A 72,089-nucleotide genomic window follows, 5' to 3' on the forward strand; every position below is an offset into this window, starting at 1 on the left:
TTCAGAGCCAATTTCAACTTCACAGCGAAGGATATTGGACTCAAGACAACACAAGCTCAACTTCACAGCGAAGGGGCGGCTGACTGTCAACAAACAATTTCGGAGCCAATTTCAACTTCACAATGAAGGATATTGGACTCAAGATAGCACAAGCTCAACTTCACAGCGAAGGGGCGGCTGACTGTCAACAAACAGTTTTGGAGTCAATCTCAACTTCACAGATATTGGACTCGAGACAACACAAGTTCAACTTCACAACGAAGGGACGGCTGGTTGTCAACAACAATTTCAGGGCCAATTTCAACTTCACAACGAAGTATATTGGACCCAAGATAGCACAAGCTCAACTTCACAGCGAAGGGGCGGCTGACTGTCAACAAACAGTTTTGGTGCCAATCTCAACTTCACAGATATTGGACTCAAGACAACACAAGTTCAACTTCACAACGAAGGGACGGCTGGTTGTCAACAACAATTTCAGGGCTAATTTCAACTTCACAACGAAGGATATTGGACCAAGACAGCACAAGCTCAACTTCACAGCGAAGGGGCGGCTGACTGTCAACAAAACAATTTCCCAGTTCCAGAACCAATTTCAACTTCACGGCATAAGATATTGGACTCGGAACAGCACTACTTACTTGGATTTCAACTTCACTACGAAGGATATCCAATTCTCAGGCTCAACTTCACGACGAAGGGGCCCTATACGATTTCAAATTCACGAACAGATGGACACAACTTCATCTGTAACACCACAACACCGAAGTCTTCAAGATGAGTTTCAGCTTCACAATGAAGTATCTTTGGCTAGAAGACAATCCATGAGCTACTTCCAGTACTCTGAGTTCGATTTCAACTTCACGACGAAGGATTTCAGGCTCAGAATTTTCCAGTTTTGACTCAACCGCACGACAAGGGGGTCATTTCATATTGACAAATCATTTCAAGATGGATTCGACTTCGCGACGGAGGAGCCATCCGCAACTCAATTCGACATGGAGTTATTCTTCGACTCCACTGAACGAAAATTTGTGTCTTTTTATCTTTGTCCTATTTTTCGTTCCACGAAAAAGGATAAAGAGGGGCAGCTGTAGACACCCATTTTCTTAAAAGATATAACTAGCAAGAGTTTCTCTCCTAAGGGGACTCTTCCACCACTATATCTTTTAAATCAACAACTACACCAACAAACGTGCAACAACCGGGCAATGAGTCTAGTTACATTAGGATTCTATTGTTGATAGGATTCTAAGAATAGTTAGTTTTTTTTCACTATAAATACATGTAATCCTCTCCATTTGTAAGACACGATGATCATAGGATTTACACACAAAACACAGAGGAAAGCACGGAAAATACAAAGGCAAAGCTATTGTAAACGATTCGAAAAGGAAATAAAAGGTAGCATCTTTTTTTATCTTTTTTTTTTTTTTTTTTTGCATGTGCACGTTATTTTTCTTGAGATTTGGTTCGAATAACCTAAAACGTGGGTTGCGCCGATGAGCAAAAAGGGGTAGGGTTTCGAAGTTTCGAACCTAGATCTACTCCCGAGGCATGTTCATTTTTTTAAGTATTTAATATTCCCCCGATTACTTCGAAATTTGACCCCTGATTTTCTTTTGTTCCAATTTAATCCCTTCATGTTTTAATTCCTTTTCTTGATTTCGCATTTTTTACCTATTATACTATATTTTATTTGTTATTATTTTCACTAACAATTATATCTATATATTTTTTATATATTATTATTTGTTTCCTCCTCTTCTTTTTTATTCGTATATATATATTATCTACATATAACTACATATATGTATTTTAGTGTTTCATTCTAACATCTATTTACGTATATTACATTTTATCATTATTATATATATTATATTTATTGCTTCATTTTCTTTATGTGTATTTTATTTATTTATATATATTACCTTTTTTATTTTATATTTATACTATTATTTACTATCATTTTCCTATGTTTTATTTATTTATTATTTTATTTTATTTTATTTCTTTTTATTTTGGTTGAATTTATTTATTTATTTTCTTTATTTTTTTTATATCTAACATGTTTCTCAACTCTTTAAGGGTACATTTTCAATCGAACATAGGTAAGTTTTGGATCGTTATTTTTACCTTTTAATTTAAAATTACAATTTTCTTAATTAAGACAACTGGAAATTACGTAGTACCGAAAGGGCGGTTCAAGGGTGCTAATCCTTCCTTGACCGTAACCGACTCCCGAGCCCGACATATTTCTGGAAAGACGCATATCAGGTAAGAAATAAGGTATCCGATCAACCCATTTATTTTTAAATAAATGATCGGTGGCGACTCCAATCCATTTTCCTAAGTCGAAGCCCAATTCCGTGGCCCAACCGAAAGACGGTTGCGACACACGTAACCGACTCCCGAACTCAAGTTTTGGTAACGCAGACCGCAAATTTATTGTTTTAATTAAAATGAATGTTTGTTTTTTTAAATGATAAATACTTTTTGGGTGTCCAATCACACCCTAACCAAAGATTGTTGGCAACTCCTCGAACCACATTTTATCCTTAACCGGTCACCAAAGATTGTTGGCAATTCCTCGAACCACATTTTATCCTTAACCGGTCACCAAATATTATTTCAAAACGAGACCCCTTTCCTTTCGAAAAACCGTTTCGACAATTGTAATAGTGTTGTTACTTTCATATGATTTTTGTTATAAATAGTAAATCGATTAAATTATTTTGGATGGCAGAATTAAATTTCTAAAACAATGCTTTTGTTCACAACAGATCACAATTTCGTTTTGGTAGAATATTAATCACAACAGTACCTTATCACAATTGAACTTGTACCAATTGACGGAGGGATGGAAAAAGAAACTTGACCCAACAAGCATTCCAGTTTTAATGTTATTTATATAAATAATAACGACAAGTTCACGTACCAATTTTCAGATTTGTAGATGGAAGCTCAAAATTCATAGGTGGATCCCCTATTGTTTGGATCAATATGAAACTCGAGACCCCATCCACATCCACGATTGTCTCGTCCAAGCCTCTATTGTTGGTTGCAAAGAAGGATAACTCCCTTTGTATAGTGCACCGATACAACTCTACGATTGCGATGTTGGTCATTTTAGGTTAAGTTTCCAGTGGCACATGATAGAAATTTCCCACCAAGGATATCCAAATGCAGAATATTAGAGTGCAGTTGCACCATAATCGATGCTAAACGCACTGCCAATCTCCAATGCACGAAAGCCATTTGGAATCAATAGGGGTCTTTAGTCAACAAGAAGAGCCTTGCATGATATAACTTGTGTCTCTTAGATTTGTGCCTTGACTAGTCTATTTATAGAGGAGAGAAATGATTGAAAGGTTAAGACCTTTCTATGAAGATTTAAGACCTTTGATGAAGAGATTTGTTGAAAATTTAATAAGTATAATTGAATAGATGCAACTTTCAAATAGAAAAATAAGTCTATACATCAAGTGACATGACTTATTATAATTGACATAAATTTTATTCAATTATTTATTATTTTTCCACAGAAATTAATAGTAAAATTTAAATAAAACCATTAATATGAAAAACGAAATAGAACTAGTAAAATTTGTTTATCATATTTAAAAATATAGATCTAAAAATAAAGTTGTCAAAAATTACATCATACTAGTTTAATATGTAGAGTTTCAACAAGTTTATTATTGAATTAAATCTATGACCTTCGACCAAATAGCTCACATTTAAATAAAATATTTAATTTTAAAAAATATATATGTGAAAAAGAATATGGTTAGTGTCAATAGATACTAGAAACCTATTGATTAGTTTAATGATGAGTAAGAGTTCATCTCTAACTTAAGTTGAGGGATTCGAGCCACAAGATATATTTGTGTATGAAAATCAAGATTTACTTCAAAATATGTTTTTAATTAAATTGTATTGATGATATATTATTTAAATAAATCAATTTAATAGTATTTGTGATCTTTAATATTTTGAAAAAAAAAATTATACGAGTCATAAACTTATTTTACATCTGACGTGACAATTATAATATTAACATGACAGTTTAGAATATTAGTATGATAATTTATTATATTGATGTCGCAATCTACGATATTGATATAGTGATCAACAATGGAATATAATATGACAAAATCACTTAATTGATTATTATATTTTATTTATTTTAAAAAAAAAATTAATAAATTATTTAAATTTAATATAACATTGATCCATAAAAATACTAAAACTATTAGATTTATGGGTGTAAATCAACCGAGCTTGAACGAACAAGGTTATGTTCAGTTTGTTTACTTTCTTAAGGTATTCATGTTCGGCTCGTGTTCATTTAAATTTTCAATACAGTGTTCATGTTCGCTTATTTTGTTATACACATAGCTCGTATACGTCTCGAAATACAAGCTAAAGATGTTACATCAACTTTACAAATATTCACTGAACCTAAATGTTTAAAATTTTGTTTCATTCTAAAAACACTACATTATTAACTTCAAATTTATTTCATTACTCGCATAAAATCATAAAATAATATTTAACCGTTAAAAACAAATTCGTTCTTGAGTAGTAAGTGGGCAGTTTAGCACTGTTTCCCAAAGGGTTAATTACCACAATCATACATGAATCATACTCGATTCTCAGTTTCATACATAAAGTTTAAAAATTCTCGATTAACTACATAATTTTTTCTGTCGATAAGCCCTTTCGATGAAGAGTTAAGAAAGACCTTTTGATGAATTGATTTGTTGAAAATCTAATAGGTATAATTGAATAAATACAACTTTAAAATAAAAAGTAAATCTATTCACCTAGTGACATGACTTATTATAATTAACATCAATTTTACTCAATTATTTACTATTTTCCACAAAAATTAATAGTAAAATTCAAATAAAACCATTAATATGAAAAACGAAATAAAACTAGTTAAATTTATTTATCATATTTAAAATATATATATATATATATATATATATATAGATCTAAAAATAAAGTTGTCAAAAATTACACTATACTAGTCTAATGTAACACCCCAATTTAGGGGCTAAATTTTAGAAATTTTAAAGTATTTGATTTAATTGGTAATTTGGAAGAAAATTGAGGATTAAATTGTAAAATTTCAAAGTTGGCAGACCATTTTAAGAAATGCAAGAAATTCAATGGCTAAACTCATGATTTTACCATTTTTCTTTAGGAGTTAATATAAACCCCATTTTCCCGTGTATTTCTGCAGAAATGCACTTAAAATTCCTCTCCCGGTCAACAACTTGCAACTCCGATCTACTCGCCGTCCGACCTCCGATCGACGAGTCGAAACCACCATCGTGTTCGTTGTCGACCAAGGAACAAAACCCCTCAAACCTTTTGTCGTGAATCGTCGTCGTTCGTCATTAATTTCAGTCGGAAGTATCGTCGGTAATAACACGATTTCAGTTGGTTTTTCATCGATTCACGACGATCCGGTCATCCGTTTACGACACCTCCCGCACCATCGTGTTCCTTGCATCGTTCCGAGTCCATCGGTGTTTTCCATTTCTCCGTCGTCGCCGGTGAGTGGAGGGGTGAAAAAGTCAAAGTTTCCGACGTCTCAGCTCAAAATCGCTTAAAATAATTTTTAGGAATTTTTCCAGGAATTTTCCGACACCGTAGCACTGTTCACGCGCCACACGCACCACCCCCGAGTGGGCATTATCTTGGGTGCTAATTAAGTAATTAATTTCTGTTTGGGTGCTATTTGCGTAAAATTCGGGTGTTAGTTTGGTAAATATTTGCAGAATGTGTCTAATTTGGTAATTAATTTCTGTTAGGGTGATATTTGTGTAAAATGGTCGACTGTTGACCGTTGACCGTTGACCGACGTTGACCACAGTTGACCAGAACTTTGACCGGCTTTGACTGGGCTTTAAACGACCTTTGACTTCGACCGAGTATACCTATCCTGACATTTTTCGACGTTTCAAATTCGATTCCGCTGTCCGTTTTTCGAAATTTGAACCCGAAGATCTTGAAATTTCCAGTCAAACCCGTTGACTTTGATTTTGACCGAAAATTCCAAATTTTCGAAAAGTCATATTTTATGCTTTCGACGTCATGAATCCGAATCCGAAGTCGGTTTCGTGAAATTCAAACCCGGTAAGCTGTTTTTAACTGATTTATCATTCGATTCGATCCGTTTTTCACAATTAAGCTCCGTTTTTTATAAAATTTATGTTGATATGTATCTGAGGAATTATTGGAAGTTGAATTGAAGATCAAAGGCGTTCGAATGGAATTTTTATGGTCGATCAGTATTGCACGGAAATCGAGGTAATACTTTACTACCTCTTTATGCTTTATGGAACATGTGAATATTGGTAAATGCATGAATAAGATATTATTGGTCTCATATGTGTAGTTAATTAATTTCTACACTCGATCCGAATACGATGAGAATTCAGTAAATGATTATGGTTCAGATAACTTTTATAAGAAATTGATGGATTGTTAGAATTAAAATTATAAGTTTTGTGTGTAGTGATAAAGGAATCGGCTTGGATCTGTAACATTTAATTTATTTCATCAAAGGTACTTGGATGGGAAATTATGAGAATACTCCGGTAGGGTAAAATTACGGAATTACCCTTATGTTGTAAGATAATAAGAATTGTCCCTGGAAGTTAGTTAATAAATCTGAAAAGACATATTGATCTGATAAAACTATTGATGTGCATAAGAAATGTTAGTTTTACTTGGAAATTATGGATAACCAGTTTTTAACCCCAAAAGGGTTTATGCACGATACTAGAAGTCGGTTAAGGAATCATTTCAAGATTTGAGAATGTTCTGAAAAGAAATTAACCATAGGATTTCTAAATTATAGTTATTTTCGTAAAGAGTTAATACCGAAACTATTTGGTTAAGAAATTACGAAAATGCCTTGAAAGGTAAAAATAGTCTGAGTTGACCCTGAATGAGAAAGTACTTTGAGGATTCGTACTTAACTCGATAAAGTACAGATTTAATTGTTAAGATCCTATCTTTGTATAGAAAATTCTTGATAACATGTTGGTAACTTTTGAGAAGACAATTGACCTAAAAATCTCCGATTTGAGAATAAATTATCAAGGGTGTTCTTTTGTCAGAACTATTCAAAAGGACTGGAAAAGATGATACGTTTGAATTAAATAATAAGATCAGATGGATGGAAAAGATTGAAATACATTGGATCTGTCAGAATAGTTCAATGGGACTGATATAAATGATAAGTTTGAATTTAATAATAAGATCGGACGGAAGGAATTATTGGATTACAATGGATCTGTAAAATGACCAGAATACCCTTAGAATGGAAATGACTCAAGAATATCACCAAACTCAGGAATGATTAGATATCCTCGAGCTCTGAAATGAATGGAATATAACTGAACACTAAAATGACCAAAATACCCTTATAGCCTAGACTAAGTAGATGTTTTGGATTAATTAAGGAATATAAGTAAATATGGGTGTTGTAATACCCTTAAAAGTTATGAAACACAACTTAAGTGAGCCAATCAACCTTAATGACATGTCAGTACCTGAATGACATAGTTATCACTTGAATGTGTGTTCATCTCCTCAAGTTTGGATTGATGATAATTTTGGAAATACTCAGCTCAGCTCAGCTCAACTCTAAATCACATCTGGTACTAAGAAATGAATATTCGTTAGAGAAATCAACCACGAAGATCAAATTGAATTGAACGAAAGTACAAGATGTATCTGAAATTCAGAAACGTCTGTCTTACTCTGGAAAATCCCGAAGTAGCTGGGATGAAATTGAATACTAAATGAACAAAGTAATCTAAAGGACTGAGGATTAAGTAAGTGATTGGGATAAGCCTGGAAACTTAGATGAACTTACATGATGTATCATCCATATGGATTATGAACCATAAATTAATTACGTCGCATTTCCTGGTATAGTTGAAACCTGTAAATGAAAAAAAACATTAGAATATATGTTCGTCTCCTTAAGATCTGTTCAGTGATGACTCAGAAGATGAACTATGGACAATAATATTTGGTATTAAGGTGTAAATACCCTAGAAGGATAACGAAATTACTAGTCGATAAGTATTAGTTCTAGGAACTATTCATCTAAGAGTTGTTCGATAATCCGATCAATCGACATAGATTGTAAATGTCCTGAACCTTCATTTATTCCTTATCAGCTCAATTCACATTCTGAATAACTGATGGTTCTGTCAGTTAATGAACTCTTTCAATAGTGATTCTAACTTCCGACATTCTATCGGTAAACTGAAGATTCGTGTTTCTCTACCCGATAAGATTATCCAGTATCTCTGAATAATGTCTGTAAAGACTAGTGTGTTCCCTAATCACATAAATATTTTATCTGATTTCCGACTTGAATTCTATTCTGATAAATGACCAGGATTCTGTTCAGATTTCTAATCTGGATTCTGTTCTGATATCTGATTTGAATTCTGTTTTGATTTCTGATATCTCCGTTTACCGACGGAGAAATGTTTTATCTGGGGGGTTTATTGTTGGAGGAAGATTATCTGCAGACTCCTCGGCTTTGTGCTCAGGGTCTAAATGGCATGTGCGGTTGGGTGTATGGTTCTAGGGAACCTACACATTTATGATGTGAACGGATAGGGGTATATATATATATATATATGTTTTAAAAATAACTGTATCTTTTTAATGGTTTTACAGGAACACACTAGAAAACCTATTCTGATCTCCTAAACCTAAACATCCCAAATATTTTCCATCAGAACTGAATATTATCTATTAATACCTGAAATATCAATGGGACCTCAGCTCAGCCAAAGAAATCTGTAGATATATGAACCAATAAGGAAATATATGTTTATATGTATCTGCACGTTCTTCAGCATCATCTGGTAGTTTAGTATTACTTAGCTTTCCAAAGCTCACTCTGTTACTCCCCTTTTCAGGTTAAAAGAATCGTACCAGTGCATCTATCGACATCAGTAAGGGAGTTCTTCTGGCGTTGCTTGCAGAGTATGGTACATGTGATTAGGGGGCATGTAATTATATTTTGTTTTATATATGAGTCTAGAAATCTGTTTTATTTCCGAATACTGAGAAATGATTTTATAAGTTACATGTTTTATAAAAGTTTTAAATTTTCCGCTATTTTTACAGTGGGTCACTCCGGTGGCCCTAATGTGACACTCCATATCGGATCGGGTAACCCGCATCGGTCTGAGGGGGTTACATTTAGTGGTATCAGAGCTATGGTTTGAGTCAAATTTTTCATGATAGACCGGCCGGTTGAATGTCAAAATATGTATGATCAATACATGCCCCTAGACTACAATCGTACCTCACTGAGCCAGAACTCCAGGGCTGAGTCCTTATCTGTAACGAGTAAACCGAAGTTTCTATCCGTTAAGGCTATACTTGTACAAAAAGTAGTACCAGTAACATCTGTCTAAACACTGTAAAGTACCTCACGAGCCATGTGAGAGTTATTCATATGAAAAATTCTGACCCCGACTACGAAAATAAAATTGGGATATACTATCAATCTTTGCGCCTATTCTCATGACCAAGACTGAATTGATTCTTCAAGGAAATTTTTGTTCGGATTCTTTTATTGAAATGAGGAAAAGTTCTTATAAGAATGTATGCTCATCTGGTTAAGGATTAGTAAAGAACTCGCATTTTTGTAAGAGCTACATGAAAGATATGAAAGAACTGATGGAAGTTTCATTTCTGCAATTATGTGACATGAATGAATTTCGAGGACGAAATTCTTTTGAGGAGAGAATTGTAACACCCCAATTTAGGGGCTAAATTTTAGAAATTTTAAAGTATTGGATTTAATTGGTAATTTGGAAGAAAATTGAGGATTAAATTGTAAAATTTCAAAGTTGCCAGACCATTTTAAGAAATGCAGGAAATTCAGTGGCTAAACTCATGATTTTACCATTTTTCTTTAGGAGTTAATATAAACCCCATTTCCCCGTGTATTTCTGCAGAAATACACTCAAAATTCCTCTCCCGGTCAACAACTTGCAACTCCGATCTACTCGTCGTCCGACCTCCGATCGACAAGCTGAAACCACCATCGTGTTCGTTGTCGACCAAGGAACAAAACCCCTCAAACCTTTCGTCGTGAATCGTCACCGTTCGTCGTTAATTTCAGTCGAAAGTATCATCGGTAATGACACGATTTCAGTTGGTTTTTCATCGATTCACGACGATCCGGTCATCCGTTTACGACACCTCCCGCACCATCGTGTTCCTTGCATCGTTCCGAGTCCGCCGGTGTTTTCCGTTTCTCCATCGCCGCCGGTGAGTGGAGGGGTGAAAAATTCAAAGTTTTTGACGTCTCAGAATCGAGCTCTCCGTCGTTCAAAATTGTGAACCGAGCTTTGTAAGTGTCTCAAAATCGCTTAAAATAATTTTTAGGAATTTTTCCGAGAATTTTCCGACACCGTAGCACTATTCACGCGCCACACGCGCCACCCCCCAGAGTGGGCATTGTCTTGGGTGCTAATTAAGTAATTAATTTCTGTTTGGGTATTATTTGTGTAAAATTCAGGTGTTAGTTTGGTAAATATTTGCAGAATGTGGCTAATTTGGAAATTAATTTCTGTTAGGGTGATATTTGTGTAAAATGGTCGACTGTTGACCGTTGACCATTGACCGACGTTGACCTCAGTTGACCAGAACTTTGACCGGCTTTGACTGGGCATTAAACGACCTTTGACTTCGACCGAGTATACCTATCCTGACATTTTTCGACGTTTCAAATCTGATTCCGCTGTCCGTTTTTTGAAATTCGAACCCGAAGACCTCGAAATTACCACTCAAACCCGTAGACTTTGATTTTGACCGAAAATTCCAAATTTTTGAAAAAGTCATATTTTATGCTTTCGATGTCATGAATCCGAATCCGAAGTCGGTTTTGCCAAATTCAAACCCGGTAAGCTGTTTTTGACTGATTTATCATCCGATTCGATCCGTTTTTCATAATTAAGCTCCGTTTTTGATATAATTTATGTTGATATGTATCTGAGGAATTATTGGAAGTTGAATTGAAGATCAAAGGCGTTCGAATGGAATTTTTATGGTCGATCAGTATTGCACGGAAATCGAGGTAATACTTTACTACCTCTTTATGCTTTATGGAACATGTGAATATTGGTAAATGCATGAATAAGATATTATTGGTCTCATATGTGTAGTTAATTAATTTCTACACTCGATCCGAATACGATGAGAATTCGGTAAATGATTATGGTTCAGATAACTTTTATAAGAAATTGATGGATTGTTAGAATTAAAATTACAAGTTTTGTGTTTAGTGATAAAGGAATCGGCTTGGATCTGTAACATTTAATTTATTTCATCAAAGGTACTTGGATGGGAAATTATGAGAATACTCCTGTAGGGTAAAATTACATAATTACCCTTATGTTGTAAGATAATAAGAATTGTCCCTGGAAGTTAGTTAATAAATCTGAAAAGGCATATTGATCTGATAAAACTATTGATGTGCATACGAAATGTTAGTTTTACTTGGAAATTATGGATAACCAGATTTTAACCCCAAAAGGGTTTATGCACGATACTAGAAGTCTGTTAAGGAATCATTTCAAGATTTGAGAATGTTCTGAAAAGAAATTAACCATAGGATTTCTAAATTATAGTTATTTTCGTAAAGAGTTAATACCGAAACTATTTGGTTAAGAAATTAAGAAAATGCCTTGAAAGGTAAAAATAGTCTGAGTTGACCCTGAATGAGAAAGTACTTTGAGGATTCGTACTTAAATCGATAAAGTACATATTTAATTGTTAAGATCCTGTCTTTGTATAGAAAATTCTTAATAACATGTTGGTAACTTTTGAGAAGACAATTGACCTGAAAATCTCCGATTTGAGAATAAATTATCAAGGGTGTTCTTTTGTCAGAACTATTCAAAAGGACTGGAAAAGATGATACGTTTGAATTAAATAATAAGATCTGATGGATGGAAAGGATTGAAATACATCGGATCTGTCAGAATAGTTCAATGGGACTGATATAAATGATAAGTTTGAATTTAATAATAAGATCGGACGGAAGGAATTATTGGACTACAATGGATCTGTAAAATGACCAGAATACCCTTAGAATGGAAATGACTCAAGAATATCACCAAGCTCAGGAATGATTGGATATCCTCGAGCTCTGAAATGAATGGAATATAACTGAACACTAAAATGACCAAAATACCCTTATGGCCTAGACTAAGTAGATGTTTTGGATTAATTAAGGAATATAAGTAAATATGGGTGTTGTAATACCCTTAAAAGTTATGGAACACAACTTAAGTGAGCCAATCAACCTTAATGACATGTCAGTACCTGAATGACATAGATATCACTTGAATGTGTGTTCATCTCCTCAAGTTTGGATTGATGATAATTTTGGAAATACTCAGCTCAGCTCAGCTCAACTCTAGATCACATCTGGTACTAAGAAATGAATATTCATTAGAGAAATCAACCACGAAGATCAAATTGAATTGAACGAAATTACAATATGTATATGAAATTCAGAAACGTCTGTCTTACTCTGGAAAATCCCGAAGTAACTGGGATGAAATTGAATACTAAATGAACTAAGTAATCTCAAGGACTGAGGATTAAGTAAGTGATTGGGATAAGCCTGGAAACTTAGATGAACTTACATGATGTATCATCCATATGGATTATGAACCATAAATCAATTACGTCGCATTTCCTGGTATAGTTGAAACCATTAAATGAAATAAAAACATTAGAATATATGTTCGTCTCCTTAAGATCTGTTCAGTGATGACTCAGAAGATGAACTATGGACAAGAATTTTTGGTATTAAGGTGTAAATACCCTGGAAGGACAACGAAATTACTAGTCGATAAGTATTAGTTCTAGGAACTATTCATCTAAGAGTTGTTCGATAATCCGATCAATCGACATAGATTGTAAATGTCCTGAACCTTCATTTATTCCTTATCAGCTCAATTCACATTCTGAATAACTGATGATTCTGTCAGTTAATGAACTCTTTCAATAGTGATTCTAACTTCCGACATTCTATCGGTAAACTGAAGATTCGTGTTTCTCTACCCGATAAGATTATCCAGTATCTCTGAATAATATCTGTAAAGACTAGTGTGTTCCCTAATCACATAAATATTTTATCTAATTTTCGACTTGAATTCTATTCTGATAAATGACCTGGATTCTGTTCTGATTTCTGATCTGGATTTTGTTCTGATATATGATTTGAATTCTGTTTTGATTTCTGATATCTCTGTTTACCTACGGAGAAATGTTTTATCTGGGGGGTTTATTGTTGGAGGAAGATTATCTGCAGACTCCTCGGCTTTGTGCTCAGGGTCTAAATGGCATGTGCGGTTGGGTGTATGGTTCTAGGGAACCTACACATTTATGATGTGAACGGATGGGGGTATATATATATATATATATGTTTTAAAAAAAATCTGTATCTTTTTAATGGTTTTACGGGAACACACTAGAAAACCTATTCTATCTCCTAAACCTAAACATCCCAAATATTTTCCATCAGAACTGAATATTATCTGTTAATACCTGAAATATCAATGGGACCTCAGCTCAGCCAAAGAAATCTGTAGATATCTGAACCAATAAGGAAATATATGTTTATATGTATCTGCACGTTCTTCAGCATCATCTAGTAGTTTAGTATTACTGAGCTTTCCAAAGCTCACTTTGTTACTCCCCTTTTCAGGTTAAAAGAATCGTACCAGTGCATCTATTGACATCAGTTAGGGAGTTCTTCCGGCGTTGCTTGCAGAGTATGGTACATGTGATTAGGGGGCATGTAATTCTATTTTGTTTTATATATGAGTCCGGAAATCTGTTTTATTTCCGAATACTGATAAATGATTTTATAAGTTACATGTTTAATAAAAGTTTTAAATTTTCTGCTATTTTTACAGTGGGTCGCTCCGGTGGCCCTAATGTGACACTCCAGATCGGATCAGGTTACCTGCATCGGTCTGAGGGGGTTACATTTAATATGTAGAGTTTCAACAAGTTTATTATTGAATTAAATCTATGACCTTCGACCAAAAATATCACCTTTAAATAAATATTTAATTTTTAAAAAATATATATGTAAAAAAGAATATGGTTAGTATCAATAGATACTAGAAACCTATTGATTAGTTTAATGATGAGTAAGAGTTCATCTATTAACTTAGTTGAGGGATTCGAGCCACAAGATATATTTGTATAAGAAAATCAATATTTACTCCAAAATATGTTTTTAATTAAATTGTATTGATAATATATAATTTATATTAATAAAATAAATCATTATAATAGTATTTGTGATCTTTAAAATTTTGAAAAAAAAATTAATAGGACTAATAAACTTATTTTACATCTGATGTGGCAATTATAATATTGACATGACAATTCATAATATTAATATGATAATTTATTATACTGACAAGACAGTCTACGATATTGATATAGTGATCAACAATGGAAAGTGATATGACAAAATAACTTAATTGATTTTTTTTAGTTTATTTACTTTTAAAAATAAAAGTTAATAAACTATTTAAATTTAATATAACATTGATCCGTCAAAATACTAAAACTATTAGGTTTATGGGTGTAAATGCACCGAGCTTGAACGAACAAGGTTATGTTCGGGTTTGTTTTTTTAAGGTATTCATGTTCGGCTCGTGTTCGTTTAAATTTTCAATACAGTGTTCATGTTCGTTTATTTTTTTACACACATAGCCCGTATACATCTCGAAATACAAGCTAAAGATGTTACATCAACTTTACAAAAATTCACTGAACCTAAATGTTTAAAATGTTGTTTCGTTCTAAAAACATTACATTATTAACTTCAAATCTATTTCATTACTCACATAAAATCATAAAATAATATTTAACCTTTAAAAACAAATTCATTCTTAAGCAGTAGTCAGTTTAGCACTGTTTCCCAAAGGGTTAATTACCACATTCATACATGAATCATACCTGATTCTCAGTTTCATACATAAAGTTTAAAAATTCTCGATTAACTACATAATGTTTTCTTCCGTTAATGGGTATACCCATTTCCGCCACGGAAGATGACATGGAACCCTCTGACCTATAACTAACTGACACTCGCGAATTTAAAAATATTTTTTGCGATTTTATTTTGAATTTGTTTCACCCATTTGCCTCATATTTTATACGTGGATTAAACGAATCTCGTTTTTCACCTCTGTTCATCAGAGAAAAAGGCTATACATTAGAGAGAAGTGTGTGAACTGATGTTTCTACGTGAATACCCACTTCGTTTTTTTCAAACTGAGGTTTTAAACAATCAGGGTTAGGGTTTCTCAGTGAGAGGAATGTTTCATTGTTTTTCGATTTTGAGGAATTTTTGAAATTTGAAAAAGGGGTTTAATCTTCTTTATCTTTGCATCTGATTTGAGGTAAGTACCCTTATCTAAATTATAATAATGCATTCGATTTTGGGGAGAAATGTTATTTGTTATTCGATTTTGAACAGGGGTTTGAGGTTCTTGGGTGTTGGTATTTTTTAAACGTTTTAAATTGGGGTAATTTTTTTAGAATTTTCTTTGTCTATTTGATTGATTTTAGAGAGTGACTAATGTTGCTTTTAGAGATTCAATTTTAGTGGAGATTTGGTGAAAGTGACTGAATTGTAGAGAATATCTTAAAAGTGTTAGTATTTGTTTATTTTATTTATTCTTCATCTTTTCAATATAAATGCTTAAAAAGTTGAATAAAATATTGAGTTAAATTTGTTCTTGTATCTGTTAGGCTTTAATTGCAAAATAAGTGTATATAAAACAATAATTGTTATGCAAATGGGTGGCAAGTTTGTTAAGAACCCGGATTTGGAATATGTTGGTGGACATGAGGTTGAGTGGGAAATTGACAGGGATTTATTAAGTTATTTTCAGTTAATTAACTTGGTACATAAGGTTGGTTATGGACCAGTAATATGGGTTAGCTATTTGGTATTAGGAGATACTTTAAAGGATGGGTCTATAGTTTGTTATGATGATGCATCTTTTAAGAGTATGATTTTACATAGTAAGAAAGGGGTATTGCATGTGTATGTTGAACATGAAGTGGATATCCCAGAATATGTTGATGAAGACCAATTAAGTCTAAAAAATGAGATGTTGTCTCAGTCACATATTGGTGGTACATGTGATAATGCTGGTGGACCTAACAGTTGTGTAAGTGAGACAACAAATGATGGTGGGCCTACATGTTGAATGAAAACAATAATTTAAGTGAAGCAAAACTGAGTAGGTTTAGTAAAGTTGGTGAGTGCAATAATGAGACAGACGGTGAGACATTGGGTTTGGTTGATATCGAAGTAGGGGGTGAAGTAAAGTTTGAGGCAGAATCTCATAATGAACTTGAGAAAAAAGTTGAGAAGTTTAAAACTGAGACTGAGGGTGCTCAGGGTGAGGCTGAGAAGTCTAAAACCGAGGATGAGGGTGCTGATGGTGAGGCTGAGAAGTCTAAAACTGAGGGTGAGGGTGTTAATGGTGAGGGTGAGAAGTCTAACAATGATGGTGAGGGTGCTAAGGGTGAGGCTAATAGTGAAGTGATAGCTCTGCTACTGCTGATGGTTTGGGTCTTTCATATCGTTATATTTTTCGTAGTCTGAAAACATCAGATAATAACACAAAGTACTCGAACCGTATGTTAGTATCGTACTAATATAATTCAATCTTACTAATATTAAAAATCTTTAAAAATAAAAATCAATACTAAATCGTACTTCCATCATGGTTTCAAACTTCTTATGATTTAAATAAAATCTCAAAACGTTCAAACCAATTATTTCAAGCTATTGTAACACCCCAATTTAGGGGCTAAAATTTGAGAAATTATAAAGTGGTGGATTTAATTAGTATTTTAAAAGAAACGGTGGATTAAATTGTAAGATTTCAAAGTTGGCAGACCGTTTTAAGAAGTACATGAAATTCAGTGGCTAAATCCATGATTTAACCATTTTTTTATTTGTTGAATTATAAACCCCCGTGCGCAGGTTCAGCTGGGATTTTCTCAGTTTTCCCTCCCCGATCAACCAACTTTCAACTCCGATCTACTCGCCGTCCGACCTCCGATCGGTGAGCCGAAACCACCATCGCGTTCTTTGTCAACCGAGGAACAAAACCCCTCAAACCTTTCGTCGTGAATCGTCATCGTTCGTCGTTAATTTCAGACGGAAGTATCGTCGGTAATAACTCAGTTTTTGTTGGGTTTTCATCGATTCACGACGATCCGATGATCCGTTTACGACACCTCCCGCACCATCGTGTTCCTTGCATCGTTTCGAGTCCGCCGGTGTTTTTCGTTTCTCCGTCGACGCCGGCGAGTGGAGGGGTGAGAAAGTCAAAGTTTCCGACGTTTCGGAATCGAGCTCTCCGCCGTTCAAAAATTTGAACCGAGCTTTGTAAGTATCTCGAAACCGCTTAAAATAATTTTTAGAAATTTTTTCGTGATTTTTAGGACCCCGGAAACCGTCGTACGGAAATAATTCGAAAGTGGTGATATTTTGGGAAATAATTCAAAAATGGTGTTATTCTGGTAATTAATTCGAATTTGGTGCAATTATGGGAATTAATTTGATTTTGGTGCTGGGAATTAATTTCTGTTTGGGTGCTATTTGTGTAAAATTCGGGTGTTAGTTTGGTAAATTTTTACAGAATGTGGCTAATTTGGTAATTAATTTCTGTTACGGTGATATTTGTGTAAAATGGTCGACTGTGGCCGTTGAGCGGCGTTGACCAAAGTTGACCAAAATTTTGACCAGCTTTGACCGGGCATTAAACGACCTTTGACATCGACCGAGTATACCTATCTTGATAGTTTTCGACGTTCCAAATCCGATTCCGCTATCCGTTTTTCGAAATTCAAACCCGAAGGCCTTGAAATTGCAAATCAAACCCGTTGACTTTGATTTTGACCGAAAATTCCAAGTTTTTAAAAAGTCATATTTTATGCTTTCGGCGTCTTGAATCCGAATCCGAAGTCCGTTTTGCCAAATTCGAACCCGGTAAGTTGTTTTTCACTGATTTATCACCCGATTTGATTCGTTTATCGTAATTAAGCTTCGTTTTTGATATAATTTATGTTGATATGTATCTGAGGAATTATTGGAAGTTGAATTGAAGATCAAAGGCGTTCGAATGGAATTTTTATGGTCGATCAGTATTGCACGAAAATCGAGGTAATACTGTACTACCTCTTTATGCTTTATAACACATTTGAATATTGGTAAATGCATGATTAAGATAATGTTGGTCTCATTTGTGTAGTTAATTAGTTTCTACACTCGATATGAATGTGGTAGAAATTCGGTATCTGAATAAGGATCGAATGATTAATATAAGAGATTGAAGGGTTGTTAGAATTAAATTACAAGTTATGTGCTTAGTGATAAAGAAATCAATCTGGATCTGAAATTTATAATTTATTTCATCAAAGGTTATATGTTAAAGGTACTTGGATGCGAAATTATAAGAATATTTTGGTAGGGTAAAATTACGAAAATACCCTTATATTATAAAAAGATAAGATTTGACTATGGAAGTTGGATAAGAGGTTTTTAACGACATATTGATATGATGAAACTACTGATGTGCATAAGAAATGCTAGTTTTGCTTAGAAAATATAGATAACCGGTTTTTAACCCAAGAGGAGTTGAGCAAGATGCTAGAAGTCTGTTAAGGAATCTTTTCAAGATCAGAGAATGTTGGAGAAAGCAATTAACCATAGGATCTTTAAATTATAATTATTTTTGTTAATAGCTAATATCGAAATTATTTGGTTAAGAAATTACGAAAATGCCCTTAAGAGACAAAATAGTCTGAATTGACCTTGAATGAGAAAGTACTTTGAGGATTTGTACTTAACTCGATTAAGTACGAATTTAATTGTTAAGATCCTGTCTTTGTACAGAAAAAAATTCATGATATTCCGTTTGTAAAATATGAGAAGACACTTGACCCGAAAATATTTGAATAATGAGTAAATACATGAAGAGTAATTTATCGGGGGTATTCTGCTGTTAGAATTGTTCGAAAGGACTAAAGTAAATGATAAAATTGAATTAAATAATAAGACCAGATGGAAGGAAAAGATTGAAATATTGTAGATCTGTAAAATGACCAAAATACCCCTGTAATGAAAATGACCCAAGAATATCACCAAGCTCAGGAATGATTGGATATCCTCGAGCTCTGAAATGAATGGAATAAAACTGAATACAAAAATTACCAAAATAACCTTATGGTCTAAACTAAGTAAATGTCTTGGATTAATTAAGGAATCCAAGTAAGCATAGGTATTGGACTACCTTTAAAGGTAATGGAAAACAATTTAAGTGAATAGATCAACCGTAAAGCTATGTCAATACCTGAATGACATAGATATTACTGGAACATGTGTTCGTCTTCTCAAGTTTGGCTCGATGATAAATTTTGGAAGTATTCAGCTCAGCTCTAGATTGTATTCAGTACTAAGAATTGGACGTTTGTTCGACAAATCAACCACGAAGACCAAATTGAATGGAATGGAAGTACAACATGTATCTGAAATTCAGGAACGTTTGAATTACTCTGGAAAATCCTGAAGTAGCTGGAATGGACATGACTGCTAAATGAACTAGGTAACCTCAATGACTGAGGATTTAGTAAGTGATTCGGATAAGTCTGGAAACTCTGATGAGTTTACGTAGTGTATAATTACAATGGGTTATGAACAAATTAATCAAGTACGTCAGCATTTCATGATATTGTGGAAATGAAATAAAGACATTGGAAGATTTATTCAGCGATGATTCCGAAAATGGTCTATGGACAAGAATTTGTGGTATTAAAGAGTAAATACCCTGGAAGAACAATGAATTGACCAATCGACAGGCATTAGTTCTGGGAACTATTCATCTAAGAGTTGTCTGATAATTCGATCAATCGACATAGAATATAAATGTCCTGAACCTTCATTTCTTCCTTACCAGCTCAAGTCATATTCTGAATAACTGATGATTCCGTCAGTTATTGAACTCTTTCAATAGTGATTCTAATTTTCGGCATTCTATCAGTAAACTGAAGAATTGTGTTTCTCTGGACGATAAGATTATCATTTATCTCTAAATAATATCTGAAAACTCTGTTGTGTTCCCTACTTATATGAATATTTTATCTGATTTCTGATTTGAATTCTGTTTTGACATCTGATCTGAAATCTGTTCTGATTCCTAACCTGGATTCTGTTCTGATATCTGATCTGAATTATGTTTTGATTTCTGATATCTCCGTTTACCGACGGAGAAATGTTTTATCTGGGGGTTTATTGTTGGAGGAAGATTATCTGCAGACTCCTCGACTTTGTGCTCAGGGTCTAAATGGCATGTGCGGTTGGGTGTATGGTTCTTGGGAACCTATACATTTTGGTACGTGACGGATGGGGGTATATATATATATATATGTTTTAAAAGAATTTGTATCTTTTTACCGGTTTTTATGGGAACACACTAAAAAAAACCCTATTCTGATCTCCTGAACCTAGACAACCGAAATATTTCCATCTGAACCGAAAAACTCATTGTTCGTTACTGACTGAAATATCAGTAGGATCTTCGTTCAGCATAAAAATCTATGAATGTTCGAAACCAATAAGAAAATATATGTTTATCTGTATATGCACGTTCTTCAGCATCATCTGGTAGTTCTGTATTACTGAGCTTTTCGAAGCTCACTCTATTACTCAACATTGCAGGTTAAAAGAATTGTACCAGTGCAGCTATCGACATCAGTAAGGGAGTCCTTCCGGCGTTGTTTGTAGAGTACGGTACATGTGATTAGGGGGCATGTAATTGTATTTTGTTTTATATACGAGTCTGAAAATCTGTTTTATTTCTGAATACTGATAAATGATTTTATAAGTTACATGTTTTGATAAAAGTTTTAAATTTTCTGTTATTTTTACAGTGGGTCGCTCCAGTGGCCCTAATGTGACACTCTAGATCGGATAAGGTTACCCTTATCGGTCTGAGGGGGTTACATTTAGTGGTATCAGAGCTATAGTTTAAGTCAAAATTTTTCAAGATAGACCGGCCGGTCGAATGTCAAAATATGTCTGATCAGTATATGCCCTAGACTGCAACGTACTTCTCTGAGCCGGAACTCCAGGGCTGAGTCCCTATCTGTAGCGAGTAAACCAAAGCCTCTATCTGTTAAGGCTATACTTGTACAAAAAGGAATACTAGTAATATTTGTCTAATCGCTGTAAAGTACCTCACGAGCCGTGTGTGAGTTATTCATCTGAGGAATCTTGACCCGACTCTGGAAATGAAATTGGGATATGTTGCTGCTTTATGAGCCTATTCTAATGACAAAGACTGAATTGATTACTCAAGGAAATATTCGTTCGAATTCTTTTATTGAAATGAGGGAGAGTTCTGATAAGAATGTATGCTCAGCTGGTTAAGGATTAGTGGAGGATTCATACTTTAGTAAAAGCTACTTCAAGATATGAGAGAACTAGTGGAAGTTTTATTTCTGCAATTATGTGATATGAATGAATTTCGAGGACGAAATTCTTTTAAGGAGGGGAGAATTGTAACACCCCAATTTAGGGGCTAAAATTTGAGAAATTATAAAGTGGTGGATTTAATTGGTATTTTAAAAGAAACAGTGGATTAAATTGTAAGATTTCAAAGTTGGCAGACCGTTTTAAGAAGTACATGAAATTCAGTGGCTAAATCCATGATTTAACCATTTTTTTAATATGTTGAATTATAAACCCCCGTGCGCAGGTTCAGCTGGGATTTTCTCAGTTTTCCCTCCCCGATCAATCAACTTTCAACACCGATCTACTCGCCATCCGACCTCCGATCGGCGAGCCAAAACCACCATCGCGCTCGTTATCAACCGAGGAACAAAACCCCTCAAACCTTTCGTCGTGAATCGTCATCGTTCGTCGTTAATTTTAGTCGGAAGTATCGTCGGTAATAACTCAGTTTTTGTTGGGTTTTCATCGATTCACGATGATCCGATGATCCGTTTACGATACCTCCCGCACCATCGTGTTCCTTGCATCGTTCCGAGTCCGCTGGTGTTTTCTGTTTCTCCGTCGTCGCCGGCGAGTGGAGGGTGAGAAAGTCACAGTTTCTGACGTTTCGGAATCGAGCTCTCCGCCGTTCAAAAATTTGAACCGAGCTTTGTAAGTATCTCGAAACCGCTTAAAATAATTTTTAGAAATTTTTCCGTGATTTTTAGGACCCGGGAAACCGTCGTACGAAAATAATTCGAAGTGGTGATATTTTGGGAAATAATTCGAAAATGGTGTTATTCTGGTAATTAATTCGAATTTGGTGCTATTATGGGAATTAATTCGATTTTGGTGCTGGGAATTAATTTCTGTTTGGGTGCTATTTGTGTAAAATTCGGGTGTTAGTTTGGTAAATATTTACAGAATGTGGCTAATTTGGTAATTAATTTCTGTTATGGTGATATTTGTGTAAAATGGTCGACTGTTGACCTTGACCGGCGTTGACCAAAGTTGACCAAAACTTTGACCAGCTTTGACCGGGCATTAAACGACCTTTGACTTCGACCGAGTATACCAACCTTGATAGTTTTCGACGTTCCAAATCCGATTCCGCTGTCCGTTTTTCGAAATTCAAACCCGAAGACCTTGAAATTGCCAGTCAAACCCGTTGACTTTGATTTTGACCGAAAATTCCAAGTTTTCGAAAAGTCATATTTTATGCTTTCGGTGTCCTGAATCCGAATCCGAAGTCCGTTTCGCCAAATTTGAACTCGGTAAGCTGTTTTTCACTGATTTATCACCCGATTTGATTCGTTTATCGTAATTAAGCTTCGTTTTTTGATATAATTTATGTTGATATGTATCTGAGGAATTATTGGAAGTTGAATTGAAGATCAAAGGCGTTCGAATGGAATTTTTATGGTCGATCAGTATTGCACGGAAATCGAGGTAATACTGTACTACCTCTTTATGCTTTATGGAACATGTGAATATTGGTAAATGCATGATTAAGATAATGTTGGTCTCATTTGTGTAGTTAATTAGTTTCTACACTCGATATGAATGTGGTAGAAATTCGGTATCTGAATAAGGATTGAATGATTAATATAAGAGATTGAAGGGTTGTTAGAATTAAATTACAAGTTATGTGCTTAGTGATAAAGAAATCAATCTGGATCTGAAATTTATAATTTATTTCATCAAAGGTTATATGTTAAAGGTACTTGGATGGGAAATTATGAGAATATTCCGGTAGGGTAAAATTACAAAAATACCCTTATATTATAAAAAAGATAAGATTTGACTATGGAAGTTGGATAAGAGGTTTTTAAAGACATATTGATATGATGAAACTACTGATGTGCATAAGAAATGCTAGTTTTGCTTAGAAAATATAGATAACCGGTTTTTAACCCAAGAGGAGTTGAGCAAGATGCTAGAAGTCTGTTAAGGAATCTTTTCAAGATCAGAGAATGTTGGAGAAAGCAATTAACCATAGGATCTTTAAATTATAATTATTTTTGTTAATAGCTAATATCGAAATTATCTGGTTAAGAAATTATGAAAATGCCCTTGAGAGACAAAATAGTCTGAATTGACCTTGAATGAGAAAGTACATTGAGGATTTGTACTTAACTCGATTAAGTACAAATTTAATTGTTAAGATCCTGTCTTTGTACAGAAAAAAATTCATGATATTCCGTTTGTAAAATATGAGAAGACACTTGACCCGAAAATATTTGAATAATGAGTAAATACTTGAAGAGTAATTTATCAGGGGTATTCTGCTGTCAGAATTGTTCGAAAGGACTAAAGTAAATGATAAAATTGAATTAAATAATAAGACCGGATGGAAGGAAAAGATTGAAATACTGTAGATCTATAAAATGACCAAAATACCCCTGTAATGAAAATGACCCAAGAATATCACCAAGCTCAGGAATGATTGGATATCCTCGAGCTCTGAAATGAATGGAATAAAACTAAATACAAAAATTACCCAAATAACCTTATGGTCTAAACTAAGTAAATGTCTTGGATTAATTAAGGAATCCAAGTAAGCATAGGTATTGGACTACCTTTAAAGGTAATGGAAAACAATTTAAGTGAATAGATCAACCGTAAAGCTATGTCAATACCTGAATGACATAGATATTACTGGAACATGTGTTCGTCTTCTCAAGTTTGGCTCGATGATAAATTTTGGAAGTATTCAGCTCAGCTCTAGATTGTATTCAGTACTAAGAATTGGACGTTTGTTCGACAAATCAACCACGAAGACCAAATTGAATGGAATGGAAGTACAACATGTATCTGAAATTCAGGAACGTTTGAATTACTCTGGAAAATCCTGAAGTAGCTGGAATGGACATGACTGCTAAATGAACTAGGTAACCTCAATGACTGAGGATTTAGTAAGTGATTCGGATAAGTCTGGAAACTCTGATGAGTTTAAGTAGTGTATAATTACAATAGGTTATGAACAAATTAATCAAGTACGTCAGCATTTCATGATATTGTGGAAGTGTGGAAATGAAATAAAGACATTGGAAGATTTATTCAGCGATGATTCCGAAAATGGTCTATGGACAAGAATTTGTGGTATTAAAGAGTAAATACCCTGGAAGAACAATGAATTGACCAATCGACAGACATTAGTTCTGGGAACTATTCATCTAAGAGTTGTCTGATAATTCGATCAATCGACATAGAATATAAATGTCATGAACCTTCATTTCTTCCTTACCAGCTCAAGTCATATTCTGAATAACTGATGATTCCGTCAGTTATTGAACTCTTTCAATAGTGATTCTAATTTCCGGCATTCTATCAGTAAACTGAAGAATTGTGTTTCTCTGGCCGATAAGATTATCATGTATCTCTAAATAATATCTGAAAACTCTGGTGTGTTCCCTACTTATATGAATATTTTATCTGATTTCTGATTTGAATTCTGTTTTGACATCTGATCTGAAATCTGTTCTGATTCCTAACCTGGATTCTGTTATGATATATGATCTGAATTATGTTTTGATTTCTGATATCTCCGTTTACCGACGGAGAAATGTTTTATCTGGGGGTTTATTGTTGGAGGAAGATTATCTGCAGACTCCTCGGCTTTGTGCTCAGGGTCTAAATGGCATGTGCGGTTGGGTGTATGGTTCTGGGGAACCTACATATTTTGGTACATGACGGATGGGGGTATATATATATATATATATGTTTTAAAAGAATCTGTATCTTTTTACCGGTTTTTACGGGAACACACTAAAAAAAAACCTATTCTGATCTCCTGAACCTAGACAACCGAAATATTTCAATCTGAACCGAAAAACTCATTGTTCGTTACCGACTGAAATATCAGTAGGATCTTCGTTCAGCATAAAAATCTATGGATGTTCGAAACCAATAAGAAAATATATGTTTATCTGTATCTGCACGTTCTTCAGCATCATCTGGTAGTTCTGTATTACTGAGCTTTTCGAAGCTCACTCTATTACTCAACATTGCAGGTTAAAATAATTGTACCAGTGCAGCTATCGACATCAGTAAGGGAGTTCTTCCGGCGTTGTTTGTAGAGTACGGTACATGTGATTAGGGGGCATGTAATTGTATTTTGTTTTATATACGAGTCTGAAAATCTGTTTTATTTCTGAATACTGATAAATGATTTTATAAGTTACATGTTTTGATAAAAGTTTTAAATTTTCTACTATTTTTACAGTGGGTCGCTCCAGTGGCCCTAATGTGACACTCTAGATCGGATAAGGTTACCCTTATCGGTCTGAGGGGGTTACAACTATTGCTTAATCAGAAACCTGAAAAGAATCATCTTATGATTTTATCAAAAATCATAATAATCAATGTCTGACAGAATAATCATATAACATTTCTTTCTAGTCATGGGATTGAGTCCCATGGAGGGCATTTCATAATTTGGAGGTCTCCTACGGAAACTGCTCTCAACCTAGTGTTGGGGGCAGCCTACTATCTTACCTCCCCCTTACCCCATTACATATGGGAACAAGGGACAGTCATTTTCTAGTCATACACTTTTTAGAAATCTTTCATATTTCGTTTTCATAACCCAAAGTATATTTAAGAGAATTCAAGGTAAGTGAGTTAGACGAGTGTGCACAATGAACACTTAAGTGCTATCATCAAAATCAGACTATGCACTCCAAGTACAATCATAACATCTGCACCCACTGTGCTATACATAATACACACTGATGTACCATATCAGAATCATATTCACTCCATCTCGTGGCATGTCAATTGTACCTACGACTCTCAATACAACATACAATGGGCTTTTAATTCATATCATAACCATTTGATAAATAACATGTCAAAATCAGAACTCTTTTTAAACATCGTCGTAAAATATAAACTTGGGTAGTTCATACCCTAAATCATTTATAAACTTTATAAAAATATTATTGAAATATTCCATAATTAAAACACAAATCACACTTTTAAATAAAATAATATGAGGTTGACTTATCGCAAGTCGTCCTCGATCAGAATAATTAAATAAATAAAATTGCACTCACTGTTACCTCAATACCATACTAATATAATCCAATCTTACTAATATTAAAAATCTATAAAAAAATAAAATCGACACTTAATCGATATAAAACTAAATCGTTCTTTATATCATAGTTTCAAACTTCTCAAAATACTTATTTTCATCACCAACCCTTGAACTTTTATCAATTGTACAATCAGACCACCTTAACTTTTCCATTAAATTCATAATAGCCCTTCGTCATTATGATTATTTCACAATAATTACCAAAATTTCCAGAACCTTAATAAAATACTCAAATCAATACTTTAGTATTCAAAAACTTGCAATTTCATCCTAAACTTTCTTAGACTTTCCGAATTAAACCACCCATCTTTATAAACTTGATTTTTTATCCTAACTCAATATTTAAACACAAAAATCAACATACAAATAAAATTTTCAGCATTGTAATATTTTACCCAAATGATACTTTCACATTTAATAAACTTGAAATCAAGTCCCTATAATATCTAGACATTTCGAATTCCACTCTTAACTTTACCAAATTTGTAATTTGGTTCCATTTAACTTTCTAACTTAAAATTCCATCATTTGAAATATTAAAATTTAACATTCAACACTCCACCTATCACATTTATGCAATAATGTCCCACAATTCTCAAAACTTGTAAATTATCCCTTTTAACATCTCAAGACTCCAAATTGATCCAAATTGATCTCCATATCATATAGAACACTTTTAATATCAATTATAGAGCATAGGAAATTTTTCAATATTTTCAATAATTTACATTTAATTTCAAGCATGGATTCAACTTTTTTACATCAAATTAATGCTATTCTAACCATCAAAAAACCAAATTAAACCAAAATCAACCAATGTCATAAACCCTAATTTCCAATATCATGAAATAAGCATGATTACCATGTAATATTTATACCAAATGATAGAGAAATTCATGTAGATTAATTCTCTATTGCACAACTTAGTCCAAAAATCAATCATGTAAGCGTAAAAATAAAAATAAAAACAATTTTACCTCTTGGCTATAGTGTAATGTTCCAACCTTGAAGATGGCTAAAAATGTGTTAATTTTCTTGATTATTATAGTATTATAATCCTTAACACATGGCTTATTCATAATATAATTGAATTTAAAATTCAATTAATGAGAAATCCCAAAATTGCCACTAATGAAACTTGATAATTACCAAATGTCATTGCATTATCTACCATTAAAATATTACATAGTCAAAGATGAATTAACTTTGCTTTGACTTTCTACTTTAGCCATGCAATTTTTGAAAAGTGTAATTTAGTTACTAAAATTTCATTGTTCGGTCAATTCTGAAAAATTACACTGATATGTTCTAAATTTATCTGATCTAAAATATGGAAATAATATTTCCAACCCATATCTATCGTCCTTGAAATTTTCATGAAATTTCGACTTTATAGCTTTTAACACAAATCTCGTACCAAAAGTTTGATTTCCATAAAAATTCTTGTTTTAGGAAAAATTGTTAATTTACTAGCAAAAATTTATACTTTTATAAAATTACAATTTTGGTCCCAAAACTTTTACAAAGTCTATACTTAAGCCATCAAACTTTCAAAACTTACAATTTAGTCACTAGACAAATTTTGTGGTATTACATTTTATTGTTTGCGAACATGTTCATTGAATGTTCGTGTTCGTTTATATGTTATGAATATGTTCATAAACATGTCCGTCTAGCGTTCATTTAATGTTAGCGAAAGTGTTCGTTTATATGTTCACTAACATGTTCAGGAACATGTTCTTTTAGTGTTCAGTTAGCATTGGTTTAGTTTTTTTTATCGTTCGTTTATATATACAAATTTTACTTTCATTTGCAAGCTAAAGAAAAATGATAAAACTATGTCACTAGTGCTTAAACTCCTTAAAATTTATAGTTTAAAATGCAACTTTTATCATGTGTTCAATTTAATTATTATCTTCATCAATATTTAAAATGTAAAAAATAAAAGGAAAGATAGAATCGGGTAAACAAGTTTGTTCATGAACATAAATGACCAAGCTCATAAAATGAGCTTATAAACAAGTTCATAAACGAGCTTGTTCGTGAACATAAACGAATTGAACACACCTCTGTTCGAGTTCATTTATTTATTAAATGAACATAACTTTTTTGTTCATGTTCATATATTAAACTTAACAAATGAACATAAACAAACATTATACGAATGATTCGCGAACAATTCACCGAACGTTCTGTTCATTTACACCCCTAATTAGTTTCACATGTCACAATCTGAATGGTTGTGAGAATCGAACACCAATTTTTTAGTACTACTTTGAGGGGAAAAATCATATACTAACTTGAAAAGGGATAAAAACTTCAGGTATCATCTTGTATATAAGTCAACAATATTTGTTAGGAATTAAACTTTGATTTTGATGTTTTATTCAAATAAAATTATGGGTAAACTACGCATTCAGTAGCTAAGTTATCAGTTTTGGTTTGTTTTAGTATTTAAACTTTCAATATTTTTAAAATCATACCTAATGTTTAATTTTCATTTCATTTTAGTACCTGACGTTAAAAACTTAACGTGTTTTGTACCTAACTTATCAGTTTTGGTACATTTTAGTACCTAAACTTTTAAATTTTTTTCAAAAAAATTAAAACTTGAACGGGGTACTAAAATGAAAAAAAATTAAAGTTTTTAACGGAAGGGTACTAACATGAAACAAAAATCAAACTTTTAGGTATGATTTTGAAACTGAATTGAAAGTTTAGTTACTAAAACCGATCAAAACTAATAGTTTAGGTACTAAATGCGTAATTTATCCTAAAATTATATATAGGCCCTATTTTTCTAATTTTCTTTAAAAGCCTATTGTCTCGTCTTTTTCTCTTCTGACCCAAACCCTAAGGTAAATTTTTTAAACCTATTCACTCGTCTTCTTCTATTCTCTTCTGACTCAAGCTTAACTTGAATTTTGATTTCTACTTTGGGTCATAAAATTTTGAGTTATATTCTATATGCATCTACATTGCTCTGCTATATTTGATTTTCTGTTTTTGGTCCTACTGGCTTACTTTGTCGAGAAAGACTGTATATTTAAAGGTCTTGATTTATTTATTTTTCTATTACACTGCTATTTGAGACCATTATTCCAGGTATCTTTATATGTAATTCTTATGATGGATTAAGAAGATATTGATGGCATGTTTATATGTAATTGTAATGATGGATGCATGTCAAGATTAAGAAGATATTGAGGGTATTTCATTAGTCATTTAAATCGTAATTACATTTGGAAATGGTAGTGAATCTACGGGTGATAAATGAGTTGGAAAAAGAGTTCAAGGTATTAGGTGAAAACCATTGGGGATATTTGATTTCTGCCTTTGTTTGTGCATTGCTCTGCTGTATTTGATTTTCTTTTTTTTATTATGATGTTTATTACTATGTCTCCGTTTGTTTATTTTGCTTTGTTCAGAATATTTTTTTTAAAAAAAAGGTATAGGTTTAGTTATTTTTGATTTAGGGGATTAGGCCTTTGGGTTTGGGAGAATTAAAAAAATATTTTAACGTGCCATATTTCCCTTTTCCTTCTTCTCCACCAGCTGTTTGGCGTTTAATTTGGATTCGATTGAAGAGGGGATATGGGTAAAGTGAAAGGAACGCATAGGTTAGATATCTAGTATAAGTTAGCCAAAGAACATGGCTACCGTTCCAGAGCGTCATAGAAGTTAGTACAACTGGATGACAAGTTCAAATTTCTAAAATCAGCGCATGTTGTCCTCGACCTTTGTGCCGCCCCCGGTGGTTGGATGCAATCGGATTTGGTTATCTTGTTGGAGAGTGATGGCACCTCGTATAAGAGTTAGGGCTGTAAAATTGGGTAATCGTTCAGGTTTCAGTCGGATCCTGACAGGTCAGGTAAAATCGGATACAGGTCAAGTCAGGTAAATTTGACACCAGATCCAGATCGGGTTTAGGTCAGGTCAAATCAGTTCGGGTTATTTTCAGGTTGATTTGACACCAGATCCAGATCGGGTTCAGGTCAGGTCATTTTCAGTTCGGATCGTTGTCAGTTCAGGTCAAAACAATTCAGGTCCGAACCAGTTAAAAAGTAGGTTAATTCATGTTCGGATGGACTTCAGGCGGATCTCGTTCAGATCGGGTCACATCATTGGCAGATAAAATTCAGGTCGGGTCTCTATCAGATACGGATTGAGTTCAAGTCGGGTTAATTTTTATTTTTGGATTAATTATTTTCGTCTTTCGCGAACGTTGAATTGCAATTTGTAATTTTATATGATTTAGAGTAAATTGCTAAGAATATAGATAATCATGATTCAATTTTATGAAAAATACAAATTTAATAATTAAATTGAACAAATATGAAATTAAAAATAAAAATTTAAATAAATTAAACAACACACATTTATGAGGGATCAAATCGAAATAATTTTAAATTGTGAGGTTGAAATTAATACAAAAAAATACTAAATTATACCCATTTAAAAAGTTATGGGCCAATTAAAAAATAGAATTAAGTAATAAGTATGGATCAATTTCATATGCAAATAAAATTTGGAGGACTAAATTGAACAAATATGAAATTACAAATAAAAATTTAAATAAATTAAACAACACACTTTGATGAGGGATCAAATCGAAATAGTTTTAAATTGTGATGTTGAAATTAATACAAAAAAGTACTAAATTATACCCATTTAAAAAGTTATGGGCCAATTTAAAAATAGAAATAAGTAATAAGTATGGGTCAATTTCAGATGCAAACAAAATTTGGAGGACTAAATTGAACAAACACGAAATTACAAATAAAAATTTAAATATATTAAACAACACAAAAGGGATCAAATCGAAATAATTTTAAATTTTGAGGTTAAAATTAATACAAAAAAGTACTAAATTATACACATTTAAAAAGTTATGGGCCAATTTAAAAATATAAATAAGTAATAAGTATGGGTCAATTTCAGGTGCAAATAAAATTTGGAGGACTCAATTGAACAAATATGAAATTACAAATAAAAATTTAAATATATTAAACAACACAAAAGGGATCAAATCGAAATAATTTTAAATTTTGAGGTTGAAATTAATACAAAAATGTACTAAATTATACTCATTTAAAAAGTTATGGGCCAAATAATAAATATAAATAAGTAATAAGTTGAGAAAAAATTAAAACAACTAATATATATATATATATAATATATAAACTATATAGTTTATATATAAAGTATATTTATTATATATATAAACTATATAGTTTATATATATATTATGTATAAAGTATAAACTATATATACCATGTATAAACTATAATACTATATAGTTTATATATGAACTATTGAACTATATAGAAACTACATAGTTTATATATAAATTATATATGAATTATATATAAACTATACAATTTATATTTATATATTATGTATAATTATAAATAATATATATTGTATAAATTATATATTTTATTAATATAAATTATATAGTTTATATATATATGTGTGTGGTTTAGGGTTTAGGGTTTAGGGTTTAGAGTTTAGGATTTAGGGTTAAATGTTTAGGGTTTAGGGTTAAATGTTTAGGGTTTAAGGTTTAGGGTTTATATTTATATAAACTACATACTATAATTTATATTTATATATTATATTTTATACTATTTATATAAACTATAGTTTATATTTATATACTATATATATGAACTATAGTTTACATATGAACTATATATATAAATATATATATAAATATATATATATATATATATACTAAGGTTGATATTTATATATGAACTATAGTTTACATATAAACTATAGTTAATATTTACATATGAATTATAGTTTACATAAGAACTATATATATAAACTATATAGTTTACATATGACATATATATATATATATATATATATATATATATTATAGTTGATATTTATATATATAGTTTACATATGACCTATATATATACTATAGTTTATATTTATATATATATATATATAAACTATAGTTAATATTTACATATGAACTATAGTTTACATAAGAACTATATATATAAACTATATAGTTTACATATGACATATATATATATATATATATATATATATATATATATATATATATATATATATATTATAGTTGATATTTATATACTATATAGTTTACATATGACCTATATATATACTAAAGTTTATATTTATATACTATATATTATATATATAAACTATATATTATATATATAAACTATATATACTATATAGTATAATTTACATATGAACTATATATAAAAATCCTAAACCCTAAACCCTAAACTATACGTTATATAAACTATATAGTATATATAAACTATATAATATATATAGACTATATGGTATATATAAACTATACAATATATATAAACTATATAGTATATATAAACTATATATTATATAGTTCATTAGTATATATAAACTATATAGTATATATAAACTATATATTATATAGTTCATTAGTATATATAACCTATATAATATATGGTATATACAAACTATATATTATATAGTTCATTAGTATATATAAACTATACAATATATATAAACTATATATTAATTTATTAATATAAACATATATATTAATTGAAAGAATTGAAAAATATGTAAAGATCAAATTGAACAAATTTTAAATATGAAGCTTAAATTAATAAATTATAACATTAAATTTAGATTAAATTGAAAAAAAAATGAAATATGAAGCTTAAATTAATATATTAAATCATTAAATTTGAACTAAATTGAATAAATTTAAAACTAAGAGACAACATTATAATATCAAATGAAGTTAAAAAACACGCGAGTTTTCTAAGCCACAAGGCTACGCCAACTGTGGCGCCAAAATCAGCATCATTTCCCGCCTGATGGTTTTATAACTATGCGTGTTTTCCTTCTCTTTTTCTTTTCTATTGGATCTCTTTATAACTACGTTGATGAACATGTTTTCCCCTTTTATGCGACTTAAATTTCAGGTGTCTTCGTCCTAGGGCTGAATTTCAAAATATCGGTCAGTAAACCATCAGTATCATTTCTGGATTCGAGCTTTAGGGTTCGGCTGGTTGTATCCAGGTCGTGGCAGTAATTTGACGTTTTACATACGATGAAGGGAATAACCTCCGCGATTCCTGCTTTGATTCTACCTTTCCCTGGTAATTCTCTTCCATTTTCCTTTTCTAAACTGCCCATTACGTGTTTCCTTTCAAGTTTTTCCACTGCTTCTGTTGAAAATGTGAATACGGGAATGTTCTAGACAGCTACAGGTAGGAAGCATTGTTTCTTCTAGTGGTCACCATAAATGACATCTTTTAGTGTACATGTTATTCATTGAAGAAATTAGGTTTGGATTGTTTCTTAATCATCATTATTTCAGACGATGAAATCTGAAGATAGGAGGAAACTTTTACTGAACATAGCTGATGCTCTAGAGGCAAATGAAAGTTTGATTCTGGTTGAGAATGCAGCTGATGTTGCTGCTGCCGAGGCTGAGGGATATGAGAAGGCACTAATATCTCGTTTGGCCCTAAAGCCTGGGAAAGCAAGCATCTGTTAACCTTGGATTTATGTGATAGAAAATAAATGAGTTTTCAATTTTGCATGTGTTGCTTCCTTTGATATCCAAGTTTGTTCTGTTTATTCTTTTGCTTAAGTGCATTCCTCAGGTTTCTCGTAATTTTTTTGTTTTACAGATTTCTGCTCTTGCGAAATCTATTTGTGTTATTGCTGACATGGAAGAGCCTATTGGTCGTATTCTAAAGAAAACAGAGGTTAGAAATCCTATATATATATATATATATATATTATAAATTAATGTGTCAACTTGCTTTCCTCATCACTAGTTTAACTATTTACTTTGACTGCACTTGGTGCAGCTTGCAGATGGACTCATCTTGGAGAAAACATCTTGTCCCCTGGGTGTCCTGCTGATTATATTTGAGTCAAGACCTGATGCCCTTGTTCAGGTAACAGTCCACTTAGCTTACAAGGTGCTGTGAATTTTCACTTTCATGTGAGAATTCATGATTTCTTGTGAACTTTTGACAGTTTCTCTTGCATCTTTAGGGATAATTAGTGTGAAGATACTTTCCTCTTAATCCTAGGTACACTAAGCAGATGTCTTGTTCATTGCTGTAGAATACCATCTTTTATCTCACATTCCAGTGAGAAATCATCTACTATTTGACCTTTTGTGAAGTCCTGTTCTTTGTAGTCACATTCCTTCGTCATGCTTTAGAGTCCAGTACATTGCTTTCTCTTGCTAGATGGAACATGGGATATTGAATTTCAACACTGCCCTATTTGATTACTGTATACAGAGTTCTTGTGATCTACGAATTCTCTAGCTTTGGAATATTACTTTTATGTTATATCTTTGGGTTTAAAGTTGTTTTTCTTGATTATTTTACTACCTTTCTTCCTTTAATGGTTCAACAGATAGCTTCACTAGCCATTCGAACTGGGAACGGTTTACTTCTTAAAGGTGGCAAAGAAGCCAGGCAGTCGAATGCAATCTTGCACAAGGTTCTAGGTTCTTGCAAATACTTATTCTGTAGCATACTCCTTACTGCTTTTGTTTTCTTCACTATTTTTCTCCTTTAAATATTTTCTTTTTCTATATTGTCAGATCATTACTTCGGTCATCCCAGAGAGCATTGGAGACAAACTTATAGGACTTGTTCCTTCAAGAGAGGATATTCCTGATCTGCTTAAGGTGAGTTGCAGGATTTTGAGTTCCTTACAGCTCTTTGTTATGCGATAGTTTTTAAGTTATTCTATTTTGCTACAGCTTGACGATGTGATAGACCTTGTGATCCCCAGAGGCAGCAATAGTCTTGTTTCTGAAATTAAGAGTTCAACGAAAATTCCTGTTCTTGGTCATGGTGGTAAGACAAATGTTGTAGCTCTTTGATGCACCATGAATTAGAGCTTCGATTGAACTTTTAACTTTTCATTGCAGATGGAGTTTGTCATGTTTATGTTGACAAGTCAGCTAATGCAGACATGGCCAAAAAAATTGTTCTGGATGCAAAGATAGATTACCCAGCAGCATGTAACACTATGGTAATTTCATTATACATAAATTTCTGCTTCTGTTCCCGTAGCTGCATATTTAATACGTATGCCTTTCTGTTTCATTTTATAATTTTATCATATACAATTTCTTGGATTTGTTCTTTTCTACTATTATAGAATAATCTGAAACAGTGGATAATTGAGAACTAGTAGAGGTATAAATATGAAAGAGTCTACAAAGTGATAGAATTGACTTCTTGCATGTTACTCCTGCCAAGTGGCTCATAAAGTTGTTAAAACTATTTTTTTTATGTTTTTATATATACATGTTTTGCAGTACCATGGTAGCTTTTCATTAAGACATTGGCTTCAGCAACCCAACTGGCTTCCAACTTTAGAAGCAACTCTTGCATTGGATGAAGAGTCTGTCAGGAGGGTAGGAGATGACTCAGTTGGGGACCAGCAGTTTCTCGTCAGTTGAGGCTTATTAGAATATTGATGAGAGACCTCGCTGTCGATTAGGTTACACCGTCAATTTGTGAGGTCTTTTCTTGTGGATAAAACTGGTAGACTCGGTGTTATATGTGTTTGTATAGATAAGAATTGGTAGAACAATGGGAACTCTTTGATCTAATTCTAATATGATGAAAGTTTTACACCAAAAATTATTTTTTTACGGTATCACATTTGGTAGTATAGAAAGTGGGCATTAAAAGGTGTGTACTCTCTCTTTTTCATCACTTCTCCAATTATAAATCATCCTTCAAATCTTTCACTTTTCTTCATCTTCAATCTCTTGTTCCTTACAGGTTTCTCTCTTACAAGATAAGTTAAAATCAAAATGAACTTGGGTTAGTCATTTAGTCTCCCATTTTCATTCACATTGTTGAAGTTAGGTTATGGGTTGTGGGCCTTTTTCTTATAGTTTTTACTTTATTTTCCTAATTTAGAGGCTCAAATTATTTTATATAATATTATTTTTTATTTATATAAATTAAACTATATAATTTATATAAATTAAACTATATTAATTTTCCTTTGCATTATTAATAATGTTTTATTTAATTTACATTTAAATAATTTTATTAATTTTATTAAATATTTTTATATAATAAGTCTATTTATTAATATAATTATCATAATAAATATTTTATTATAACATTTAAAAAGTAATCATATTAATATTTTAATTACACCATAAGCTAAAAAACTTATAATTTTATTAAAATCTTATAATTTTGTCCATGGTAATATATTAGTCAGATAAATATCAGATCAGATCATTAACAAGTCGGATCATTTACAGGTCAGGTTAAAAATAGGTCAGGTTAAAAACAGGTAAGGTTAAAAATAGGTCAGGTTGAAAACATGTCAGGTTGAAAACAGGTCAGGTTGAAACAGGTCGGGTAATACCAGTTATTTACTAGGTCAATCTCGGGTTCGGGTTCATATCAGTCGGATGCAGTTCGGGTTCGAGTATCATATTTTCGGTTCAATTCGGGTTCAGGTCGTTCTCAGGTCGGGTTCGGATCCACAATTTTCAGGTCCAAATCGGGTTCAGGTCAACACCAGTTCTGACTCGAGTCGGTTTCGGATCGCTACAGTGCAGGTCAAAAACAGTTTTGACTCGAGTCGGTTTCAGTCAGTTTTGCAAGTCGGGTCAGCTGTTTACAGCCCTAATAAGAGTAATGGGAACAAGATCAAGACCGAGTACAAGGCTGTCGATGGGTGTATGCCTAATCCCCTAAATAAAAATAACTAAACTTATAGCTTATTAAAAAAATATTATCAACAAAGCAAAATAAAACAAAGGGAGACAATAACAAACAGCATCATCAAAAAAACAAAAAATCAAATACAGCAGAGCAATGCATTAATAGAGGCAGAAATAAAAAAACGACCATAAATCAGAAATACATCCAAGAATAAAGGGATTCGTAGAAAGCATTGGAGGGAGAAAAACCATTCGAACAGGAGCATTCGAATCAACAAAAAAATATCAAAAAAAGAGAGCAGAACAAGAGCGTTCAAACAAAAAAAAGCATCCCAAAATACACAACCACCATTTAAAAAAAAGAATGAGAGATTTACCTTTTTTCAAAAGCTCGAACTGGGAAGAGGATTTTCGGTCTTGAAAGGTAACTATCCATGAACCTTTTATGGGGATGTTTAGGGAACAATTAGTGGTGGATCTAAGGCTCGGGATTATCTTTTGTTGGTGTTAATATTCGGCCAAACTGGAGCGGTAACGGTGGTTGTTTGGGAAGTTTGAGGGATTTCTCTGAAACTCTACTTTTTTATTTTGGGTGGCTGAAGCAAATGACCATTAGCGTTTTAAAACCCTTAAAGATAGTCTTTATATAAGACCCGCATGATGTCGTTTTGGTTACTGGAGAATTGCTTTGCTTTGGAAAAAAGGGAAAATATGTTTTAGATCCTTGTTACTCTTGTAGATTTGTTATTTGGTCATTAAATCTAATTTGAATTGTTTCATTCTGAGCCCTTGATTTCTTACTGTTTTTATTCTGATCCATTCCATATGTTTGCTCCTATTTTTGTGTTGTTCATACTTTGGATATATTGTTTTGTTTTTATTATTCGTTTTAGTCCATGTTGTATTTCTAACGTTTTAGTCCATGTTGTATTTCTATGCATATATATATATATATATTGTAATGCCCCAAAAATTTAATTAAGGATTAAATTGAAATGATTTAAAAATAAGAGGATTTATTAAATTAAATAATGAAAGATGAGGATGAAAATGATTCATGATTTAGACTAAATTGTAAGAAATGATGATTAAAAGGATATGTTGGTCATTGTGATTAAAATTGAATTTTAAATTCAATTAAGATTGGGAAATTAAATAAGGAGATAAGAGGATGAGTGGGGAGAATAGGAAGTCAACTCTTCTCTTCTTCTCTTCTTCTCTTCTTGCCGTGGGTGAGCTCCTCCATTTAGCTCAAAGGTAAGCTTTTATTTTAATGGTTATTTTCTTCTATTTTGTTGGGGGATTGAAGCTTTGTATATTATGGAAGCTAAAAGAAAGTTTAAAGAAGATTAAAACTAAGTTATTGATGAGATATTAGAGATTTAAGATAATGGGTTTTTGAATGACAAGATGAAATATGAAGGTTTATGGATGTTTCATGGAAGATTTGACTTGTCATCAACCTAATTAAGGGATATGAAGTGTTAGAATTGGATTTAGAACATGTTGAAAATTGAGTATGATTCTTGAATCTCATGTATAAGATAGGATTTTGAGGTTAAGTATGTATTGAATGAGTATTAATGAGTTTAAGCATGTATATGTGACTTAAGAACATGAAAGGGGAGGAAACATGGATTATTGAAATTGAAAGGAGTCAAATTTCGTGCTTAAAATGAGGTTTCTGGGCAAGATGCATCGATGCATAGGTGATGCATCGATACACCCTGGAAATGAAAAACATCGAATAAAATAAGTGCATCGATGCATAGGCAGTGCATCGATGCATAGGCAGTGCATCGATACACTATAGAATGCATCGATGCATAAGGGCCAGAATTGTTGAGTTGAGACGGAAATGTTGTAGAAAGATTAATAATAAACATTTTGATTAATGTTTAAGTTATAATGGTTAGTAAATACATTAACAATTGATAATATACAGGTACTCAATGAATGGGAGATATATCGAAATCAAGCTCCCTAGTCGAGTAAGGCGAAAGGCAAGGGTCAAGTTTAAGAGTATTCATCTTGCTAATCAGGATTTATAAACAAGGCGAACTAGGTGAGTGCATTTAATTATGCACGTACATGTGGTAATAGTTAAAATAGCATGCTTTATTAATGAATGTATTATGATTACCAAATGGCACTATATGTGCAAAAATGATAAGGAAATCATACTAAGTGTATGCATTTCCATATGGAGCACTGAATGTGCTAAAATGATAAGGAAATCGTACTAAGTGTATGCATTTTCATATGGAGCACTGAATGTGCTAAAATGATAAGAAATCATACTAAGTGTATGGATCTTCATATGGAGCACTAAGTGTGCTAAAATGTTAAGGAAATCATATTGAATATATGGATTCCCAAATAGGGCATTATATGTGCTAAAATGGTAAGGGGATCATACTAAGTGTATGTATTTCCATATGGAGCACTAAGTGTGCTAAAATGTTAAGGAAATCATATTGAATATATGGATTTCCAAATAGGGCATTATATGTGCTAAAATGGTAATGGGATCATACTAAGTGTATGTATTTCCATATGGAGCACTAAGTGTGCTAAACTGTCAAGAAAATCATATTGAATACATGGATTTCCAAATAGAGCATTATATGTGCTAAAATGGTAAGGGGATCATACTAAGTGTATGTATTTCCATATGGAGCACTAAGTGTGCTAAAATGTTAAGGAAATAATATTGAATATATGAATTTTCATATAGGGCATTATATGTGCTAAAAATGGTAAAAGAATCATACAAATGGTATGAATTCTTGAATAGGGCACTTTGTGTGCTAAAATGAGAAGGAAATCATATTGAGTATATGATATTTCAAATAGAGCACTGAGAGTGCTAATATTATGAGGAAATTATATGAATGGTATGAATTTCCTATGGAATGTATGGATTCCAATAATGATTAATAAAAGAGGTTAATGGCATTAGTGATGCAATAATGATAAGTATATTGGTAAAATAAACTTACAAGCTTATAGAATAATGGTATGTATATTGGTAAAATAAGCTTACGAGCTTATGGAAAAATGATAAGTATATTGTGAAATAAGCTTACGAGCTTATGAAATAATGGTGAGTATATTGGTAAAATAAGCTTACGAGCTTATGGAATAATGATGAATATAATGGTAAAATAAGCTTACGAGCTTATGGAATAATGATGAATATATTGGTAAAATAAGCTTACGAGCTTATGAAATAATGGTAAATATATTGTAAAATAAGTTTACGAGCTTATGAAATAATGGTAAAATAAGCTTACGAGCTTATGGAATAATGATGAATATATTGGTAAAATAAGTTTACGAGCTTATGAAATAATGGTAAATATATTGTAAATTAAGCTTACAAGCTTATGAAATAATGGTAAAATAAGCTTATGAGCTTATGGAATAATGATGAATATATTGGGAAAATAAGCTTACGAGCTTATGAAATAATGGTAAATATATTGTAAAATAAGCTTACGAGCTTATGAAATAATGGTAAATATTGGTAAAATAAGCTTACGAGCTTATAGAATAATGGTAAGTATATTGGTAAAATAAGCTTACGAGCTTATAGAAAAATAGTAAGTAGATTGTAAAATAAGCTTACGAGCTTCTAGAAAAATAGTAAGTAGATTGTAAAATAAGCTTACGAGCTTATGGAAAAATGGTAAGTAGATTGTAAAATAAGCTTACGAGCTTATGAAAAAATGGTAAGTATATTGGTAAAATAAGCTTACGAGCTTATGGAAAAATGGTAATTGGTAAAATAAGCTTAAGAGCTTATGGGAAAATGGTAAGTATATTGTAAAATAAGATTACGAGCTTATGGAAATATTGTAAGTATGTTGTAAAATAAGCTTACGAGCTTATAGAAAAATGGTAAGTAGAATGTAAAATAAGCTTACGAGCTTATAGTATAATGGTAAGTATATTGGTAAAATAAGCTTACGAGCTTATGGAATAATGATAAGTATATTAGTAAAATAAGCTTACGAGCTTATTGGATAAATGGTAAGAAGATTGATAAAGAATGTTATATTATGAGGATCATAATAAAACATTGGATATGCTAATAAAATGACCTTATGGTATTTATTTATGACATTGAAATTCATGCTTGAAGTGTATTGCACTGTTTATTGTTTTAATTGGCTCACTAAGTTTATACTTAACGTGTGATGATTTTCACGCGTATGTAAAAAGCCAGTAGTGGAATAAAGAGTGCAAACTGACATCAAACATCGAGGAGTATATATCAATATCAGTAAGACATCCTATGATGGAATTTTTGACTTAGATAGTGGCATGTAAATAATAATGTTCAATTTATTTTGTTGAACTAAGTTGGGAACAAAATAGTGAATTTTACAGTGATGAAAGGTTAAGTTTTATGTATTTTTCGGAAATTACTGTAGCAGTGCATCGATGCATATTTTAAGTTCGATGTTTGGTGCATCGATGCACTGTTCACGGTACTGTAGCAGTGCATCGGTACACTGTTCACTGTTCACTATTCACTATTCATAAAAAAATCTTTTGTTTTGAATTCGATATACTGAAGTATAATTCGTATGATATGATATTTCTATAATATCATTTATCTATTAAAAGAAAAATAAATTTGTACGGATTTTTTCTTAGTAAACTGTTTCGAAAGTGATGGGACATCTGTATCTCGTATATATAAAGGTATACGAGAGATGGGTGTTATATATATATATATATATATATATATATGAGTGCATGCTATATTATACATAGTATAGGTCTAATTAATTATATAAAGTTAAATATATTTTATACTTTGCTCATCTCATTACATACATGTGTGATATTATACATATTTTTTAGGTGTGTTTCAATCTTTATACTAATGTTCGTAGCGTAATAGATATTTTACATAATTTATTACGATATTATTTTGATAGTATTAAGTATACGCGTATTTTAGAAATGTATGGTTCGAATACAGTTCTTGAAAATACAGTTCTTGGAAAGCATAGGTTTGAGTGATACTTTCAATGCCCGTTCTACAAATACAGTTGTTGAAAATATTCGAACAATACATTTCTAAAATATGCGTATACTTAATACTATCAAAATAATATCGTAATAAATTATGTAAAATATCTATTACTCTACGAACATTAGTATAAAGATTGAAAAACACCTAAAAATGTATAATATCACACATGTATGTAATGAGATGAGCAAAGTATAAAATATATTTAACATTATATAATTAATTAGATGTATAATATAGCATGCAATCATATATATATATATATGCTTAGAAATACAACATGGACTAAAACGTTAGAAATACATGGACTAAAACTAATAATAAAAACAAAACAATATATCCAAAGTATGAACAACACAAAAATAGGAGAAAACACATGGAATTGATCAGAATAAAAACAGTAAGAAATCAAAGGCTCAGAACGAAACAATTCAAATTTGATTTAATGACCAAATAACAAATCTACAAGAGTAACAAGGATCTAAAACATAATTTCCCTTTTTTAAAAGAAAAGCAATTCTCCAGTAACCAAAACGACATCATGCGGATCTTATATAAAGACCATCTTTAAGGGTTTTAAAACTCTAATGGTCATTTGCTTCAGCCACCCAAAATAAAAAAGAAGAGTTTCAGAGAAATCCCTCAAACTTCACAAACAGCCACCGTTACCCCCCTTTTGGCCGAATATTAACACCATCAAAAGATAAACCCGAGCCTTAGATCCACCACTCAATGTTTCCTAAATATCCCCATAAAAGGTTCAGGGATAGTTACCTTTGAAGACTGAAAATCCTCTTCCCAGTTCGAGCTTTTGAAAAAAAGGTCAATCTCTTATTCTTCTTCTTTTTAAATGGTGGTTGTGTGTTTTGAGCATGATTTTTTTGTTTGAACGCTCTTGTCCTGCTCTCTTTTATTTGATATTTTTTTGCTGGTTCAAATGCTCCTGTTTGAATGCTTTTCGTCCCTCCAATGCTTTCTCTGAATCCCCTTATTCTTGGATGTATGTCTGATTTATGATCCTTTTTTTTTATTTCTGCCTCTGTTAATGCATTGCTCTGTTGTATTTGATTTTTTTTATGATGTTGTTTGTTACTGTCTCCCTTTGTTTTATTTTGCTTTGTTGAGAATATTTTTTTTTTAAAAAGCTATAAGTTTAGTTATTTTTTATTTAGGGGATTAGGCATTTGGGTTTGGGAGAATTAAAAAAAATATTTTAACGTGCCATATTTCCCTTTTCCTTCTTCTCCACCAGCTGTTTGGCGTTTAATTTGGATTCGATTGAAGAGGGGATATGGGTAAAGTGAAAGGAAAGCATAGGTTAGATATCCACTATAAGTTAGCTAAAGAACACGACTACTGTTCCAGAGCATCATAAAAGTTAGTACAACTGGATGACAAGTTCAAATTTCTAAAATCAGCGCATGCTGTCCTCGACCTTTGTGCCGCCCCCGGTGGTTGGATGCAAGTGGCCATGCAACATACACCCATTGACAACCTTGTACTCGATCTTGATCTTGTTCCCATTGCTCCTATATGAGGTGTCATCGCTCTCCAACAAGACATAACCAAATCCGGTTGCAAGTCCAAGGTTAAACGACTCATGGAAGAACACAGGGTTATGACTTTTGATGTCGTTTTGCATGATGGATCCCCTAATGCTGGTGGTGCGTGGGCTCAAGAAAAAATTAGCCAAAATACTTTGGTTATTGATTATGTTAAGCTGGCTACCTAGTTTTTGGCCCATAAAGACACCTTTGTCACCAAGGTTTTTAGGTCCCAAGATTACAGTTTTGTTCTATATTGTCTCAACCAGGTCATAAACAAAACAATAGGATATATCTCTCTGTGAAGTTTTGTTTTTTCCTATGACACGCGTGTTTGGTTTGATTTGCAACTGTTTGAGGAGGTTAAAGTTTGGAAACCACATACTAATCGCCCATAATTACTTTTGAGATCTAATTTTTTGCTTAACTATTTACAGGATAGACAATAAACCTTTGCTCGTCTTTTTGCAAGAAGCTTATTTTCTCTTTTCTTCTTACGCTCCATGGTTTATGTGAGCTCCTATATCTCATTGAGTAATTTATAATCTTCGTTCTCCTCATCCCCTTTATCATCATCTTTAGTAGTGGTAGGAGTTGGAGGAGTAACCTTTTCTGAAGGAGACAGAGCTTTTGTCAATTGCATCTGCCACCTAAATCAAGGTAATCAATACACATAACTTTCATGCACATAAATCTAACATATTTTTATCTGATGAATGATAGGAATTCAAATCAAGCTCCTCTCAAAAGATCAAGGACCCAATGTCTTGATTATAGCTTAACTTTCACATATTTTCATATTACCTCGAATTGTTTAGACTAAAAAACTCAAAAGGAAAAATCTGAAAAGGATTATGTTTCTTACTTCAAAATATTCTTGAAATCATGCTTTCGTAGAACTCGCAAATCATCACAAAGAGCTTTGACCTGTCAATACAACAACAAAGTAAGTAATGACAATATTAACGAAGGTAATGATTAACAATACTATAAAAGATAATCACCTCTTCTGTGGTAGAACTGTGATCCTTAATATGCAATGAAGTTGGATCTCCAAAGGTTATGGTAGTAACTGAACCTAGGATTTCGAGAGGAGAATCAGACCAAATGAAATCAGCAACAGTAAACATCTTCTTCGAGATTGTCTCCCCGTCTTCATAACTGAAATTGACATGTACTGAGAAACAAAGCATAACATAAACCTTAAAACCAGATAGAAGAGGAATCAATTCAATAAAAATGTGCAATCATTATCAACAAAGTAGTAACATTGTTGTATGATAAAGGGAAAGATTACCCGTCACGGTGTCTCTTCACCTACATCAAGTATGTGGCAGAAAGAATAATAATGAGCAGAGATACAATCAATATGAGAACAAAAGTAGTCAGTTAAAAGATTTTGAAACCTAAAATGAAATTAAAAACCTTGTTTTGTGGTTTTATGGATCCCTGAAACAGATGTTTGAAATAAAGAAAACATGGATCAATCTTTGCCGGGGATTTATACCATAGCCCCAAAACATAAGTCTGCTAATTTTGGGCAACTAGCATATGGTTTCCAAACTTTAACCTCCTCAAACAACCACAGACTAAACCAAACACACGTTTCAAAGGAAAAAACAAAACTTCATAGAGAGATATATCATATGGTTTTGTTTATCAACTGCTTGAGACAATATAGAACGGAACTGTAATCTTGGGACCTAAAAACCTTGGTGACAAAGGTGCCTTTAGGGGCCAAAAACTGGGTAGTCAGCTTAACAGAATCAATAACCAAAGTATTTTGGCTCATTTTTTCTTGAGCCCAAGCACCACCAACATTAGGGGATCTATTATGCAAAACGACATCAAAAGCCATAACCCTATGCTCTACCATGACTCGTTTAACCTTGGACTTGCAATTGGATTTGGTTATGTCTTATTGGAGAGCGATGACACCTCGCATAGAAGTAATGGGAACAAGATCAAGAACGAGTACAAGGCTGTCGATGGGTGTATGCTGCATATCCACTTGCATCCAACCACCGGGTGCAGCACAAAGGTCGAGGACTGCATGGGCTGATTTTAGAAATTTGAATACTAACTTCCATAAAGCTCTGGAATGGTAGTCATGTTCTTTGGCTAACTTATAGTATATATCTAACCTATAATTCCCTTTCACTTTACTCATATCCCCTCTTCAGTTGAATTCAAATTAAACGCCAAACAACAGGTGGAGAATAAGGAAAAATGAAATATGGAACGTTAAAATGATTTTTTTAATTCTCCCAAACCCAAAAGCCTAATCCCTAAACCAAAAATAACTAAACCTATAGCTTTTAAAATAATATATATCTTCTCAAAAAAGCAAAATAAACAAAGGAAGACAGAGTAACAAACAACATCATCAAAAAACAGAAAATCAAATATAGCAGAGCAATGCACAAACAGAGGCAGAAATCAAATATCCCCAATGGTCTTCACCTAAAACCTTGAGCTCTTTCTCCAACTCATTTATCAACCAAAGATTCACTACTATTTCCAAAGGTAATTATGATTTAAATGACTAATGAAATACCCTCAATATATTTTTTAATCTTGACAATCACCCATCTTAATAAACATGCCCTCAATATCTTCTTAATCCATCATAAGAATTGCATAAAAGTGTACCTTCAATAACAGTCTCAAATAGCAGTGTAATAGAAAAATATATAAATCGAGAGATTTAAATACACAGTCCTCGACAAAGTAAATCAGTAGGACCGAAAACAGAAAATCAAATATAGCAGAGCAATGTAGATGCATATTGAATATAACTCAAAATCTTATGACCCAAAGTAGAAATCAATATTCAAGTTAAGCTTGGTTCAGAAGAGAATAGAAGAAGACTAGTTAATAGGTTTAAAAATTTACTTTAAGGTTTGGGTCAAAAAAGAAAAAGACGAGACAATAGGTTTTTAAAGAAAATTAGAAAAAATGGCATATATATAATTTTAGTATAAACTACGGATTTAATACTTAAACTATCATTTTTGGTCAGTTTTAGTATCTAAACTTTTAATTCGGTTTCAAAATCATACCTAAAAGTTTTATTTTTGTTTCATTTTAGTACCCCTCCGTTAAAAACTTTAATTTTTGTTTCATTTTAGTACCCCGTTCAAGTTTTAACGTTAAGTTTTGAAAAAATTGAAAGTTTAGGACTAAAATGTACCAAAACTAATAGTTTAGGTACTAAACACGTTAATATTTTAACCTCATATACAAAAATGAAATGAAAATTAAACATTACGTATGATTTTAAAAAAACTAAAAGTTTAAATACTAAAACGGACCAATAATGATAGCTTAGGTACTGAATGCGTAGTTTACCTATAATTTTATTTGAATAAAACATCAAAATCAAAGTTTAATTCCTAACAAATATTGTTAACTTATATACAAGATGATACTTGAAGTTTTTATCCCTTTTCAAATTGGTATATGATTCTTTTTTCCCTCAAAGTAGTACTAAACAATTGGTGTTCGATTCTCACAACCTTTCAAATTGTGATATATGAAACTAGTTAGGGTGTAAATGAACAGAGCGTTCGGTGAACTATTTGTGAACCGTTCATATAATGTTCGTTTATGTTCGTTTGTTAAGTTAAATAAATTAACATGAACAAAACATTTTATGTTCATTTAATAAACGAATGAACTTGAACATAGGTGTGTTCGGTTCGTTTATGTTCATGAACAAGCTCGTTTATGAGTTCGTTTATGAGCTCGTTTATGAGCTCGTTTATGAGCTCGTTTATGAGCTCGTTCATTTATGTTCATGAACGAGCTCGTTTACCCGATTCTCCTTTCCTTTAATTTTTTTACGTTTTAAATATTGGTGAAGATAAGGATTAAATTGAAAACATGATAAAAGTTACGTTTTAAACTATGAATTTTAAGGAGTTTAAGCGCTAGTGGCATGCATCTTCTTGAGGTCACTCGTTCTATTTTGTTCTTTACGGACGTTCCTCTTTCTTTTTGGGATGCTCTTTTAATCGCTACATACTTGATTAATCGACTACCCAACAAACCATTGCGCTTTCAGTGTCCACGAGAGGTATTCATTCAACATTTTCTCAATTTTAAACCTATGGCTTCCTCTTTACCACTTCGAGTCTTTGGTTGTACTGTCTTTGCACATAATAATGTCCCTTCTCGATCCAAGTTAGATCCTCGAACGTTTCGGTCTGTGTTCCTTGGTTACTCTTCCACTCAAAAGGGTTTTCGATGTTATTGTCCTCAAACTAAGAAATTTTTTGTTACAATGGATGTCACCTTCTTTGAGAAAACTAATTTTTTCCATAAAACTGTAATTCAGGGAGAGTCGTATAGTGAATTTTAGTTACTTCAGCCATCTTATGTGAACCGACCAACGACATCAAATCAACCAAATTTGAACCAACTAGCCATGCCACCAAACCAACTATCCTTTGACCGAACAACCACGCTCTTTTTTGACTAGCCAGCATCACCGAACCCGACAAAACTAAAAAATTTACCAAGTCCATCCCACCTAGACCGACCAACAGCACCAAACCATCCCACTTTGTCTCAAATCAAACATACCAAATTGTTTTTTTACAATAGAAGACAAAAAACCAATGCATGAGCCTACTTTCGAACCTCGACCCGAGTTTCCCACACATCATGAATACTCTCATGAACCAGAACAAAGCCCGAATCCCTTGGGAGATGAATAAGGTAACTCGAGTCCCTCTAATGAATTAAATGCCTTGATTGATAACAATGATTTTTCGATTGCTCATAGGAAGAGAGTTAGGAGATGCACAAACCATGCGATTCATAGATTTGTTGGATATGAAAAACTGATGCCTTGTTTCAAGAATTTTACAACCAATGTAGACAACATTATCATTCCAAATAGGGTGAAAGAAGCATTGAAGGACCCTAAGTGGAAAAATAATGTAAAAGAAGAACTAATCGCACTAAAAACAACATGTGTGTTATAGCTGATCTCTCGAAAGACAAGAAACATGTCGGCTGTAAATGGGTGTTCACGGTGAAATACAAGGTGAATGACAGTATTGAACGATACAAGGCGAGACTAGTGGCGAAAGGGTTTACTCAGTCCCAGGGAGTTGATTATCAAGAAATATTTGCTCCTATAGAAAAATTGAACATTGTGATGGTTCTACTATCATTGACAGTCAATGAGGACTAGGTACTTCATCAACTAGACATCAAGAATGCCTTTTTAAACTGTAACTTAGAGGTGGAAGTGTATATGTGAATCCCACCAGGTGTGAAGGGTGGTATAGGAAAAGTGTGCCGACTACTAAAGTCTTTATATGAACTCAAACAATCTCCAAGAGTGTGGTTTGACATATTCATAAAGGAAATATTCAGGACGGATACAAGCAAATTCAGTCGAATCATACCTTGTTCGTCAAAACAACTTTAAACAAGAAGGCTATGTTGATAGTTTATGTAGATGCTATCATCATAACTGGTGATGACTCTGTGGAGATAGAAAGATTGAAGAAGTTACTAGCAAGGGAATTTGGGATGAAAGACTTGATAAATTTGCGATATTTCTTAGGCATGAAGGTTGCAAGGTCGAAAGAAGGGATAGTGTTCAATCAAAAAAAGTACACTCTAGATCTACTATCAGAGACAAGAATGATGAGATGCAATCCAGCCGAAACGCCCATGCATGCAAATCTTAAGTTAAGAAGAGAAGAATTGGGAAGTCCAGTAATAAAGAACAGTACCAAAGGCTAGTAGGCAAACTCATCTACTTATCACTTACCAGGCTTGATATAGCCTTTTTTGTCAGTATTGTGAGTCGATATATGAACGATCCAAGAGAAGAATATTTGGAGACCATGAACTGAATCCTGAGATACTTGAAAATGACATCGAACATGGATTGATTTTCAGGAAGAGTAAAGATAGAACGGTGAAAATATTCTCTGTTTCGAGTTGGGCAGGAGAATTAACTGATAGAAGATCTACAACCGGTTATTGTTCGTTTGTTTGGGGAAATCTTGTCACTTGGAGAAGTAAAAAGTGAGTTGTGGTCTCTTGAAGTAGTGCATAAGCATAGTATAAAGCAATGACACTCAGTATTTGTGAGGGATTTGGTTACAAATACTGTCAACTGAGTTGGGTTTATGTAAAAACAAGTATCTTGAACTTCAAAGTGACAGAAAATCGATAATAAGTATTGCGATAATAAGTATTGCCTACCTAGGGTAAGCAAAATTCGACTCGACTCGAAAAATCGATTTATTTTTTCAATTTTGAATTATTCGATTCTAGTTATTTGAGTTTAACTCGAATTATCAATTTGGTTTTCGAGTTCGAGTTTAGTTGAAATTTTGAAATATTGAGTTCCTTGAAAAATAAAAAATTTGACTAAGTATTTTGACAGTTTTATGATTTAGTTTCTGATTTCATTATTCTTTCACTTCTTCCTTCATTTTAAGTCCATTTTTGACCAAATTTTAACCACATGCTCCTAAAACATCATCTAATACATATGTAATTTCAATTCCTCTTTCTGATAATAATTTTTTTTTATTTTCAATTTAGTCCCTCAATTTTCCATAATTTTCTTATTTCTTCAATTCATCCTTTATTTTAAGTATGTTTTTACCAAATTTGAACCACATGCGCATATACCACAATAGAATACCTATGTAACTTTAATTTCTACTTTTTTACTAAAAATGTACTCTATGTGTTTTTATTTAGTCCCTTAACTTTGCATTTTATTCAATTTGGTCTTTTGACTACAGTTGTTTGCAAATTCTTTCTTTCATCAATTCATTGACTCCTTTGTACTCTCATCAATATTTTACCCTCAAAATATTTTCTTTGAAATATAATATTATGAATATATTTTATAATTTTAGATTTATTTATATATTACATAATATTATAATGTGAAAATAATAATATATATATATATATATATATATTATATGGTTAGAGAAAGTCGAAAAATTGAAACAAATCCTTTCCATAATACTATAAATAATTATAATAAAATTAGTACAAACTCGAATAACTCGACTCGACTCGAGAACATTTCAAGTTAAGTTCAAGTTGTAAAATACAACTCATCAACTCGAATAACTCGAAATTTTTTTGACTCGACTTGACTCGATCGAATGCTCACCCTATTCCTACCAAAAACCAATGGGCGGATATCCTCACCAAGGCGCTTCCCAAAACCACATTTGATAAGATCGTATCCAAGCTGGGTCTTTTCAACATTTACTCCTCAGCTTGAGGGGGAGCGTGAGTTGTACGATTGTATAGGATTACCTAGTATTTTAAGTTAATTCTATTTCTAATCCTAACTATTAGCATGTTGTATTAGAATAATATACTATAAGGTATTCTAGTTCTAGTATAAACTTACTCCATAAATTGTATATAAATAGACTTGTATTTCCCAGATTAATTATGCAATTGAGAAGAATTATCTCTTCCATATCTCTTGGGTTTCTCTGTTATCTACACTTCCATGCTAGGCTGATATAATGCCCAGTAAACTAAGACACTAAACTGCGAGTACCTTTGCATTTACCATGAATATGCATCTAATACTTTCACTCAGAATGCCTAAAGATTATAGCTCCTTCTACTGTATTATTATGCAGCGTGGAATGGGGTAATGCAATATTTAGCTGGATCCCTTATCAAGTTTCTTATTTTAAGACTTGAAAATTTGTTATATTTCAATTTTAAGTTGGCGTGCTATCCCTGGTCAATAATATGCCTGCAAATGGAATGTCTTTTTAAGGTGAAGACTTATCCCTTAACTTCATTCAGTTGCCTCCCAACCATTCTTGAGTATCAGCTTAATTATGTATTTCTATGCAAACTAATGTTTCAAAAGATAGCTTTTAATTTTTCTTTCTAAATAGAACTTTCTTCTCCTCTTGGATAGGCTGCTCGTGCCTTGGCTAATTTGGCTGCTCATGGGGATAGCAACAGCAATAATGCTGCTATCGGACAAGAGGAAGGTGCGCTGGAAGCCCTGGTGCAACTTGCCTATTCTGAAAATGAAGGTGTTAGGTAATCTACTTTGCTTCATTTCTCCTGCGGCAATCCTAACCACCTCTGAGTGAAACTCAAGTAAATGTCAATGCATCTTGCATGTTTTAAACATTTATTACTGTCGACTATGACACTTGGAATTTTACCTTAAATGTTCATGTAAGTAATTGCATGTACTAAGCTATGCTCGACTCATAAATCCATCTTTCCAAATGCCATTTCATTTATTCATACCTACTCACAAGCAGGCAGGAAGCTGCTGGTGCTTTGTGGAATTTTTCATTTGATGGCAAAAATCGAGAAGCAATTGCGGCAGCTGGTGGTGTTGAGGCACTGATATGATGAATTGCATGTCAAAACTTTGATCATTTCATATTTGCAAATTTCAAGTAAACTATTATTCTATTTTGTTTTACATATGATGCATCAATTATTAAATTATCTCAAGTATTCCGTTGCCTGTTAAAAGCTATTAAATGGTTTTGACCATGCAAATTTCTAGTTTGCAGTTAATTACTTTTATTCTAACAATATGAATGTTGACAAGATTGTCAATTTGCCTTTCTTTTCTCGTCTTTATATTTTCTTATGAATTATTGTAGAATTCATGACTTGAATCAATTAAAATAGACTCAATATGCATGATTTCAAACATAAAATAAGGTAATAATTAATATGCAAAGCAGCAGTTCAAGAGACTCATATTATGATAATCGTTCTTTTCTTTATAATGGATGTGGCAGCATTGCTGCATTATCTATGGCGATACTAGGTAATTTTGTTTGATATTGAGAAGCTTGACGCCAGACAGAATAGTGATTATCCTGTAGGCTAGCTCCGACAGACGATTCACAAGAGAAAATTCGCCCAAAAACCAGAGAAAAAAGTCTCTAGGGTTTAATAAAATATTATAAAATCAATAACTATCTCAAAAGCAGTCCACAAGCCGGACTGTTATAGCAAAAAAAATCGTCTTTATTCGAATTTTGCCAAAAATAGCAAAAATCGTATTTATTCGAATTTTGCCAAAAATAGCAAAATCCCGAAAATCACTCTAAATTGAAATTCGAAATAAAATAAGCAATCTTCCAAAAATCCGGTCTAAATCGGATTTAAATTGACTTCCTAATTAACAATCGAAATATTACCATAAATAGTAAAAAATAACTAAATCTAGTGATTCGGAGGGGAAAACGGCAGAATTTGAGGTTGAAAAAAAGGCCACATGGAGCATAGCTCGATGTGGAGAGCGTGCGCGTCGAAAAGAGCTTTCCGGATTGGGGTCTTATGCGCGATTCTGACACCTGTAGCCAAAGTTATGGCCAAAAGACTGAAACATACTCAAAACGACCCCAATAAGGAACATGTCACAATCAATTCCCGCCTTTGCGCTGATCTGCCAACTCATGGAATCTCAGCGCCATCAACGTGCAATCTGACAGCTCAGCATCATCTGTCTCGGATCCCCCTGCATCAAAGCTTCATAGGCGTGTCTGATGATAAAAAATGGAAGGAAATGAAGGTGCTAAAGATAATTTTGTTTGATATCGAGAAGCTTTTAGGTTAATGTTCTCTGCCTTGATGATTCTATTAGCAACACCATCTATAAGAACTCCAAATATTAATATAATTTATGATTCCACTTCTTGAACTGATAACCCTCACCTAGGTTGTGGTTTTGCACAAGTATATGAATTTTTCGGCTATCAGCTCTTGCAGGTTGTTGAAACTTTTATTTTGGTTTGCATCATTAGGTTGCCCTCGCTCAATCTAGCTCGAGTGCTTCCCGAGGTCTTCAAGAAAGAGCTGCAGGTGCCCTTTGGGGATTGTCGGTATTAGAAACTAACAGGTATTTGAGGAAACTTCTTGACCGTAATTGTTTAATGTTTCAACTTACGTGATAATATTTGCTGAACAAGTTCTTAGGTGAAAGTTCCCTTTGCTTTGGTGATGTATACTTGTAAAAAGATCTTTTCTTGTAAACCAAATGCGAGTAACCTAGACCTTGTTCATGCTATTTAGTTTAGAGTTTGAAGGATTTACATGTGTAAACCTTAAAACTCTAGACGTAATTCATCTTCAGAGTTCCGTGTCTTGACAAAATGTTTGATCTACGATTATTTAGGCCTCAGTTTATGTCAAACTGAAAGAAGCAATCTCTTTTCTTTTTGATTTATTTTTTGGGTTATAGATAGCCTTTTCAATATACATTATAGCAGTGTATATTAATTTTTCTTGAAGGATGTATCTTAGCAATTTATGATTCTAATTGCTGTATTTTCTGTTAATGCAGTATTGCTATCGGAAGACAAGGTGGTATTGCTCCACTTATTGTCTTAGCACGTTCAGATATTGAAGTAAGCTTCTCACTCTTTGCTTGCTTAGATTATTCATTATTTTCAAAATTAGTTTAAGATTTTTCTAGCATTAACTGTGGTTTTATGAATATTCTTTATGTTACTGTTAGTACAATTGCTTTTGGCCCTGATTACCGAGAATTTAAAGTTGATGTAAATTGACAGGTTAGATTAATGTTAGGCTTTGGCCAATAAGGGGTATTTAGGTAATTAACTTCAGTGTTTATCCTTAAGGGTGCGTTTGGTTCACGGAATATAAGATTACCAGTGGGAATGTAAGATTACCAAGGAATAGCATTACTGGGAATGTTGTATTTTGTGTTTGGTTGGCTTAGCAGGAATGTAAGATTACCGTGTTTGGTTAAAGGAATAAAAGATTATTGGAATGTATATTTGACCAAATTGTCCTAATTATATATTTGTGTAATATTACAAGTTGGAAAATATTTATATATTTTCTTTAAAAAAATTAAATTCATAATATTTATATATTTTTTACAAAATTAAAAATAAAAAAAAGTTTAATGAAAGGGTAAAATTTTATTTAAACCCTTGAACTTTATATAAAATTTTAATTATAGATTTTTTTTTTGTAAATCTAAAATAATTTAAGGATAAATTTGTAATTTAACATTCGTAAAATTTTTATTATTCGATGACAGAATAAATATATTTTTGAAAAAAAATAAAAATTTAAGGGCATTTTAGTCCAAAACGCCGGTAATCCAACAATACCTAAGGAAAGGGAGGTAATGACATTCCCGGTAATATACCCCAAAAAATCCACTATTGGTAATCTTACATTACCGGGAATAGAATTCCCGGACTAACCAAACGGGGGAATGTGGATTCCATTCCCATGGGAATCCCACATTCCCCAATCCAAACACCCCCTAAGAGTTTGGCCAATAAGGGGTATTTGTACAATACCAAGGATTATGGACCCTATAAATATGTAATGTCCTATGACTATTTTTCTCAAACAATCAAATATACAAAAAGCCTTTTGGCAATTGTTTGGACGTTGATCCCCTCGAAATGATCAAATCTTACTTTTTCTTGTTAGTTTTCCGAATTCCCTTTCGATAGAACCCTAGGCTCTTATCAATATTCTAACCATAAACTAAGGTTTCGTATATGATTGGTTTTCAGGATGCCCACGAGACTGCTGCTGCTGGAGCACTCTGGAATTTGGCCTTTTATCGTGAAAATGCTCTCCATATAGTACAAGATGGTGGAGTTAAACCTCTCATTCATCTATGCTCTTCATCAATATCAAAAATGGCTCGTTTTATGGCTGCATTAGCCTTAGTTTACATATTCGATGGAAGGTCTATTTTCTAGTTTCAATGATTGGGAGCCTCAAATATATAGATAAAAAGATCTATTTTCTGCAAGTTCTCATGGATGGACAACCAGACAGCGTCTAAAATGAAGCAAAAATAATATTTAAGCTTTGCTAAAAAGTGGTATTGACTGGTAGGAGAATGCTTCAAAAATTTACTTTTGAGATCTAATTTTTGGCTTAACTATTTACAGGATAGACGCATCTGGAAGTTCAAAGACTCTGAACACGGATGGGGTTGGGAAGGATCACCTTAAAGCATGTTGAAGGCTTTGTAAACTCATTCTACGATCCACAATCCTTTCATACTGCAGCTTCATCATTGGTCCCCACTGCTTTGGCACAGATAGATAGTAGAAGCAATAAGAATACAAGAAGCAGGACATCTAAGATGCAGGTTTTAATGTTTTGGCCTTAGTATTTGGCATGCAACTGGTAAATTTGAACGAGTTTGTGGTAGTAAATTACATATTGTATTAATCTATTTACTACCATATAGTAAATTACTTATTGTAGACAACATGATATTTACATGCACTGGTCACTACCCATGGCCTCTGTCATCACATTCATCTCTCCCTTTTTTTCTCTCTCTCAATAGTCAACTAGATCCAACCCCATAGGAAGAGCAGTGGATCTCACTAGGAAATTGCTGAAGGGAGGCTAGCCTATGGACTTTATAAATTACCCTAAGATGTTAGACTTTCTTGATGTGAGACTTATGTTGCCCATTGTGCATTCTTGAAACACCAATATTTGTACCAGTAACTAATAAGACCAAACTGGACTTTGTTGTAAAAGTTAATGCTTGCACTTGATTAGTAAGTGACTCAAACACCATTCCGGCCTTTCTGTAGGTGAGATCAACTGTTTTGAAAGTTGTTCTGTCATTTTTGTATGAAATTCAGTATGTCTACTCAGAACATTTTGTAGGAAATGCCTTTACAAGTCTGTTTGTAGGAAATCAAATCAGGCTTTAAATTATTGGCTTGAGAAAACAAATTAATGGGTAAAAAGTATATGACGATGAAAATGCTGCCAATCTTACACCAAGGTTGTATTGATCCTCCTCAATGGCATGCTGCAGTATGCCTGCAAATACCAAAGAACACTTTGAGGAGTTCCTGTCATCATTAATATCTGATCGAGCAATCGGTTTTGCTTTTCTTGTTTGCTTCATTATGGTGGTAATATAGATTATCCAAATATTGGGGTCATTTCCGGTTTAATAAATTCGGATTATTAAATTTCTTAATCAAATTGAATTTATAGAAGAAATTTATGAAAAATGGGTTCAATAACCTCGGAAAAAGAAATAAAAAAACTACACTACACAAAGAAATATTTTAACTTATTTTTTTCATTTTAAAAAAAATCATTTTCTAATTTTACAACTAAACAGTTTTTTCCAATGCTTTCTATTTTCCAAGAAAATGAAAATAAAAATAGTCAATATTTTATAAAACCAAACGGACCCCTTTTCTACTTTTAATCAACATAAAATAAAATATGTTTATTAATTTCAATCAAATTAGATTTCCTACTTTCTCTATTTTTTTTAAGTTTACATCTTCATTAATATGAGTTAGATCAAATTCAGGATGAATCTAGAGCGCACATCGCACACCGAAACAACCACTAATATGACATACCGACGCACACCACTAATTAAATTATTCTTATTAAATAAATATGAAAAAATATAATGACCTTTATTATTATTTAATGTAAATTTTAGTAGGAATATAATTAAATTATATGTTTTATAATTATTTTAGAAAATTTTCTTTATTTAGGATTGGAGCACTTAACTTATTTAAGTTTGCAAAATCTTTCCAGTAGTAACCATAAAAAACAATCGTTGACAACTCTATCTAACGCTAAAAAATTATGTTCTTCGACATATATTGTTGCCGCCAAGAGGAAACTGAGATAAATAGGAAGGGAGAGATTGATTGTGCATGCTTTACGGATGGTGTAACACACCGAAAAATCCCCAATTTAAAACCCTAGTAATTGAGAATTTTTGACCTAAAATTCATAAATTGAAACAAGTGACCAAACTGTAAATTGGTAGAGATTGAAGTCGTAGTTGCAAAACCCTAAAAAAATATTACTTACCTTCAAATTAGCTCAATTCTATTTGATATCAAACTCTCCTCTTCCCCATTTATAACTCTGCGCAACCCTCCCCTTTTATTTTTAAAACTTTAGCAGCAGAACCTCAAAAAAAAAACCTAGTAGCAGAACCTCAAAAAAACCCTAGCAGCAGAACCTTAAAAAAACCTTAGCAGCAATCCCATCTCCCTTTAAGCCGTCGCCGCTCACTCCGTCATTGCCCTTCACGCCATCTGACCGGTCAGGTAAGCTCGTCGACCGTCTCCTTTAACTGCGTTCCTGCTATCATCGACCTGAAGTCGCGTTCGCTCGAAACCAGTGAGCTTTGCTCGCGAATGTGCCGTCATCGCGGCTTGCTTTGACCGTCTGTGGCCATGGCGTGGCCGGAAGTGACGTGGGGAAAGTCTATCTGGTCGGAAATTCAGTGGGCAGACCCTCGTCAGCCTTATTTTCTTTATATACTTTCACTGCTTGGCAGCTAAAAGGCCTTGGTGGCCGGCCGTTTAAGGCCATAGTGAGCATGGTCGTGAGTTCGCCATCCCTTGGGGCTGCTGTCGGTACACCCTCATCGCCGATAGTCTCACTTTTCTGTACTGGCAGCATCCGTAATCGAGCCAAATTCAACTGTCGGTTCACCGATTCGAACCAGAAAAAAATATTTCCGTCACCTTAAAAATTATTATTTAAGTTCTGAAATTCGTCATTGGAATATGAAATTATGCATCGTGATTTTCGCATAAAGTTCTGATCCGGGAATCGAGTTACCACCTAGCGACTCTGTTAAGTGTACCTAGCGACTCTCGTTTGCTGAAATATAAGTTGTAGGACTCGTCAGTCCCTTCTGAGATTCGAAAATTGCTAAACGACTCGTGGAAAATACTATTTAAATAGAATTGGAGTTTGTTAAAAAAAAAGTGCAACATTCATCAAATTAGGCCAAGTATACTTCCAATACAGGAGAGAGATGTACAAATTAACAAATATACCTCAACATCTGTAACAACAGTTCCATCAAAGAGAATGGCATGAATTATTCTCATAACCTAAAAAGCAAACAAAAACAATACAAACCATGTTAACGAAAAAAATCCCAAACTCTTTTAAGAATATGTTAACGAAAACGAATGAAAATTAACATGCATGCATACATGTAGCAAACCATGAATGAAACACCAAAAAAGATGATGAAGCATCAAAATGAATGGCCGACATACCAGTTTTGTAGTTAGGAATAGTTGAAAACCTTTGGAGAGGAGGAGGCGAAATGATGGGATCGTAGCATAGAAAATGGAGAAGATGAAAGGTAGATGAAAATGAAGGTTTCAAATTCATTTATTTGCAAACAGGGGAGGCGAAATGAAGGTAGATGCGGCGCACAATGAGGAGAACTGGCCAAGTGAAAACAAAACGCGTGAAAGGCTAGGGTTTTTGTGTTCTCCTAAAAGGTTTGGTCTAATTAATATACTGGTCCTTGTATTCTCACGTATTTTCATATATTGTCCCTTGTTTTTCTTTCTTTTAATTTGGTCACTGAATGTTTCTTTACTATTTCTGATCGTGGCTCACTGTTTTGTTTTAGTACAATTTAGTCATCATTTTATGCTATTATGTTTTATTTTTAATTAACTATTGCCTTTTTATTTTATTACATTTTAATCCCTTGGTTCTTTTTATTTGCATTTATTTTTTTTTGGATAATTTATATTCTTCTCAATGTAGTCATAGAATCTTAATTTTAGATCAAATCCTTAGGTTTAGATTTCTTTTAAATAAATCTCTACTAGAGTAATTAGACATAATATCAAAGAAAAAACTCGTTGTTTTATTTTTGCCTTCACGATGAAAGAAGAAATATAAAGTTGGAATAATGGACTGAAACGATTAAATTGAGGGTTTTAAAAAAGTATTTATAAAATAAATATAAATAAATTTCTTTAAAAACCAGTTTCCCTTTAAAAATCAATTTCCGTTAAAATCAAATAGAGAGAAATTTCCCTCCTAAATAAAACCTAGGTACCCATATTTTCGAGTCATCGATAACTGATTAATATTTATTTAATTTATATTAATTTTCAAAAAAAAATACGTAAGGCTCTTGTACATTTTCAAAAAAAATCAATTTGGCCATCAAATTATTGTTGCATTCAATGCGACCCTCAAACTTAGGAAAAAAAAACAATTAACGCGACCCTTTAACCAACAACTTCTATCATTAACCATTATGAAACTATATAATAAAAAAATATTAAAAATAGTTATACAACTAAGAAGAGTATTGTAGTGAATATAACATGATATACGGAAGTAAACTTTACCTAAACTTAATGTAAAAAAGTTAATAGGAAATTTACCCAACTATGGTTAATACATATTGTTCAAGACTTACACGGACCGCCTTACCTGAGGGCTTAAGTTAGCTTGTTCATTATCAATTCAATATATATATTGTTCAATTTTTTAACAATTTAATTTTCATTTTTACTATTTTTCATATTTTATTTTTTGTGTATTTTAGATTTTAAATTTAAAATAATGATTTTTTAATAAATAAACAAGCCCCTGAACTTTTTGATAATATATTTTTGTTGTTATATTTTATTTGAAAATGCCATTTAATTATGCATATATATATTATCAGAAAAAAATAAATTTTTTGAACATTTTGTTTTTTATAATATTAATTATATTTTATCATTATAATTAAATATATAGCTGCAAACATAATTTTTTTTACAAAAAACATAAATTTTTTATTCATTTAAAAAAATGAAAAAATATTGTGATAATTTTTTTATAACAATAATTATTACATATAGTTACAAAACTTGTCATTATATAACATTTTGCACCAAAAAATAGGGAGAAATATTTCTAATAGTATAAGTTTTCATAATGATTAAAATATATAATACAAAAATAATTAATTATAAAAAACTTATATTTTATTAATTACAATATATTTTGTTACTATATAACTTTTTTGACACTAAAAATAAAGAGAAATGGTTCTGATAGTATAATTTTTTATAATGATTAAAATATATAAGTATAAAAATAATTAATTACAAAAAACTTGAATTTTATTATTTGATGTGATAATTTTTTCCTATAACAATAATTATAAATTATAATTATAAAAATTGTCAATATAACTTTTGAAACAAAAAAGTGGAGAAAAATAATTATGACAATATATGCTATCACAATAACTAAAATTTACAACTACAAATATAATTTGTCACAAAAACGTGAATATCATTATTTTGTGGTAATATTTTTTTATAATAATTATTAACACTTATTTTTGTGGCTTGATTTGGGGCTTCCCTCCTCGACTAATCCCATCACTCTAGTTAAATGGGAAGACCTCTGTCAACCTCTCCATATAGGCGGTTTGGGCCTTCGTTGAATAAATTTTCAGAACATTGCTCTCCTCTTCAAAATTTGCAATGATCTCATTCTCTCCCCCTCAGTTTTCTGGATCTTCCTCATGCGAGAGAAATATAAGATCACTGAACTATGCCCTTTTTTGATCTACCGTTCCACTTGATATGTCGTTCCACTTGTTCTAATCTTTGGCGTAGTTTGGCAAACGTATAGCGTTCTTTCTACACCAATTTGGCTTGGTCAGTGGGTGACAGGCACTCTATTAATTTCTTGACTGATAATTGGGTTCCCCCGATTGGCTCACTCCTCAACGTTGCAATGACTAACTTTTCGATGGATGTTTCCTTAATTGTCTCTGATGTGTCTTCAGATGGTTGCTGGGATTGGGATCTTTTGAACACTCTCTTGGACCCGATAGCTATTCATCATATGAGAAATATTATTGCTCCATCTTTTGCGGTTGGTTAGGATATTGTTTATTGGTCGGTTTCACCAAAGAGGATTTTCACTGTTTCAAGCCCTTATAAATCCTTATGCTCCTCTTCCTGAGCCGCTACGAATCCTTGTTAGTATGTAATTTGGAATGAATTAGGATTTTTCTATGGCTCGCCATCAGAAATAGAGTGCTCACAACCTCTAACCGATACCGATGAGGTCTGGGAAATGATTCCTTTTGGTGTTTGTGTCGAATCGAGAATGAAACTTTGCACCATATCCTTCGAGATTGCATCACAGCTCGGAGCAATTGGCGGAGACTCTTCCAAGCTCACCCCTTTCCATCTTTCTTTGATTTCGATCGTGAAGCTTGGCTTATGGAAAATATTAGTTATTCTTCCCGCTGTGCCGCATCCAATGGCCCTTGGTGCATTCTTTTTGCCTCCTTGGTATGGCAGCTTTGGAAGGCTCGAAATCTTCTCGTTTTTCAAGATGTCTCTCATTGTCCGGAAGCTATACTTCAAGTCAGCATATCCTGGAGCAAACTTTACGATGACTGTGCGCCTATTCGAAGTTCACACAGACTGCAAACCTCTTCACATGTTCAATGGTGCCCGCCGGATTTGGGGTGGGTCGCTCTTCATAATGATGGGCCTGTGTCACCCCAAATTGGTTCAAGTTCGATTGGGGGTTCGATGACCTTCCCTCAAATGTAACTATCGAAGTCGGATGTATTGGCTCCCATTCAAAAAAGAAAAAAAGAATAATAATATGTGGTCCCATACCCTTTCATGTGAACCTTCATTTCTTTTCACTTTAATTTCGGTATGATGTATAATAATTATTACTATTATTATTTATATTTAAAAATAATAATATCCTTTAATTAACTACTGAATTAATTGTGTCATATGTCCCTAAAATATTATTCTTATTTTAAATTGGTTCCTAAACTTTTAAATATTTTAATCCATCCTTAAACTATGACTCCAATCTAAATTAGTCCTTAAACTTTTGAATATTTTTATTTCATTACTACACTATGACCCCCTTTTTAAATTAGTCCCTAAACTTTTGAATATTCAAATTTCATCCCTAAATCCATACATATATGTGATTATTTTCAACCACAATTTAATCTAAATTTTTTAACATATAATAATATAACTTGGCCTAACGATTTTACTAACAAAGGACATGATTAGTGTATATATATAGTTTGAGATGAAATTGGAATGTTTAAAAAGTTTGGGGACCAATTTAGAATGAAGGTCATAGTTTGGGATGAAAATGAAATGTTGAAAAATTTAAGAACTAATTTAAAATGATAATCATAATTTAGAGGTGAAATTAAAACATTTAAAAATTTAGAGATTAATTTAAAATAAGAATCATGCTTTGAAGACATATGATGCAATTAATTCTTTTTCAATCTATTGATTATAGTTTTAATTTATGAGTATCTATAATTGTAGGATTAACAGTATTGTATAATAAATGCAACTTTGCTGGCGCCCATTTGTCAGATATATAAAAAGTTAGGGTAAATTACATACAAGGTCACTTAATTACATACAAATTATAGATATATCACTCAATTAAAATATTATTACAAATAAGTCAGCTCATCGTTAAATATTAGATAGAATAGTGACATATAATAATAATTAATACTTCAAATTTATATATTTTATTAATTTAGTCCTATTATAAAATAATAAAATATATTTAACCTTTCATATTAAAAATCTTATGATTTTAGTATTTGTTCTTTTAAATTGTTTGTTATTCTCTTTGAAATATTATATGATTATTTTTTCCTTAATTTCATAATATACTAATATTTTAACAATCTTCCTCTCCTTGCTACGCATGCAGCGGTCCTTATCTGCCTTAACAGCAGGTGCATCCCATACTGGTGCTCATGCTCTTTGCTGTTGGTGACCATGCTTTCACCGTACCTGTCAACAAGTTTCTCACAAGCAAATTAGAAAAGAGTAGAACAAAGAGAAACAAGAGGAAGAAAAAAAGATTTTTCATTTAATGAATTTTTTTTAAGGATCAATTAAAGATATTTTCAAAGCATACTCTTTTGGACTTGTGCTTAAATATAATAGCACCAGATAGCACATCAATTAAACTCTTTTACAGCCCTAGTAGCAAACCATGAATGAAACACCAAAAAAGATGATGAAGCATCAAAATGAATGGCAGACATACCAGTTTTGTAGTTAGGAATAGTTGAAAACCTTTAGAGAGGAGGAGAGGCGAAATGATGGGATCGTAGCATAGAAAATGGAGAAGATGAAAGGTAGATGAAAATGAAGGTTTCAAATTCGTTTATTTGCAAACCTTTGGAGATGAGGGGAGGCAAAATGAAGGTAGATGCGGCGCACAAAGAGGAGAACTGGCCAAGTGAAAACAAAATGCGTGAAAGGCTAGGGTTTTTGTGTTCTCCTAAAAGTTTTGGTATAATTAATATATTGGTCCTTGTATTCTCACGTATTTTCATATGTTGTCCCTTGTTTTCCTTTCTTTCAATTTGGTCACTGAATGTTTCTTTACTATTTCTGATCGTGGCTCATTGTTTTGTTTTGGTACAATTTAGTCATCATTTTATGCTATTATGTTTTATTTTTAATTAACTGTTGCCTTTTTATTTTATTACATTTTAATCTCTTGGTTCTTTTTATTTGCATTTATTTTTGTTGGATAATTTATATTCTTCTCAATGTAGTCATAGAATCTTAATTTTAGATCAAATTCTTAGGTTTAGATTTCTTTTAAATAAATCCCTACTAGAGTAATTAGACATAATATCAAAGAAAAAACTCGTTGTTTTATTTTTGGCCTTCACGATGAAAGAAGAAATATAAAGTTGGAATAATGGACTGAAACGATTAAAATGAGGGTTTTAAAAAAATATTTATAAAATAAATACAAATTAATTTCTTTAAAAACCAGTTTCCCTTTAAAAATTAATTTCCTTTAAATTCAAATAGAGAGAAATTTCCCTCCTAAATAAAACCTAGATACCCGTATTTTCGAGTCATCGATACCTGATTAATATTTATTTAATTTATATTAATTTTCAAAAAAAATACGTAAGGCTCTTGTACATTTTCAAAAAAAAAATATTGGCCATCAAATTATTGTTGCATTCAATGCGACCCTCAAACTTAGAAAAAAAAACAATTAACGTGACCATTTAACCAACAACTTCTATCATTAACCATTATGAAACTATATAGTAAAAAATATTAAAAATAGTTATACAACTAAGAAGAGTATTATAGTGAATATAACATGATATACGGAAGTAAACTTTACCTAAACTTTATGTAAAAAATCTAATAGGAAATTTACCCAACTATGGTTAATATATATTGTTCAAGACTTACATGGACCGCCTTACCTGAGGGCTTAATTTAGCTTGTTCATTCTCAGTTCAATATATATATTGTTCAATTTTTTAACAATTTAATTTTCATTTTTATTATTTTTTATATTTTATTTTTGTGTATTTTAGATTTTAAATTTAGAATAATGATTTTTTTAATAAATAAACAAGTCCCTGACCTTTTTGATAATATATTTTTGTTGTTATATTTTATTTTAAAATGCCATTTAATTATATATATATATTATCAGAAAAAAATAAATTTTTTGAACATTTTTTATAATAATAATAATTATATTTTATCATTATAATTAAATATATAGCTACAAACATAATTTTTTTTACAAAAAACTTAAATTGTTTATTAATTTAAAAAAATGAAAAAAATTTGTAATAATTTTTCTATAACAATAACTATTACATATAGTTATAAAACTTGTCACTATATAACATTTTTGCACCAAAAAATAGGGAGACATATTTCTAATAGTATAAGTTTTCATAATGATTAAAATATATAAATACAAAATAATTAATTACTAAAAACTTAAATTTTATTAATTACAATATATTTTGTTACTATATAACTTTTTTGACACTAAAAATATAGAGAAATGGTTCTGATAGTATAATTTTTTATAATGATTAAAATATATAAGCATAAAAATAATTAATTACAAAAAACTTGAATTTTATTATTTGATGTGATAATTTTTTCATATAAAAATAACTATAAGAACCATTTCTCTATAACTAAAATTTATAACTACAAATATAATTTTTCACAAAAACGTGAACATCATTATTTTTGTGGCAATATTTTTTATAATAATTATTAACACTTATAGTTACAAAATTTGTCAATATATGACTTTTTTGGCGCAAAAAAATATGGAGGGAAATCTTTGTGACAATATATTTTGTCACTATAATTAAAACATATAATAAAAAATATTTTTTTACTAAAAACTTGAATTTCATTATTTGTTGTGATAACTTTTTTTTGTAACAATAATTATAACTTATAATTACAAATCATGTCACTATATGATTTTGTTTTTGTACAAAAAATTGGAGATAATCATTTGTGACTATACATTTTGTCACTATAATTAAAATATATAATCACAAATAAAATTTGTCACAACAAATCTAAATCTCATTATTTGTTGTGACAATTTTTTCTGTCATAGTTACTAAAACTTTTAGTTACAAAATTTATCATTATATGCCTTTAATTTGGCGCCAAAAAATTGGAGGGAAACATTTTTGATAAAAATTAGTAATAAAATTTATTTTGTCAACATATGTTACACATGTTTGCTAATCGTGACAAATTATTATGACGATTTTAGCTTTTGTCATAATTGTATATCTTTTTTTAATTTAATGCGACGATTATTTATTTTGTCACTAAAAAACTACTAATAGTGACAAAATTAAATTTTTCACGATAGTAGAAATTTCTTGTAGTGCCATAATTAGTTTCATATGTCACAATCTGAATGGTTGTGAGAATGGAACACCAATTTTTTAACACTAATTTGAGGGGAAAAAAGAATCATATACCGATTTGAAAAGGGATAAAAACTTCAGGTGCCATCTTGTATATAAGTTAACAATATTTGTTAGGAATTAAAATTTGATTTTGATGTTTTATTCAAATAAAATTATGGGTAAACTACACATTCAGTACCTAAGTTATCAGTTTTGGTCCGTTTTAGTATTTAAACTTTCAATTTTTTTCAAAATCATACTAAGTGTTTAATTTTTATTTCATTTTAGTACCCGACGTTTAAAACTTAACGCGTTTAGTACCTAAACTATCAGTTTTGGTACATTTCAATACCTAAACTTTCAATTTTTTCAAAACTTAACGTTAAAACTTGAGCGAGATACTAAAATGAAACAAAAATTAAAGTTTTTAACGGAGGGGTACTAAAATAAAACAAAAATAAAACAAAAATAAAACTTTTAAGTATGATTTTGAAACTGAATTGAAAGTTTATATACTAAAACTGACCAAAACTAATAGTTTAGGTAATAAAACCGTAGTTTATCCTAAAATTATATATATGCCCTTTTTTCTAATTTTCTTTAAAAACCTATTGTCTCGTCTTTTTCTCTTCTGACCCAAACCTTAAGGTAAATTTTTAAACATATTCACTCGTCTTCTTCTCTTCTCTTCTGACCCAAGCTTAACTTGAATATTGATTTCTACTTTGAATCATAAGATTTTGATTTATATTCAATATGCATCTACATTGCTCTGTTATATTTGATTTTCTGTTTTCAGTCCTACTAATTTACTTTGTCGAGAAGGACTGTGTATTTAAAGCTCTCAATTTATCTATTTTTCTATTATACTGCTATTTGAGACCGTTATTGAATGTATATTTATATGTAATTCTTATAATGGATTAAGAAGATATTGAGGGCATGTTTGTTATGATGGGTGCATGTCAAGATTAAGAATATATTGAGGGTATTTCATTAGTCATTTAAATCATAATTACCTTTGGAAATAGTAGTGAATCTTCGGTTGATAAATGAGTTGGAAAAAGAGCTCAAGGTATTAGGTGAAGACCATTGGGGATATTTAATTTCTGTATCTGTTTGTGCATTGCTCTGCTGTATTTGATTTTCTGTTTTTTGATGATGTTGTTTGTTACTCTGTCTCCCTTTGTTTATTTTTCTTTATTGAGAAGATATTATTTTCTTGAAAAGCTATAGGTTTAGTTATTTTTGGTTTAGGGATTAGGCCTTTGTGTTTGGGAGAATTAAAAAAAAAACTCATTTTAACGTTCCATATTTCCCTTTCTTTCTTCTCCACCAGCTGTTTGGCGTTTAATTTGGATTTAATTGAAGAGGTAATATGGGTAAAGTGAAAGGGAAGCATAGATTAGATATCTACTATAAGTTAGCCAAAGAACACGGCTACCGTTCCAGAGCATCATGGAAGTTAGTACAACTGGATGACAATTTTAGATTTCTAAAATCAGCGCATGCTGTCCTCGACCTTTGTGCTGCTCCCGGTGGTTGGATGCAAGTGGCCGTGCAACATATACCCATCGGCAGCCTTGTACTCGGTCTTGATCTTGTTCCTATTACTCTTATACGAGGTGTTATCGCTCTCCAACAAGATATAACCAAATCCAATTGCAAGTCCAAGGTTAAATGAATCATGAAAGAGCACAGGGTTATGGCTTTTGATGTCGTTTTGCATGATGGGTCCCCTAATGTTGGTGGTGTTTGGGCTCAAGAAAAAATGAGCCAAAATACTTTGGTTATTGTTTCTGTTAAGCTGGCTACCCAGTTTTTGGCCCCTAAAGGCACCTTTGTCACCAAGGTTTTTATGTCCTAAGATTACAGTTCCATTCTATATTGTCTCAAGCAGGTGATAAACAAAACCATAAGATATTCCCTCTGTGAAGTTTTGTTTTTTCCTTTGACACACGTGTTTGGTTTGCAGCTGTTTGAGGAGGTTAAAGTTTGGAAACCACATGCTAGTCGGCCAGAATCAGTTGAGACTTATGTTTTGGGGCTAAGGTATAAAGCCACAATAAGGATTGATCCACGTCTTCTTGATTTTAAACATTTGTTTTAGGGATCGATAGAACCACAAAAGAAGGTTTTTAATTTCATTTTAGGTTTCAAAATCTCTTAACTGACTACTTTTGTTCTCCTATTGATTTTATCTCTGCTCATTATTGTTCTTTCTGCCACATACTTGATGTAGGTGATTGATGTACTTAGGGTAACAAAACAGAAGAGACACCGTGATGGGTAAGTTTTCCCTTTATTATACAACAATGTTACTGCTTTGTTGATAATGATTGAACATTTTCATAGAATTGATTCCTCTGCTATATGGTTTTAAGGTTTATGTTATGCTTTGTATCTAAGTACATGCCAATTTCAGTTATGAAGACGGGGAGACAATCTCAAAGAAGATGTCTACTGCTGTTGATTTCATTTGGTCTGATTCTCCTCTCGAAATCCTAGGTTCAGTTACTACCATAACCTTTGGGGATCCAACTTCATTGCCTATTAAGGATCACAGTTCTACCACAAAAGAAGTGATTATCTTTTACAGTATTGATAATCATTACCTTCGTTAATACTTGTCATTACTTACTTTGTTGCTGTAATGACAGGTCAAAGCTTTTTGTGATGATTTGCGAGTTCTACGAAAGCAGGATTTCAAGCATCTTTTGAAGTAAGAAACATAATCCTTTTCAGATTTTCTCTTTTGAGTTAATGGAAACAATGCTCTGGCCTGCGTTACTGTGCAATACTAAACTGTTGCTTACAGTTGTGGTTCTTTGATATTTCTTGAAAAGTTAATTAGGTTGTCTTTTAAGCTTTATACTTTGGTAGAAACATTCATTGATGTCAGTCAATTACCATCTTTAGGGTAAGAAAGATCTTGCGGCAGTTGATTCCTCCGAGTATGATGGTGGCAACGTTGATCTGAGGGGTAGCGAAGATGAACAAAACCGAGAAGAAAGCACCGAGGATTAGTCATCCAGTGATATCAATTCTGATGAAGAACGCAGAAGGTTAGTATCTTCTTCTCATGACTGATATATATATATATATATATATATATATATATATATATATATATATATATAATTTCTAACATTCTCTGTTTGTTAACCTTGTAATCTTAGTACTAGATATGATGAAAAAATAGAAGAGATCCTTGATCACGCGTATGAAGAGTATGTGTCGAAAAATGATGAAAGTACGAAGCAGAGGAAGCGTGTAAAAGAAGGAAAAAGGAAATTTGGAATGTTAAAATGATTTTTTAAATTCTCCCAAACCCAAAGGCCTAATCCCTAAACCAAAAATAACTAAACCTATAGCTTTTCAAAATAATATATATCTTCTCAAAAAAGCAAAATAAACAAAGGGAGACAGAGTAACATATAAAATCATCAAAAAGTATAAAATCAAATATAGCAGAGTAATGCACAAACAGAGGCAGAAATCAAATATCTCCAATGGTATTCACCTAATACCTTGAGCTCTTTTTCCAACTCATTTATCAACCGAAGATTCACTACTATTTCCAAAGGTAATTATGATTTAAATGACTAATGAAATACCCTTAATATCTTATTAATCTTGACATGCACCCATTATAACAAACATGCCCTCAATATCTTCTTAATCCATCATAAGAATTACATATAAATATACATTCAATAACGGTCTCAAATAGCAGTATAATAGAAAAATAGATAAATCGAGAGCTTTAAATACACAGTCCTTCTCGACAAAGTAAATCAGTAGGACTGAAAACAGAAAATCAAATATAACAGAGCAATGTAGATGCATATTGAATATAAATCAAAATCTTATGACCCAAAGTAGAAATCAACATTCAAGTTAAGCTTGGGTCAGAAGAGAAGATAAGAGAAGAAGACGAGTGAATAGGTTTAAAAAATTTACCTTAGGGTTTGGGTCAGAAGAGAAAAAGACGAGACAATAGGTTTTTAAAGAAAATTAGAAAAATGGGCATATATATAATTTTAGGATAAACTACGGATTTAGTACCTAAACTATTAGTTTTGTTCGGTTTTAGTATCTAAACTTTCAATTCAGTTTCAAAATCATACCTAAAAGTTTGATTTTAGTTTTATTTTAGTACCCCTCCGTATAAAACTCTAATTTTTGTTTCATTTTAGTATATCGTTCAAGTTTTAACGTTAAGTTTTGAAAAAATTGAAACTTTGGGTATTAAAATATACCAAAACTGATAGTTTAGGTACTAAACACGTTAAGTTTTTAACGTCGGGTACTAAAATGAAATAAAAATTAAACACTAGGTATGATTTTGAAAAAATTGAAAGCATAAATACTAAAACGGACCAAAACTGATAACTTAGGTACTGAATGTGTAGTTTACCCATAATTTTATTTGAATAAAACATCAAAATCAAAGTTTAATTCCTAACAAATATTTTTAACTTACAAGATGACCCCTGAAGTTTTTATCCCTTTTCAAATCGGTATATGATTCTTTTCCCCCCTCAAATTAGTGTTAAAAAATTGGTGTTCCATTCTCACAACCATTCAAATTGTGACATATAAAACTAATTATGGCACTACAAGAAATTTTTACTATTGTGACAAATTTAATTTTGTCACTATTAATAGCTTTTTGGTGACAAAATAAATAATCGTCGCATTAAATTAAAAAAAGATATACAATTATGACAAAAGCTAAAATCGTCATAATAATTTGTCACGATTAGAAAATATGTGTAACATATACTGACAAAATAAATTTTATTACGAATTTTTATCACAAATTTTTCCCTCCAATTTTTTGGCGCCAAATTAAAGGCATATAGTGACAAATTTTGCAACTAAAAGTTTTAGTAATTATGACAAAAAAATTGTCACAACAAATAATGAGATTTAGATTTGTTGTGACAAATTTTGTTTGTGATTATATATTTTAATTATAGTGACAAAATGTATAGTCATAAATGATTATCTCCAATTTTTTGTACAAAAACAAAATCATATAGTGACATGATTTGTAATTATAAGTTATAATTATTGTTACAAAAAAAATTGTCACAACAAATAATGAAATTCAAGTTTTTAGTAAAAAATATTTTTCATTATATGTTTTAATTATAGTGACAAAATATATTGTCACAAAGATTTCTCTCCATATTTTTTGCGCCAAAAAAGTCATATATTGACAAATTTTGTAACTATAAGTGTTAATAATTATTATAAAAAAATATTGCCACAAAATAATGATATTCACATTTTTGTGACAAATTATATTTGTAGTTATAAATTTTAATTATAGTGATATCATATATTGTCATAATTATTTTTCTCCACTTTTTTTGTTTTAAAAGTTATATTGACAATTTTTATAATTATAATTTATAGTTATTGTTATAGGAAAAAATTATCACATCAAATAATAAAATTTAAGTTT

The 72,089-nt window shown here is 31.9% G+C and overlaps 1 protein-coding gene and 1 pseudogene across 1 annotated transcript; both read left to right on the forward strand.

Annotated features, from left to right (window-relative positions):
* The first annotated feature begins 34,075 nt into the window (after positions 1-34,075).
* Positions 34,076-36,198, forward strand: LOC120140383 (delta-1-pyrroline-5-carboxylate synthase-like). The gene is made up of 8 exons (XM_039155374.1): positions 34,076-34,242; positions 34,394-34,471; positions 34,577-34,666; positions 35,139-35,225; positions 35,329-35,415; positions 35,491-35,587; positions 35,662-35,821; positions 36,066-36,198. The coding sequence occupies exons 1-8, from the start codon at positions 34,081-34,083 to the stop codon at positions 36,196-36,198; spliced, it is 894 nt and encodes a 297-aa protein (XP_039011305.1). The 5' UTR covers positions 34,076-34,080.
* A 31,752-nt stretch (positions 36,199-67,950) lies between these two features.
* The window catches only part of LOC120140393, an 18,971-nt pseudogene continuing 14,832 nt past the window's right edge, over positions 67,951-72,089 (forward strand).

Source organism: Hibiscus syriacus, unplaced genomic scaffold (assembly GCF_006381635.1).
Source record: "Hibiscus syriacus cultivar Baekdansim isolate YM2019G1 unplaced genomic scaffold, ASM638163v2 tig00002237_pilon, whole genome shotgun sequence".
In the NCBI taxonomy this organism is placed as follows: domain Eukaryota; kingdom Viridiplantae; phylum Streptophyta; class Magnoliopsida; order Malvales; family Malvaceae; genus Hibiscus; species Hibiscus syriacus.

What these genes read in the sequence shown, in the direction of transcription:
- LOC120140383 (XM_039155374.1), top strand. Translation starts at nt 34,081, where the DNA reads ATGAAATCTGAAGATAGGAGGAAACTTTTACTGAACATAGCTGATGCT. An exon ending in GACCTGATGCCCTTGTTCAG is followed by an intron (nt 34,667 to 35,138) that starts GTAACAGTCCAC and finishes ATGGTTCAACAG; the next exon opens with ATAGCTTCACTAGCCATTCG. An exon ending in ATATTCCTGATCTGCTTAAG is followed by an intron (nt 35,416 to 35,490) that starts GTGAGTTGCAGG and finishes ATTTTGCTACAG; the next exon opens with CTTGACGATGTGATAGACCT.